This window comes from Apteryx rowi, unplaced genomic scaffold (genome assembly GCF_003343035.1).
Source record: "Apteryx rowi isolate R43461 unplaced genomic scaffold, aptRow1 scaffold_1027, whole genome shotgun sequence".
Taxonomy (NCBI): domain Eukaryota; kingdom Metazoa; phylum Chordata; class Aves; order Apterygiformes; family Apterygidae; genus Apteryx; species Apteryx rowi.
This window is the reverse complement of record NW_020447228.1, coordinates 17,057-89,145: the sequence shown is the minus strand read 5'-3', so window position 1 is coordinate 89,145 and position 72,089 is coordinate 17,057. Positions and strand designations below refer to the sequence as shown.

General features: G+C 40.8%; 2 protein-coding genes across 4 annotated transcripts in view; one reads left to right on the top strand and one right to left on the bottom strand.

Moving 5' to 3' along the window:
- SNRNP48 (small nuclear ribonucleoprotein U11/U12 subunit 48) overlaps positions 1–2,013 on the bottom strand; it is a 10,077-nt gene extending 8,064 nt beyond the window's left edge. Inside the window, exons 1-4 of one of the 3 annotated variants that reach the window (XM_026065598.1) lie at positions 1,611–2,013; positions 1,381–1,494; positions 943–1,003; positions 157–231 (exon numbers count right to left, since the gene is read on the bottom strand). In XM_026065598.1, the coding sequence (XP_025921383.1) occupies positions 157–231; positions 943–1,003; positions 1,381–1,494; positions 1,611–1,646 (286 nt within the window). In that variant the 5' untranslated portion in view covers positions 1,647–2,013. The remainder of the gene's footprint in view (positions 1–156; positions 232–942; positions 1,004–1,380; positions 1,495–1,610) is intronic. The other 2 variants (XM_026065589.1, XM_026065606.1) reach the window with 2 other exon arrangements.
- A 41,662-nt stretch (positions 2,014–43,675) lies between these two features.
- ANKRD33B (ankyrin repeat domain 33B) lies at positions 43,676–71,241 on the top strand (the record flags this gene model as incomplete). Its single annotated transcript, XM_026065751.1, has 2 exons — positions 43,676–44,047; positions 71,112–71,241. Coding segments are annotated over exons 1-2 (502 nt in total), but the record flags the coding sequence as incomplete, so codon positions are not given.
- Between the last annotated feature and the right edge of the window lie 848 nt (positions 71,242–72,089).

Sequence of the window (72,089 nt, the reverse complement as noted above, 5' to 3'; positions counted from 1 at the left end):
GTAGTTATGCTCCAAAATATACAAGGGAAGGAATATTAAAAAAAAAAAAGTCCTGGCAGCAATTCACAAGTGGAATCAAGGAAGCCGGGCGGGGAGAGATAAGAGCGGCTCTCCACAGATGAATCAAAGAAATATCAGTATCTATATTCTCGTTACCTTGGTTGTAGCCTACACCTTCTTTTGCACTTTCAGCTTTAGCTTGCTGAACAATGTGAAACTGTAGATCTTTATCTGCAGAAAGAGAAAATAAAATATCACAGAACTTTTAAATCAAGCACCTGGCAGAGATTAGTCTTTATTCCCCAACCTCTATTATGAGACTTATGGTATTTTATTGAACATTAGTAGTTTATTTGTGCATAACTAGAGTATGAACTAAAACGTTATTTTAATCTATTCCACATTTTAATTGAGGAGACAAAAAAGAAGGATTTCTGGGTTACAGAGATATGAAAAAAAGCATACAAATATATATATATGTAGCAACTTTATTCTGCTCCACTACTACACACCTAAACTTTAGAGCCAGTTTTTCTGCCTTCTAAGCACATATATTAATACAAACACACTTTCTGCACTTGATGTAAGGAGGACAGAGGAAGAACCTATACAATAACATAAGGAAAAAAAAATCCTCCTTGGATTTGAAGATGAAAAAGGCCAAGATACCTACAGAGCAGAATCACACAGTGACAGAAGTGCGATGACTATAAACTACAGCAAAGTATCACAACAAGACAAAACAAATTTAAATGATGTAAATATTCAGTTTCTCTAAGAGATCTTAAGAAGTTACGAATGGCATCACGGTGCGTTATTGCGAGGAGCTGGATGCTGCCACACTAGGGGTGTCCCTGGCGGTCATATGCTCCTATCCTGCAGTTACAAGGATGCAGTTTTCACGCAAAGGTCCAGGATTCCCTCAGCCAGCTGCACACTTACCCATTGTAATAGTGGGTATCTTCAGCTTTTCATAGAAAAAGCTCGAGTCATACATTTCCTCCTGCAAGACAAAGCCATTCAGGCAGGTTAACAACACACAAGTGACAGCAACCCCCGGCTCTGCTTCTGAAGCCTTCTGACCCCAGGCGGGGATGCCTGCCCTGGGCGCACTATTAGGCAGCGGCCTCTCCTTCTCACAGAGCCCCCCACAAGCACCGGGAGCCACTTACGCAACTGGACCCTCCTTGGAAGGGCTCAGGGTGGGGCTTTACCCTGCAGCTGGCCCGTTTCAGCAGAAAAGACGAAAACTCCCCAAAGAAAAGTATCAGTTATGACATTCCCCCCCCCCCCCGCCCCAAACACACACACTCCCTCCAAACCCCCAGTAAGCAGCTCCCACAGGGGGCGGTTGCCGGCCCGGCCCGCCGCGGCACCCACCTGCTCCTCCTTGGAGTAGCCCATCCTGCGGAGCCGGCAGGACGCCGCGTGCCTCTGCAGCGACGACGCCGGCATGCGGTGATGCGCGTCGTAGGGGCAGACCACCCGCTCCGCCTGCCGCAGGGCACAGGTCAGTGCTGCCGGGCCCGCCGCGGCCCAGCACCCCCCGCCCCGCCCTGCCCTGCCGCCGCCTCCCCGCGGGCCACCCACCCGCCCCGGCCGGGCGTTACCTGGTCCCCGAACCACAGCGCGCAGGGAGCCGCCATAGCCGCTGAGGGCGAGGCGGCCGCAGAGGCCCCCGGAAGCGGAAGAAGGCGCCGCGGCCATGTTTACTCAGGGCGCTCTGGCCGCCGCCGCAGCCACGGCCCATGGCGGCCATCTTGCCCCAGGGGCGGTCCGGCCTCAGTCTCGCTCTGCGCGGTGCGGCGCAGCGGCCATTTTCTGTAAGGAAGGGCGCGCCGCCTGCGAACTCCAGACCGCAGCGCTGCTCCCTCTGTTAGCGGTGAGGAGACCCCCTGGAGGACGAAGAAGCCTAAAGAAGCGCCGAGGCTGAAAGACAGCACCCAGAGCGCAGCACCTGCGCGCTAACGGTCACTTTGAGACAGGCAGCCGCCAGAGGCGGAAGGAGGCCCCGTGAGCCATAGAGCGGAAGCGTGGCAAGAGCGCCCGCAGCGGCGCAGAGCCATAGAGCCGTGCCTGGGGAGCGGGCACTGCCTATCGGCGGGAGGCCGTAACGGCTGCATCCCCCCGCCCCCGCAAGCTGTGTTTGCCTGAGGGTCTTTGACGTTGCACGTTATAGTGCACATGTAGTCGAAGACTCGCACGTTATAGTGCACATATAGTCAATCCCCAGCTGCCCTTGCGGCCTCCTCTGTGCCGTACTGGCGTGCGCTGGCTGACGTTAGCACGTTTTCATAAGGCTAATGATGAGAACAGCTGGGCAAAACTGTTCTGATCATCTCTGCTAGAAAAAGCTGTGTCTTCAAAATTACAAAAAGTCGAGTTCAATAAAATGCCAAAGCGTTTTTTTTTAACAGTATTTTGGTAAGATTAAACAACATTTTAATTTTTTTTTTACATATAAACTAAACTGATATTTTAAAATCGGAATCAGAACAGACATTTTGCTCTACTAAACTAGAACATTTGAATGGTTCAAAATGATCTCTAGGTCCCATTTTTTTCCTCCAAAACACACGTTCATGGGTTCATGTAACAACACAAGAATATTGCCTCTTTTCTTTGCTTTTGTAAGGGAGAAAAAATAGAGTTAAGTYGCAGTCCTGTGATACAGTAAATGCAGTCTTAAGGCAGCTAGTGCTAAGGCGTCTGGTCATCCCAGCATCCAGTTAATATTTCAACTTTAGCAGCAGAGTTGTGCCTTGACTAATCAAAATAAGGCCGTCATGCGGAGACCTAATGCTCAGCAGTTTCTAGTTCCTTGTCTGAGACCCAGAGAGAAGTACTGAACGTACTCAGGCCCCAGAGAGGGGGGAGTAGAGGCCCTCTTCAGGACCTTGGAAACTGACCCACAAATGCATTAATTAGCACAGACCTCAGCAGGGCCTGGAACAGCACAGGGCCAAGATAAAGCTTCTGAAATCAGTTTGCAAGAAAATCAAGGACAACACCATCTGTTCCAGCTACAAACTTTCCAGGAGTAAACTGACTGGTGGGAGACAAAGGCTGTTAGCTTACAAAAATTCATTTCCTTACAGGCAATAGCAGGCTTAGGTTGGTTTCCCATCAAATAAAGGGTGAGCTTAGTGCAGATTTTCAATGCCATCATCTTTCCTAGTTGACTCCCCCAAGTTTGCAGCATACCCTCTGACCACCAGCAAGACTTCTCCTGCGCCATGGCACCATGCTGGTTGCAGGCCAATGACTTTGTGACTTGGTTATCAAACAGAATGGTTAACCGTGTACTGTGAACTTTAACAAATCTCACTCTCCATGGTCCCTTCTGAGAAGGGAAAGAGAAAACTGTGCAGTTGCATTTCCCCTTGACCTGCTGCTAGCTTGCGGCTTTCCAGAAGGGGGGAAGTGAATATGCCCAGCCCCTTTGCAGTGCTGAGTATGCTGGTAATGTGGTGCTTTTCTAGAAGCTTTTTCTGGGCAATAGTGATCTCCAGAGAAGGAGGGGAAGTCTTGGTGGGAACCAGCTACAAATCTCCCAGCAATGCAACAGGACAATCCAAAACTGCAGGGTATTGCCAAAAAGAGTGCTAAACAACCTTAAACTACAGTGCTCCTGGGGAATTCAGTAAATGTACAATCTTGTGTTAGGCCTCCTCCAGATCAAAATTACACTGCTAGATAATCTAGCTGTTTGCACATCTGATGCCACAAAGTTTGGAACCGCACCCTAAGGCAGGTCAGTGGTCCTGACCCAACAAAGCTGCTCAGTGCCTACCCGGAGTGCCAGGCTGAATCCATGCTGAAATCACACTGCTTTTACAAGCCAAATATTGCTGATTATGCACCAGGATTCTTATTTGGGAGTGGGAGGCTCATTTTGTGCAGCAAAACCCTTTCCAGCCTAGATCATATGCACACTATAGGCAGGGAGGAGCATCCTGCACCCACAGCTTGCATTTTTTTCTTTTGCTGGTAATAAAACCTTGCAGGCTTTCTGCAACCGCTTAAATTTTAATTTAGAAGCATATTTACTTCATGAATAAAATAAATTTTTCTCTAAAGGGAAGATATATTTACATTATAACTTTATAATAGTTTTCTCATGCCTCACCATGTTGGACATGCCCATTTCTGGACAGAGAAAGGGCAAGGCAGCAGGGGAAAAACAGACAAAGGACAAACAGAAACTTCTTGGGACTGCCCAAAAGCCAAAATGGAAACGAGCTGCTTCAAGGCCCCAGACAAACCATGCAGACTTGGCAACTCAAAAAGACAGCTTTTGACCTGCAGCTATAGTAGATTTCTGCAGGACCCCATGCCAAAATATTCTGCAAATCTGCAACTAAGTTCTCAGAGTCCACCTTGGCAGAGAGCATGGAGTAGGAAACCTTTGCCTGGCAGACAACCATCTCTGTCCTGAAGCAGGGGCTTGCCCCACCAGGGCATGCACAGGTCAAAAAGCACCTCATCCCTAGATGGGCTTAAATAACTCCGTCTTGGTTAACACCCAGTGCACTCACATGCTGCACTACAAAAATGGGAAGAATTGACTAGGGAGGCCAGAGGTCATGGCACCTTAGTGGTAAGATTGAGTGTACTCATCTCAGAGCAGCTCTGCTAGTTTGCCTGTATAGTGATACTGGCTCTTCTCCCTTGCCCCTGGAGTCCACATGTCAAACTCATTTTCTGCAGGGGAGGACACGCGATAACTAGGCTGATAGCACAGGCTTCACTCAGCAAAAGCTACTGAACTAGACAGAGATTTTGTAAAGATAAAGCACGCAGGCACTTAAATTTTAATTTTGTCATTGCTGCTATTACTCCCTGCTATCTTAGACTTCAGCTAAGACTCCACACTCAAAATCTGTAGCACAGATTCAGCTGAATCAGCTATGTTATCTGCAGGGACATGAAATGAATTTCTCTAGCACACATGAATCGGTTAACAGAAATATTCTTCATGGCATGGGCAGATTTTACAAAATTCGCTTAGCCAGAGCCTTTACCAGGCTGGCTTGTTCATTCAGCCTGGTACCACCCAGAGCCTGCTGCAGGCCCTTGGCTCCTGCATCTTAATGCTTATTGTTTTCTAGCTTAGTCTAGTTTACAATTGTGACCCAAGGTATATCTACAAACTGCACTGCACTGGACACTTCTAAACTGATTCACAGGTGGCATCTCTAGGATCTCTGTTAATGCCTTACTGACTCTTTAGCACCCTCTTTCTACATCACCATGTGCTCTCTTGCAGAGGTGTGATGATACCAATTTATCAGATCAATATCTTTAAAGATAAATTGATCTTTTGATGATGCCCCATATCAGAGTTGTAACCGGCTGTGCTTAAACACAGTGACAAGAAATATCACTGCAGGAATACTGATGGAAAACAGATTCACAGGGTAGAGCTGGAAATTCACTGTTAAACAGTCAGAGGTAAATCCAGTGTCCTCTTACATGATGAAGTTTTACTATGTGTGTTTTTGAATTTGCATGGATTTTTCCGCTTGAGCCCTAGTGCCTTCACAGTTGCTCTGCTGCAGTCTTTGATCCTTTGTCTGCTCCCTCCGTTCTTTCTCTGTTCCGAGCTTTCCAACAGGGCAATCCCTCCTGGCTGCTCAGAGCCTCACCCTCCTCACCTGCCTTTTCCTCCTGGATTGCTTTTCCCTCCTCAACACAGGCCACACAGACCATGGCCTAGTGGTCTGCTCTCAGCACGTTCATTTATTTAATACTCATTGTGATTAATGATAATGTGAAAAAAGAGAGCCAGTTTCACATTTTTTGTCACAATTACTGCTGAAACAGAAACAAACTAAACCAAAATGTGGCTGAGACTCAATAACTGTGGAAACTGGCAGCTCCTGGCCAGTGATTCAGCCTCTGCCTCCTGCTCAGCTGTGCTGATGCCCTGTGCACTCAAGGTGTGGATACATTTCTAGCACTGGGCTGCCTGTGCTCCTGGCTAGGGAGGATAGAAGAGCATGCAGTTTTCTTTTAAAACTGCACAGTTGGTGTCCAGTTGATTTCTGCTTCCACAGAAATCAAGAGCTCAGTAACTTACTCCTCTGCTTGCTATTTCCTTGCATCAGTCTTCTTGGGGAAGCTTTCGAGCTTGGTGCTTGCAGTGAGGCTTTGTACCCTAGCCAGAAGCTCGGGCTTTGCCATAGTTTGCGTTGATAGCTCCCCACTAGTGAGCGTGGGCTGAGCGGGAGAGTCCTTGCGTGCCGAGCACCATGCTGCGTTGGAGCTGCTGAGCTGTGCCCATTGGAGCTGTAAAGCCACCGCACAGAGTCAGCCAGCTGACTCAGATGAAGAGGCAGCCTGACGTTATGCATAATCCAGTATAAATATGGAGCTGGGAGTGCAAGAAGAGGAGCATTTCTTCTGGCAATACCCGCAGCTACTCAGGGTTACACACARCCCTAAAAGCATCAGCATTAGGGTGGGTATAATGGGTTTGGGGGAAGTGTGAGAAAAGCTGGAGTGGGGCCTTCAGTGTCAGTGTCATAAATCATGATTTTAGACTAAGGTACTGGCTGTATTCATCAGAGGTAGTGACTTAATATTGTTATTTCTGTGGGAATGGTGGGTGCTCAACATGTACAAATCTCAGGGCCTGGGTGTCCAGTGGGGCAGAGGACAGCAGAGGCACTGATAATATGCTGAAATATCCTGAAAATATATGCTTTACTGCCTCTTTGCTTCATTTTCCCTACCAGTAACAGCTCCCCACCCCAGAGCAACAGCTAATGAATTAAATATTTGTAAATTTGTTACCTGACTGAAAGGTATTACCCAAATGAAGAGTTCACTGTATTTTCTTCCCTATGTGAATATATCTAAGAGTACAGCAACAGAGTAATGCTGCTCTGTGTGCTGCTGTCACAGCTTTATGCCAGGCCTTTGTCCTTGGGTCACTGATGTCTGTGCCTGATGCGTGTTAATGGGACTTTATTTCCCAACATGGGAAACTTGCCCAGCTGATCAGCTGCCAAAAATCAGCTGGGGTGTGTAGTGTCCTTGCTAACCACGCAACCCTTTGGTAATGGGATGCACGAAAGTGCTTTCCAGGGAGGGACACCATAACTCTGCCTGTAACCTCTGAAGCACCTCACTCTGCAGAGTGAGCCAGCTTCAGATTATTGCACTACATCCAGCTGGAGCCCTTCCACACTCCAGCAAATGAACTGCCACCCTGAGCAAGGCAACAGGGAGCCAAAACAGCACAGATGTGAGTGCGCTCTCAGCCCTTACAACAATGCAAAAGCCTCAGAGCAGCACAGAAGTTATGTGTCAGCTGCCCGTTTCAGCTAGTGCCAAAGTCCCCCTCACATCTGCATATCCTCAATGTGCCCTGCTCTGTGGGGATGCAGGGAACTTAGGCTCCTAACCTAGGGACCGTGTGTATGCCGCAGTCTCCAGGCAATCCTTGCCTGCATGGAGCCAACGGTAAGTCATAGTTGATGTCTGGACATGTACTGGATAGAGTTTTGCCACATCTGCAGATTTGTACAGTTTTAGAGGTCACTTTGAAAATGTGGCCTGTTGTGCTCAGCACTGTTAGTGCAGTGAATAATGATAGCCRTCTCTAGGTGTTGCCATTTCTTTTCATAAGGTGTGTGAACCAAGCAATATTATTTTAAGGTGAAGCAACATTTCAAAGGAAGTCCTCAGGAAGGAGAAACTCACTCACCCCCAACAATTCCTTTGGAAACAAGAGTCAGCAGACACAATGACAGGCCAGGTTTTATAACAAGCTTAATATTATGGGTGGGGATTCGCAAGTGCTGCCTATAAGCATCCTTCCTCTTTCAGGAGGATTAGCACAGTGAATTACAGATGCCCTTTGAAGAGACTGGCATACGTTCAGATGGTCACACCATCTCAAATTTTCCAGGCATATGGGGGAGTGAAGGAGAAGGCAAGTGCAAGAGAGAACAGAGGTCCTTCTAAATAGTTGCCGGTGGGGAAAACACAATTGGCTTTAGCTCTCCCAAGGTCCCGTAATTCAGATCACTGTATTTGCTGAGTTCATCAGTGATGGAATTTCATCAGGCTCAGCACAAAAACAGCACCCCAGGGTCTGCCAGCTGCATCACATTTGTAAGAACAACCTCTCAGCTGAGACATAAAATACAACTCCTACTTGCTTGTGGTCAGAAACAACTCTTGGGCATTTGTGCATGCTTGAATTACAGTTTCAAATTCTGTGCCCTGACCAATTTCTCTTGACTCTACACACATGTGCCTGGGAGTCAGTCTGAAGTTAAAGAATTGAGCTCACCACCCACATGCTGGGGTCCCTATATCCATCTGTTTCTCACTGCAGGCTCCTTTCCTTGCTTCTTTATTTCCTTGCAGTCTTTCCCCTCACTTCCTCCCCAGTTGGGCCTATGCTTTTTAGGTCATTCCTGTCAATTCAGCGTTCTTCCCATTGTGTCAGCAGCTGCATGTTCCCAGCTTTTTCTGATTCTCTTCACTGGTATTCAAAACCTTCACTGAAAATTAGGAACTGATCCACTGTGATGTAACTACATTACATCCAAACAAGAAATGTTCCCAAACCGAGCAAAACAGCCTGTTTTGCTCAGCCCATCATTATTTCTGCACTTCTGAACCATGCTGCCATACTGCTGCGTGTCCCCTAACAGGCGCTTTGTTTCTTACATCAAGTCACAGACTTGCAGAGGAAACAGTGGCCTGACTGTAGTAGAAAGAAAAAGCAACCACCCTCACCCTCGCCTTTACTGAATGTGTTGGCACCATCTTCCCTTCCAGCCCCCACAGACCCCACGGACATTACCCCGGCATGCGCTTCCCTACAAGTGTGCTAAAGCTGCAGCATGAAGAATAAGGCTATTTTCTCTTCATGGTTGTTTATTCCACTTTCCAGATGTTCGGGCAGAACCTCAGGTCTGTTGCTCTTTATGTCCATCAAATACACTCTACAGTGAAGTGCCTCACCTCACCTCAGATACATCTCTCACCCACCAAAGCAGGAGTACAATACAGAAACACTAATAAAACATACCTTAAGACAACATCTCCAATCACATAAGCAAAATCTGTCAGCAAAGGAAAAGCATGTCAATAATTAATCCAAGGTCCATGTAATACATATGCACAATCACAAGCTGTGTTACAAGAGCTACTTTAAAACTGTGCTATTTAAGCTGAAAACTCAAGTATAAGAAAAGCCAGATTCACAGCTGAAGAGCCAAGCTGAGTACTTCAGCCTCACTTATCTGTGGCACGCGCTGCATTAGTGGGTGAGCTACATACTGTATGAGCAATTCCCAGAGAGGATGAGCTAATTTAAGATGTCAGTCACAGGGCTGCGAATTGCACAACTCTCAGTAAGGCTGCTGAGCACCTGAATTACTGCAGTCTATTCCTGGCTCGGGAAGCAGAGTATTAATGGCTATGGCTGTGATTACAAACAGGATAATCAAGAGCACAGTGCTGGGAGGCCTCTCTTTGAAAAACTGTGACTGACTCAGGGGATTTGGAGCTGCTCCACTGCAAGCCATGCCTCTATTCACAAGCCTGCTAGTGACTCCCTTCTCAGTACAGTAAGAGTAATGTTATCTGCCTCTCTTACAGGACTGGAGATGTACCATGGCGCAGTATGGGTTGGGAAGTCCCTAGTAATATCAGCAGCACTTGGGGGAAGTCAAGATATTTAAACTCAGTCTTGCCTTTTCTAAGCTGTAGGTGGCTATACAGGAAACCCAAAGAGGCAAGTAGAAACACTGATTTAAAGCACACACTAGTGCAAAGCATAATAGCATTGTCTCAGCTGTATTAAAGTTCCTTACTTGGTACTGGAAAAAAGCAACCGCTACTTTGTACCACTGAATCATGCAAGATCCTGCAAGCTAGGCTGTGCTTTTTGTTTGCACACCTAAACCCCAGTGCTGCAGATTCAGAATCCCATTCCCCAATGCCTGGGCTCCCCTGGCTCTTCCCTGGGTTGCCCCAGGGGCTGCTGATTAAAGCGGTCAGGCAGCAGTCGCAGAGTGGAAGGCAGGAAAGAGCTTCTTGCCCACCTCCTCTCTCTCTTCAACATTGCATACATAGGGCTAACAATACAGCAAGTTGTAAACCCTTACATAACCACTAAAAAACCTCAGCCCTGCCTCCAGTTGCTTGTAGGAAGCAAGTCTGATTAAGTGGGTCAGTGCTATTTTATACCACGCGGCCCTTTGGTGCAGAAGCATGCTTCAGGTTGCACCCAAGGTTTGCCACTGCTCACGTTAAGGGGATTGCCCAGGGACACAATATATACTGCTCATGTTTGAGCAGCCTGAGCACACTGATGAACAAGGAGGCCACCATCGGTTTACCCCAATAAACAATATTCGGCTTAAGAGCCAATGTCGATTGCTCCTTTCTTTGAAATACTAGCTGCAAAACTCCCCTTGTTACTGAGATGGTACCTGTAGGGTTAGCCCCAAAGTACCCACCACACACCGTTTAACCCTACCCGAGAAGGTATTTCAGAAACTGTTCACAGCAAAGCATTAAACACACAGAGGAGAAGAAAGGAGAAAAGCTTTGTATCTGGCTCCTGTAAAGAATGTGCACGGCTCTGGAAATATTTTCATGGCTATGGCCTGACACCAGGTGGAGCTCTATAAAGCCAAAGCAAAGCCCCACTATGCTTTGCTGCGGTTGCCCAGCACACTGGCACATTCCCTTTCCTCAAACAAAATGTCTGCTATGTTTTCTTAAGACTTATTCTTTCTCACAGTCCTGCCTGCTGCATACATCTAATGTACCTGGACAAAGGGGCTGTGGAGAAAAATTACTCTTCCCTAACATATGTGCCATAAGATGACTAAAACACTGCATTTACAAGGCTTTTGATGTGAAGCTGCATGTTATTTGCTAGACCCCATACAGACATATGGGATGTTCAGCAAGACTTTGCTAGTACCCGTTACTTGATTTCTGCATCAGGTAACCCACCAGCTTCTGGCAAGCTCCCGCTGTGCCCCTGCTGCTGCTGCTTGTGGCACAGGGAACTCCTCTCTGGGGCAATGGAGCRGAGAGAGGAGCAGGTTTGTGCTGAAGGAGCTTGTGCCAAGTGCAGAGCGAAGCCACAGCAGGACAAGCCAAAGTGCCAAATTCAGGCAGGCTGCACAGCGGTAAAGTGCTCCTGCCTGCTGCAGCCAACAAGGGGACTTTTTGGCTTTGAAAATTAAGATCTCAAATGAATTGAGATTGCTTCTGTTGTTGCCCATGGTTTATCCYATTGCAACACTGTTTCACACAACACAGAGATTATTAGAGCTTGTCAGATATTCCTTGATCTTTTTTTTTCTTCAATTTGAAATGTCAGTTGGTTAAAGGCAAAAGATTTCTCAGGACTCTGTTTCTTATGAAAAAATGATGATGGAAGTGAGGCAAGATTCCTTCAGCTTGGCATTTCAGAATTACTACTTTTAAAACTCTTCCCCTTAGTAGCCATTCTTCAATCTAGTATTCTCTAGCTCTTGCTCAGAGTTCAAAATTAAAGAAAACAATTTCCAGAAACAAAGCAGGCTTCCAAGTTCTTCTGTCTGGAGACATTTTTCAAGAAGATCCTAAGAATTTTCCAATATTTCTTCTTTTCCCCTATACTTCTCCAACTTCACTCATGTCCTGTGTGAGTTGGAAGCTAGAGGGTTTTTTTTTAATTGAGGAGAAAATCCCCAAGGAAATGAGGCAGATTTTTATATTATATAAATATATTTAAAATTTATATAGATATCTTTCATATATATGTAAAAGGTCAAGAGTGTATGTGTGTATACAAACACACAAACATATAGGAAAGAGGAAAGTATTAGTAAGGAACGTGGGTCTCTCTTGATCTTTTTAGCTGTTCTGTCTAATTTAAAATTACTAGAACTTACCTAGGATGGCACTAAAGGATTATAATAATTACTACATTCTGTAGATTTTAGAGGCTTACCTGTAGAGCCTTGTAGATTTTGACAAAATCCACCCACACACCCTTTTTCCACTAAGCCTGGTAAATTCAATAGCACTTTTTGTCATGGGATGTTTTCTATTTAATTAGTGGGAAAAGCAACCAAAGATTACAGTATTATTTTCCCCAAACAGCCCTCATTTAAAATGAACTAAAGAGCCTCTTGGTGTGAAAACAAGCAAGAAAAAAAAGCGAGGTAGATAACAGATGGTCATACAGTTAGAAGAAGCTCTCGGAAAGGAGCTCAACCAAACTAAGCTATTAGAGGCTTCCAAACAAACAGACCAAAATAGCCATTGCTAAATACTGGAATCATTATCAAAAATACAAATTTTCCTATGAATTAAATAATATTTCTACTAAAAGCAAGCCTGTAAAAAGTTCAACTTCCTTATTCTATATATTTACCATGAGTGCCTTTATTAAAAATATGGATTGCTGTCTGTTTAAATGCCAATAACAAACTTTTATAACATACTTCCCTTGGTCCCATCAGCCCAGTATAGCTGTGGAAGCAAGGTTTTTATTCCAGTATTCACAGATCATCTAAAGACTGATTAAAGCCCTGACCCATCAAAGCGCAAAATACACATTTAGGTTCAAGCAGGCTTTGATTTAAAGTTTCAGTGACTTCAAATCAATGGGAATAGCCATGTGCTGACAGTGCATGTCTGCGTGCTTTGCTGGATTTGAGTACTTCTGAATGCAGCGAGCCCAGCTGTGCATTCTCTGATGTCCATGTAGGTCTTCTTCTGGAGAGCATCAGATTGCACAGGGGCAGAAACTGAATTTTGCTAATTTTAATTTTGCAAGAGGCTGAACTTTCAGATTTTGAATGAATTTTGGAGTGACTGTTTTTCCCTTGTAGAGCAAATGTACTACAGAGTCAGTGCAACATGATAAGCCTTGAATTCTTTTCGTGTTGCCTTTTTTACCTCTTTCCTAAGGATGTAAGGTTAATGTCACCATATTCTATACATCTCTACTCTACCTCCCTCCTCCAAATACACTGAGGACAGGATTTGAGTTTAAAGCTGACAAATTGGAGAAACAGACTGCAAAAAATCAGGATGAAATTCTGTAAAGGCGAGTGCAAAGCACTACATTTGGGCAGGAGTAATCAATTTCATGAGTACAAATTGGGACCAAATAGCTAGGAAGTGTTGTAGAAAAGCCTCTAGGGATTACAGAGGATCATAAACTGAACATGAGCATATGACGGACTGCTGTGAAATAGGTATAACCATGAGCATGGCCAACAAGACCTACAAGTAATTCTACAAGAATTTCTTCTATTCGGTTGCGTTCTGATAGGGCCTCTCTGTTGGAGGCACTGCGTTTCAAAAATGAAAAAGATCTGGAATAAGCTGTCAGAGAAGGTGTGGAAACTCTAATCAGGGAAGCTTGTAAAACAGATTAGCTAAATACTAAACTGACAGCATGAGTATGTTTGTTCCTATGTTTGGGCAGATGACCTCTTGGGGTTCGTGTCACCTCTGTGGTGACCAAGTATAAAACATGTTGACAGGACAACAAGGCTTCATGCACTCTGGCTAAATATGCAGTGCCTTGCTTTTAGCCAGTGGTCAGAGCACATTATTTCTGTCCCTATGTGTTTAAACTTCAGAAGACAACATTATCCAGGTAACTAGTATCACTGTGCCCATGTTAAGGGTGCCAGAGAATCCCTTAACTGCAAGAGAAAAATCCTAAGAGAGGGAGAAAATGCATAGTTGCCAAAGATCTTGTAGCTCCCTGCAGAAACCTGGGAGCAGCATCAGAGAAGAATCATGTGGAAAAAGAAACTAACACCTTAAATCATCTCAACACCTTTTTACAGTGTTAATACACCAAAACCCTTTAGACAGTAAAAGCCTGCTATGGCAGGCCCCTGTCAGTTCTCCTTTCTCTATTTCACAGGTGATGATTTGTAGCCAATAAGGAAGATAACCTTGCAGCTTCTCTGCAAAGACATTCATGTGAGTGGTCTTTCATGTGTTCCCATGTTACAAAGGTTTCCTTGTTCCTCCAAAAAACACTGTGCAGGACAAATGCAAAGGTGCAGTAATACGGATTAGCTAATGAGATTATACTCTTGGTTTCCCTAATGGGGAAGGATTTTGGCTAGTGGTGTCCAAGGTGATCAAAGACGTTACTGCCTAACCACCCGTTGCTAAAGAGAGATTTCCACAAAACCAACAAAACAGTTTCCTAACAGCGTGCCACCTGAGTCCCTTACAGACATGCTTGACTTTATCCTTCTAATCTTACTAGGAGGTAGGAAAGTCTGATTTCAATTAATCTTACTTGACAAATAGAGAATAGAGCCAGAAAGACAAAAGGGCTTGCTGAAGGCAGTGATGTTGCTCAGTGGCAAAGCCAGGAGGAGAAGTCGGGCTTCCCTTTCTGGGATTCCTCTGATGAGCATCACTTCAGGTGCGGACGAGTTGTATCTCCCAGTGCGGCTATGAATACAAATGCTGTAACAGTCCATAAAGAAAGCATGCTTGATTTTTTAATTGCTTGCTCACTTTAGCACTAGTCAATGTTCTTATCACTTTTGCAAAAGAGTAAGATTCTACATTATATATTGTGTTACAGTGCTGTTGATGTCCACTTTTCCCATGCAGCCACAAACTGCGCAGCGCTCTAGCTGTCTCACACTGAAAAGGAGATATTTTGGTAGCAAGAATGAGCAAACATTGCTGTTATTGTGCACAATAGGCTGGACTGGGGGTAAGGAGGAAAGTGGACGGAGGGGAAAACATGAGCCTGTACTGCGCAGTGTGAGTAGGAGTCTGAGATCTCATCTCCTATATATGCAGCTGTAAAAATCACTTCTAAATGCTGGCATGTGGGAAAAGTATTCTCATATACATACATATACATGCATAGAAAGAATCTGAGAAACAAATATGACCACGTTGTCCAAATTAAATTGGACTATACACTTAGGTAGACTTCCAGAAGAAATATGGAGCTGGGTTTTATACGTATACTTTTATTGAAAAGACTACGAAGGGACAGACTATTTAACTGTTCATCTGTTTATCCTCTTAACTCTTTGTTCCTTTTCTTTTAAATGCTCATGGGTTTTAAGCTGCTATATATACTGCTTTATGTACATTTAACTGTTAGTGTTAAAAGGTAAACTTTTCACAGAATAATTGATTATCTTACCTGTAAGTAGGGTGAAGGTTAATGCAAAGATTTCTGTTCATATTAAGCTTTACATGATAGCTAATATAATAGCATTTTCTATAACATTGTTTTAATGGGTTTGCTGTTTCAAAATATGTTTGACTACTTTGCTCTCTTGTTTTGAAGCTAGTTATTTCCCAGCTGGGGAGGTAGCAGACTGTAGGCTGAAGCAGCTGGCAGATGGACAGACGGGAAGAACTGCTATCCTGCAATGGGCTACACGCACACTTGCTGGGGAATGCTTTCCTCAAAGCACTGCCCCAATTTAGGTTAGCTGGCAGCTATTCATTTTTGATGAAGTCATATGATAGCCAGTGTTAAAAGAAATATAGTCAGCGTTCTACAATGTATTGCTACATCTCAGCCACCTCTAGAGCAGCAGAAATACAATACATGATAGATAAAGAACAATTCTCTCTCAAATGAAGACATTGACTGTTTTCCCTCCACACTTTATTTTCCTCTTAAGCCTTAAGTTCTAGCTCTGAAAAAACTAATGGAAAAACTCACAATGCTAATTTTACTTTTGGTTTCAGAATGATGGATGCATCAAATGCTTATTACAGTGGAAATACCAATTACTCCAGTCAAGCTTTTTGAGGGGAAAAAAGGAAGTTCAAGCACACTGTTTCAGAAGTCTAAGAAACTAAGAAGTCAGCATGGACGTTTGAGTGATGAGACATGGGGATTCCCAAGGGCTGTTGTGACTCATGCTGTCTACAGCAATGGCAATGCAGAGAGTTTATTCTGATCTTCTACTTAAGGGAATATCTGACTATACAGCCTGGAAAATAGGTGAGTTTCTTGGTGCATATGTTCTCTGTATTCCAAAGTATACAATAAAGTGGTCACAGTGCATTTGGGATTTGACTGTACGATCTTTACACAGGCAGCAAAACCCTGGGATGCCCTGGTTTGCAGGAGGAGGACCACAAGGCTGAGCCAGAAACACTGCTGCTGAACAAGCACTTTATTTTTTGGCTGAAGCTGGGGCCTGAAGGGGACATCCTACCTAGCTCAGAAGGGATTCCACCCATCTGCTCCAAGTGAACCCTCATTCAACTGGTGTCAAATTGTGGTGGCAGCCAGGAGGATGGTGGCTGCAAAATCAAAAATAAGAAAACAAAATGTAAGATCACACATGACAAAGTCCCCTTTTTACTACCATTTACCTGTTAAAGAAATGCAAAGTGCTGTGCCTTCATTGATGTTAGCCACTATGAATGAACAATATTCATGACTTCTCTTAGACACTTCTCTTGTAGTAAAGTTGGCATTACGAAATGATGGTATTTATTTACTAATGGCAATTTTTAGACTACCAGTAAGGCCAGTGATTTGGGGGCTTTTGTCTGTTATATCAGAGGGTAGAAACTACAGGTACTTGAGGAGAGTTGTTTGTTTTGCCACAGTGTCAGTGCTGCTTCCGGCTGTAAATAACTGTTTCCAAATTAAGGGAGGGGCACAGTATGTCCAGGAGACCTGGGATTTACAGAGACTCACCACAACAATATTAACCTGGCAATCACAGTGAATTATTGGAGTTGTCCTGCGCTGCACTGCATTACTCTTTCTGAAGCAAAAGCTGCCTTGGCTCTGCAAGACAATAAAGTGTATTAGTTAAGTTCCAAAAACAAGCACTGACTCCTCCCAGGCAATTTTCATTTCTGCTCTAGGAAGGCCATAATCCTGTAACTGACTGCTCCTGCGCAACTGGCTGCCTTGGTGTTGCATACTGATGAGGAGATGCACTCAAATATTGTAAATTGCTGGACTAGAGCCTTAGACTTTAAATCCTCTAGGACAGGAGACCCCTTTTAGCTGTGACTGTGTACAATGCATGGTAATAGCTCTATGCCTAGGATAATAATGGCCTACTTATGTCTACTCGTTATTACTGATGATCCTATTATAGTATTATTAACAATTTGCTTTATGCCAGAATTTCTCCTGAAAGCAGCTGGATGGTAGAAGGCACTAAAAAGTTTTCCTTTACTGTCCTAATCTGCAGCATGAATACAGAATGTGAAAACCCCATAAAAAGGGAAAAGACAGACATTCTTCATTCTCCTATTAAAAGCCACTTTCTTAGCAGGAGGTTAATTATTTAACAAGCTATTTAATTCTCCTCATCAACCCACTTTGCTCAGTCTGGTCAGACTTCTGTTGCTGGCTGCTCCAGGCTGCTGTGTTTGCTCCCAAACTGCTGGCTCTGTGCATTCGTAACCTCCCTGGCCCTCCAGTTATGGTGATAAAACAGCTCCAGCACATGAGCCTGGGCACTGCCCTGCAGCTGCCCATACTGTGATGTTGTTGGCACAGTCCTGAGTGCAGGTCTTGGTGGTGCCAGCTGGCAGTCTGCCACACAACTCCCAGGCGTAGCGCAGGAGTCCACGTGAGGCAGGGACCGCCCCTGGTGGGCAGCCTGGAGGTGACCACACTGGTTTGGGAGGTAGGAGAGAAGAGCTGTATGGATGTAAGCTGTACCATGCCCCTTAGCCTCTGAAAACAGGACTTGACCTGTTTTGGTGAATACCACAGATGTAGCTCATGGGTCTGAGCACACTGCAGCATTCTTGCCTTTATCCTCTTCGAGTGTGAACATACTGCATCTCAAGCACTGGCCCAGAGCCTCACTGGAGCCCTCATCTTCCCAGACATCCAGATGTGGGACACAAGCCTACGTTTAGTATGTATTTTAGCTTTCCTCTGAGCGCAGCAGAGGAGAAAGCTCAAGTCTGCATTATGTCACCTTGAATGGCCACAAGCAAACTCCTCAGTGCAGAACCGRGGGAACTGAGACAGCTATGGCTGCATGCATCTCACCTGGATCTACTGTCAGCAGCCCTTGTAGGAATGTGACACGGCCAAGGCTTGCAGACAAGAGGGCTGTAGGGTCCCTAGCAGAAATGGATTTATTACGAGGATGAGAATTTCCTGCTGATTTAGTCTTGCAGTCATGGAATATAGTAACAGACTCAGGAACCCTCACACAGCCACTTTGGGATTGCATCTGTTCTTGCTTCCTAGAAAAGCCCAAGAAAATATGTTTGTGTGTTGCAGGAACCTACCTACAGTGGATGTCTGAGTCTGGGCTGCCCGCCGAACAGTACAGGCCCACCACATCTATACAGGTGTTAGAGAGTCAACAACATGGACAAATGAAGCAAGAAGACAGCAACAGCCTGGAGGATGTTTCTGGGGCATGGACTGTCTTCATGGAATTGGAGCTCTGCACCCCAAGTGAATACCTGCAGCAGCTGCTTTTATTTTAAAATGGTTAAAAAAGATCCACAAAGTAAAGCAGCACCTTCTTTTACCTTCCCAGGCCTCTCCACCTTAAGGCTTCTTCACTGTTCACTCTGTGAGCTTTGGTGTTCCAGTTCAGAAAGGACTAAAAAAAGAGACTAGACAAAGAGCTCCCAATGAAAATGAAGCCTGTGTTTTGAAACAGATAAATATTGGGGTCCCCCAAGACCAATTATTTCCTCAGCAGGGCATAAACAGGTTCTGTAAACCAATGCACTATATTCTACTCCTAAACATACTGTAAAAATTATGGAATAGGAAAAATGTTTGAAATAGCCATTGCAGACTGTTAAGTGTACTTTAGCAAGACAGTATTATGTCTAAAAGACAACCAGAGGCCGTGAAAGAACCAAGGGAAAAATTAACAGCACCAATAAGAAAACTCACTGCTGTGGAAATTGGTCATTAGCAATATGGCAGTATTGCAGCAGTTCAACAAAACAGTCCAATTTGAATGTCATCCTGCTGGTTGTGACCATCTTCAGGAGGCTGATGTTTGTAATAACTCACAATTTTTCTCAATACTGCAGGTGTTTTACTGATCATTCTTAATATACGTTACCAGTAAAGAAATATCATGTGAACATTAAAAATAAACTGTTACTCATAAGGTTTTAAGAGGGATCTCTATATTATTTAGTAATATTTTCAATGGAATCATGAGTTAAGGCTTATATGCTGATTTTAAATAAAAGTATGCTGATGCTATTAACTGCCAGATGACCAGAACATTTGTTCAAGCTTGGTGAATGACTAATGGACTTGACTGATCTGTACCTTGCTAGAATAGTCACTTCAATCAGAAACTGCATATCAATTGTTCTAATATAGCAAAGATCAGGAGAAAGGGAGATACCCTGATTGCTTATTATCAGCATTCGAAGTTTGCTTGCTTCTGCCCTATGAACTTTGCTTCTGTACACTAAGTAGTTTTTTGGCTCCTAATCCTGATGTTATTTTCTCAAGGAGCTAGTGGAAGGATCTGATCTGTGTTCCTAAATGGATCATAAATATATTGGGTGAGGGAACTCATTATGCTCTTAGTTGCTTCACTTTCCTCAAAGAAATTTAATACATCCTTTACTTTTATTTTACAGTGGGGATTATTTCATCAATACCTGTAAGCTACAGAAATCTTCAATGGAAGATAAGAACAAAGTACTATTTCTTTTCTCTTTAGAAATTTTTTGAAGCATAATGATGTGAAATTAAATTCAAAACAAAACACATTTTGTAATTTTGTTTCTGGGCGAGATACATTTTCCTGGCATGGCTCTGTTTGCTGATGTTGAGAGCATGTATCAGCCCCAAATTAAAGTAAATCCACTGTACCATTGACAACATGGCTACCTCTATTTTGAAGATGAGTGTTTGCACTAGCATGCTAAGTTAGCCACATATAAGGTAAACTTCCCTTCCAGCTGCTGAGTTCATTAAAACTATAAGTATAACACCTTAAGATGGAGTGTATCAGTTTTCTAACAGAGGCCAAGACACTGCAACTACTGCGTGTCCATCCATCTGATGCAGAGTAGCACCTCTGGCACACTACAATTGAGGCTGCACTGCCATGTTAGTCGCTCAGCTTGCGCTGTAATTCGCCAAAGGGTTTTAAATGCTCTAAGGACTATTTTTCAAACACTCTCCTCGCTGTACAACTAATGGGCTCAGACAGCTCCATCTGTAACAAGCATATTCTCACCAGAATATCGTCTCAAGGTAACGCTCAGCAAATTACCTTTTCTGATACAGGCGGAATTTTGAAATGAAATCAAAATGTAAAATACTGCACTACAGTTTAATGCATTTCTATTCTTGCCATCAGAAAGCGAATAGGAAGAATATATTAATAAAACCTCCAGGTGCTCATTCTTAGAGACCCTAGTGTGCTCTGTGGATCTTAACTCAAGTATTCACTCAGTCTGTATGAATAACCTTCAAATACATTACAGATCCTTCCCAATTCTCTTTTAGGCCCCCTTTTTATTTGGAACATGGGCAGCCTAAGCCACTGATTGGCCTCCCTGGTAAGTTCAGCTGATATTCATCAGTGCTAGCACAGTACGTGTGGAGAAATTCCATCATTGTTAGGATTCAAAATCTCTGCCCTCTCAATAAAAATGTGAGAATAGAAATCACAATATAAATCTCTTGGGTTTCCTTCATGTTGAAGTCTGCAGAAAAACCCAAAGAACTCTAGACTGAAGTTTATACACGTTTTCTGAGGTTAAAACAAAACAATGAGGATTTTCTTAAATAACAACAGGAAAACTTTTCAAGTCTCCTTTTCACATAATAAGGAAATAAAAAAGGCAGGAATTCAATATCTTATAAGAAAATAGCAGGTGAATTTTAAAAAATGATCCAATTCCAAAAAACAATGTTGGCAGAAAGAGCATTACTGGTATTCCACTTTTCTTGCCCTTTAGATATTTGTCTATGAAAATTTCCTGGTCTCACTTCCTACCAGCCCAGAAAACTTATTACAAAAATCGAAAGTCCAAACTATAATCTTCACGGTCTATGATGTCCAGTCACTCAACTGCTCAACAAATAGAATTTCTGTCCCAGAGCAAAATTTTGGCCTTTTCAACTTCGAACTTATACATTACAATGTAATGCATAATAAATTAATAGAAAATAATACATTCCAGTATTTTAATACCACATATAATTTAAAATGGAATAAATTAAAATGGCAAGGTGAGAGAAAAATGTATCTCATTTTTGTGTCTAATAATTTTTTAATTAATTATTGAAATATTTTGGTGAGATAAAGAAAGTCATCATGTAGATTTGCCACCATCTGGCATGTTAAATGTGCTGTACTACTATAAAACATCTAAAAGCTCTGCATTTGTAATGGGAAACAGCTCTTTCCAAAAAATTGCATCCAGTTCAAATTACCAGTAATAAAGATCTTGTAAGCCAAAAGTATTCAGTTGTACTTGACCAGTCTCAGTGTTTGCAAGTATGTATTTCCAGCAAAATCTTTATCAAATGCAATTAATGAACAGACAAAAAGTCCAACAGACATACCTATAAATTACTGTTACACTAATCCTCCATAACTAGGGTTTGGGACATTCACTGGAAAGCTAATACTCCCCAAAGTTGATCAACCATGATCCTGTCCGGTCACGAGGAAGAGCAAGTAACCACACATTTGCATTAGTTCCATTTCTGTGCTTGTTTGACATTACCATCCCACTAAGAGTGGGATGCTGCCCCAAGCAGGAGAGAAGCATTTCTCTCACTATAATTTAAGGACTTGGTTGTAATGAGTTATTAGGAACATTGCTGACAGCAGGACAATCAGGAAAAAAGCCCAGACCTTGAAGATCATCTGTAAAGATGTCGCAGTTACCTTTTCCAGATGTAATCTGTAGGATGAATGGCAGACTGCAGCTGAGATAATCACATTCCCAGGCTGATCCATTTGCTGCACAGTTCATGTAGTGTTTCTGCCTGCTTCCAGATGTAAATCCTTACTGTAGCAACTCTCCCTCTACTTAGAATAGGTTTTGCGAGGCTAACATTACTTCCAGAGCAATTCTCAGTAACAGTGACATCTACTTGATGAATTTGGCCTCCCATAAACTGCAGTGTCAAAAAAATACCCCCCAAAAAACCCCTGTATGTCATTGCAACAATTTGGTACACATTTTGAGGTCTATTCTGCCTCAAACTGCTTGCAGAAGCTGAAATATGCCTCTTGGCACTAAATCTAAGTCAGCTCTGGTTGGAATTCTGAAATTCTGGGGGGCTGCAGGCTGCCAGCTCTGAGCTGGACTCCTGCCTGGAATGGCTCCTCAACATAAGCTGTGAAGCGTGGGTAGAAATTGTTACTCTCTTGAACAGAATATGCAAACCTCCTCCCAGTGAAAGGCCTTTATTTAGCAAGCCATTATTCAGTGCTGAAAGAGATTCACCTATGTTTGATGTTGTTTTTTAGGTTCCACATTTAGGTTCCACCCGGATTGCTTGAGAGGGCACCAGTAATTCAAAAGGACAATTGATTGCTGCTCATCTGATGTCTTTTGCAAACACTGTGGAGTCAGACCAATACACAAGACAGTGTGGTGTGCCAAGCTGCAGTGTTACCATTCCCAGTCTCTTTTCAAAATAGACCCTTACAGAGGTTTGTCCAGCTGAAGCACAGGTGATCCTGGGGGAGAATAAAGGACACAAGTTTGCTGAGGCTGATGTCTCCTTTTGCTGTCCAAGGCAAGATACTCACCCTGTATCAGAGGGACATGCATGCTAGAAAGGTCAGGGAAAGGGTCCCTTGGGGGGGGGGGGGATGAGTCACTTATTTCATCTCTTTTTGGTTGGAACAATTTCTCTCAGAATGTACATGAAAACTTGGCTCACCACCAGGATTTGGAAAGAAATGTAAGGATTRCCTTCCCATTTCCCCTGCCACACTTCCATAATTTTTGCCATCTCTTCTATTTTTACTGCCTATGGGAGCCAAGTCACGGGTCACAGTCCCCTGACTAATGAGCTGTTCCATCACCTCTTTCACTATGTTACTCTCTAACAAAAACTGATGCAATATTTCTTAATGGTAAGGGAATTAGTAACCCAATTAAACAGGAGAACATTTAACCTCCTGGGGAACATGCCATTCCGAGACAATATTTTTGTTTGAAAAATAATTAACCTCTGTGGAGCACAGAAAGCACAGATCCTATGCACGGAAGCCCTTCTCAGCTGCAAGGTACTTAATTTTTTACAGCCCTTGGCCCTCAGTGCACTTTGCTATGTTGACCCCTCTAACAGCGCTATTCTGAGACCCATGGGATGTTAGTACTAACACAGCCTTGCCCTAACACAGCCTGTGCAATGAAGAAACAAGATGTCAAGTCCCCAGGAGTATGATCTGCCAAAAGACATAACACATTGTATAGCAGGATACCGCTACAATGTTCACCTCCATTCAGGTTTAGGCTGACCTTTTCAGAAGAAAAAAAGCAATATACATTCTCTGGCAAAAAACTATTAGGGTGGGATATTTCAAATCATGGCATTGGCCTTACTCTGCTCACACTAGGAGTCATGGCAAAACTGCTTTTTCGGTAGGAGACCAGATATTCTGGGTGCATATCTGCAGAACTCTTAAAGTGGTCTAAGCACACAGTACACAATGAAAGTGTGCTCTGTAAGTGGTTTAGACAATTTTTTAAAATGTGGGACTCTGTGGGACCACTTTTTACTCCTATCTCAAAACCACAAGTGAATCCTGACACCAGAAGCACTCAGTCTTCCTACATGTTATGATAGAGATGCACAATCGTTATAGTAACTATACACCTATTGTTCTCCAGAGTGCACTATAGTGGCTAGCAGCGTTAACAGACCTCCCTCCTGCATAAATCAGTAGCCATGGGTCAAGTTATATTAACCTTGACTCAATCCATCACCATCACTTGAGAAACTGTACAGTGATTTTCAAATATTTGGTGTGGTCTTCTTTACCCTGGAAAGAGATTTTACTTTCTTAGCTCACCCCTTGGCTGATACAATTCTGTAAAAGCCTGGAATAATATGGTCTTTACTAAGTTTGTCATATATACCCTCAACAGCATTGCATCAGATCAATGTCCAGTTTCTCTCATTTATCCCCCCTAAACAGTGCCTTTGGGTACATTGTATCTTTCATCATTCAGCATTTGATAATGGTAACTTTATTCCCCACACTGAGAAGAAAACTTATTTTATTTAGTCCATATGTAGCAAATATCCCAGAGAATGATTCCTAAGTTAAGCATTGGGAAAAAACTGTAATGAAAGCTCGCCGTTCATTGGACATCTAATTACCCTTGTTGGGGATGCTAAACAAATACAGTGATGGAGTACAGGTGTGCTGTAGGCCCTGCATCACGTCTGCTAGCCCCATGTGGGTCTCCTCAGATACCCAATGTAGTCTAGAAGGGCACTAGATGCCTTAATGCTATGTTTACTTTAGCATTTTGTTTCAGAGCAGTGGTGCTGCTTTGAAGCAAATCCCCCCACCATTGCCCGCACTTACACTGCATTGGTTCGTCTGCAGAGTGGTTACCATACGTAAGAATTGGATTCCCTTCAGAGAAAACTAAACTGGAAGTTCCTAGTCACAGTTGCATCAATTACATGCCAATCTGTCTTAGAGATTTAAAGGTCCAAACCAAGACCGGTCCTTCAGAAAGTTCTGAACCATGTGCATGGTGGGGATGCTTGGTTCAGGGGACTAGGCTAAATGTCATCTGATGTAAAAACCCGAGGCTTCACACAGCATAGATGTGGGGGGCTCCACACCACTTAGATTACTGACGTGCTCCTATGGCAGTGCAATACCTTGTAATGTAGACATAGCCTATGCGGAAGCATCCAAATTGTTTCCCTGAAGTCAAGCAAAAAGAATCCCACTCACTTCTGCTCTATTGGTCCTATCAATCATATATAGCCACTGAGCAATCTAGAAAGATTTTTCTCATCTACTGTTGGAGCTGATTTCTCTGTGCGATACAGCAGTAGTGGAAACGCTGCAGATGCCCTACCCTCACTAAAACATGTCTGTTTACAAGGAGGGAGAATTGAATCTCAGTGCAAATTCCCAAGACTTTAATTAGCTCACGTGCAGCCCCATGCTGCAGGAGGGCTGGAGCGACTTGCCCGTGCGCTCCCTCGTCCTGCACAGCAAAGGGGGTGCAAGCCACGTAACATGCGTGACGGCAGGCTCCTGAGTCCGCAGGGCTTGCCTAGGAGGTGCAGCAACCCTTTAGGGACTCCAAATCAGCCAGAGCTCTCTGTGCCTCTTTTTGAAATCCTTGAGACTCCTTATCCAGCATCATTTTTACTTAACATTTGCTGGATTTCTGTGGTTGTCTTCATGTCATGGCTTTCTGCTCTACATCCAGATGCTATTTCTGTTCTTCCTGCATTTCTTTACTCACTTCTAAATTGACTGCGGGGTATCTGATGATACTGTTCCCACAGTTATCCACCCCGCAAACTTGCTGGATCACATCTAAACACCCATGCAGCCCATGCACCCAAGTTCCTTTCTACAGAAACCAGAGCAGTTTCTGTAGAAAACACTGGTGGAAAAAGGGGAAAAAACTGTGCAGGCCCTACACCCATTCTGACCCCCACTGGTCATTCACCCAAATCCAAAGCTTCAAAACCCTTCACTGAGCTGAAATTTGCTGTTTCAGTTCTGGGAAAGCCTGGAAGCTTTTCCTCAAGAACTGGATGCAACGGAATCGCAAGAGTAAGCAAACGTCATTTACTGCCTCCTTTCAAAGGAGCACTGTCTCTCCAAACAAATTTATATTATCTAAAAATCAACAAGAGATACAACATAACAACTCACACACAAAGAAAAATAATTTGGAAGACTATTACCAGCAGCACTGCCAGGCCATATTTGTCTTAACAGCATTGACTTCTTATCTGTTCCTGAATCATTTTTTCTGTATATCATAGATCTGGAATGACTGAATATCCTTGTAAAATCTGTGACCATTTCACTTGGTTCCTATAGTTTTCTGTTATTTTCAACAAACTCCCCTTTATTCAGCTCTTGAAACTTTTAAACAGAGGATCTGCTCTTCTTTTCTTTTTTAATTTTCAAATGTCATTTACCCATGATTCTGTTAGGAATAAAGCACAGTTAAATAAATGAGTCTCTTTTTTCTGTGGTTAATATGAGCAGAATTAATATAATTGAGATGGGAGTTTCAAATACAACCTGCCTTTCAATTTCTTTCAATTATGTTTCATTAAAATTACCCCATGTCATATGGTAACAGTTATGTCGGGTTTATATGTCAAGAAGACAACTCAGCTTCAAATGACAGTTTCCTGCCATACTGAAACCACAACATATCTGTAACTGCATTACTAAGCATCTAGATTATTATTCATCAGAATGCAAAATTTTGTGTCACTCCTGACTAAATGCATTTATTCTTCCTTAATAAAACTCTTGGGTATGGCACTTAGTTTGCCCACAATTTTCTTATATTATTTGATTATATTGATTTATAATCAATAGCACTCTACATTTTTGTATTCAAATTAGATGCTATTTTCAGGATACAGAAACGAACTGCACATCACTTAATTGTGGACTAGTCATCTTGACAAAAAACATGCAAATCTGATCCAATCCTGTCATGAAGAATTCCTTTCCAGAGATGTCAAGGTCACTAGCAGCTGCATAGATTAATGAGGTTGATATTTTTTATCTTTCAGGTTGTTTACACTTTTATAAAAATCTCTCCTTAACTAGTTAGCAAAAGCTATAGCTAGTAAGATTGTATGCATGCGGAATGAGGGTTTGTTCTATTGTTTCTTCTGGTTTTATCACCTACATCCTATTTCCTCTCAATCTTGTCATTTTCTAACTTGGTTTCCTGCAATGGTAATTTTTCTCTTTTAAATACTTCCTTCTCTCAATACAACACAAAGACATCATTGAAAAGATTAATACAGAGAAGCTTTGCAAGTAACTCTAAGAAAAACACTGAAGATGATCCAAAATCCAGTGGAGACTGTGAAAAACCTCCCTCTTGGTGGCCTTTGGAAAGGGTCCTGAGTGACGCAGAATTACGTGCTGTACTTTTGTGCCAAACTTCCCCCACAAAAGGAAAGCAAAAGTGACCTGGCTTCAGTTTTTGTTCCTGGTACAAAGCACTAGAAAATATGTGGTAACACCTCTGCTTCTTGCTCACACCGTCCAACTTAGGAGTCCAGTACATTTATACAGGAAAAAACATGAGCTCTTACAAGCCAGCCACATTCTTATAGACTCTCACTGTAGGAAAATGAGAAAATAAACTACTTAACTGTACAAGTAATTTCAGCAGGAACCGATTATCCATCTGATAATACAGTGCAGCCAGGAAGCTTTGCCAATGACAGATTAAGGTCAAACAAATGATCATTCCTAGGACATACACTCCTTTTTCTAAATGTATTTTTCTTTCAATGTGTTGTTCTACAGTGAAATCCTTACCAGAGAGCCTTTAATAATGTTATATTAGCATAAATTTCTTACAGTGAAGCTACAGCAAGTTTTAAAATAACATTGGGGTCCAGACAAATCAGACTGTGTGTATATGAGACAGACTCTGGTCTAAAGAGCTTATAGGTTGAAAAGGTAAAACATAGGAAAAACTGCAGAAAGAAAGTGTTATTTTCATTTTACTGGGGCAGAACTAAAGCAGAGGCTTTTGAGGGAATGGAGCATATTAGGTGTGTGGACACTTAAAGAATAATGGCAACTTTAAAGCCTGTGTCCAGTGCCAGAACTCCTCAATGACATGCATAAGAATAAAAATATTTTCCCCTAACTTCAATCTGTGCTCACTTGTTTTTGCAGAAGCACTTTTTCCAGAAGATTTTTAAAGATCAGCTTGAGGTAGTGTTGAAAAATTCAGTTTGAACACTTGTGCACACACACAAAGTATATGCAAGTGAAGATGAAGTCTTCAATCTTAATATGAAAAGTGTTAAGCAACCTGAATTACAAGTGCTGCTACCTATGCCGCCCAAAATCTAAGAGGCTGGAGGGAAATTTTCCCCACTAAAGTCCCTTTTGGCATGATTATCTACCATTCGCAGAACATACAGACAGCCAGGTAATTAAAAATTATTCAATTTTATGACTGAGAGGTTAAACAAAGTTAATTCAGGCATGTCTCAGGCTAGGATGCAGGTCTTAAGTACTAAATAGGTATGTCTCATTCACTCAGGCACGTTGCTTTTTAACTCAAGCGTTTTAAATCTTTGTACGGGCTGTCTGGTCTTTTACCGCTGCTCTGACCACTAGCAAATGCTCTTTTCTCGCAGCCAGAAATAGAATATATAGATTGAGGATAATAATACTGACCTCTTTTTGTAGAGCACTTTAATATCTACTGATGAAAAGTGCTATATGAAAACTGTGTAGCATTATGTAAGCCAAGTATCCTCATCCCAGTAAGCCACAGATGTCTCACAAATTCGTGGTAATGGACTGGCAGCAAGGTGCGCTTGGTGCCTCCTCTGAAAGAAGCTGCTTTGCAGGGAGGAAAAGAGCAGCAAAGAGTGAACTTAGAGTGTCTCCGTGCAGCTGAGCCTTAATCGTGCTCCACTGGGGCTGTTCACAGCACAGGTAAGGAAAACAGCAGCATGTCACTGCCTAATTCAGGACTGCAACGTAATGCACCCGCATGAGGACTCAGGGTTAAAAATGTTCGCTATGACACTTTTGAATGGGGCTGGTAAAAACAGGCGTTAGCTCAAAGTGAAGTCAGGCTGGCAGAAAGTCAGATCTTGTTACATTTCCATTTTTTAAGATGGTTCAGAAACTATTTTAGTCCCCTCTCTCCATATCTTTTATTTTTCCTGGTAAAAAAGAAGAAAATAATGGGATAGTAGGAGAAGTGAGGTAAAGCCGGACTTTTTAAAGGGAATGTTTCACTGTGAAACAAATCTTGTGACACACAAAAAATTCTTTTCAAAGGAGACGAAGGCAAAAATTTTAAATGTATTTAGGTACCTCACACACATGCCAAGTTACCCCTATCTTTCCCTTATGAACTTTACAGGGTTCCAGCTCTCTAGAACATAGATATATTCCAGCTGCAGTAGTAAATGATCAATATTTTTGAAAATCGTATCAAGAACATTGAAGAAAGGAATCAGGACCCTCCCACAACATCGAAACATTTACAGAAAATCAATTTTGAAAGAGAAGGACACCAGAATTTTTTAGCGTGCCAAAGCAATACACTTTTCCATGTTTTTTCCTGGGAAGCAGCAAACCAATTTTAGGGTAAATATAAACACAAACATAAAAGCAACCTTCGTACAAGCTGAGCAGTTTTGCCCAATCATTCAGGATTTGGCAACGTTGTAAGAAACAGAACAAGGCTCCTTATAAAGGGAAAGTGTTAAGCTGCCTTAATTACATAAGGACTCAAGGGGCTGAATCTCTGTTCTGGAGGACTTGATATTGGTCATGAACTGCAGAGACTTCTCTTTTAAAGCCCAGCACAGCTCAGTAGGTAATGAAACTTTTTCCCCACTACTGGAAGGTTGGCGATGCTCATATTAAATGACTTTATTACATCTTTGGGCCACACATGGAAAACTTGCGATGCAGGAACTGAAATTAAGGGTAGACACAGAGAAGAAGCCAAGAATTTGGTGAGTCACAGATGCTGGGCTGCATAGTATTTTTAGAAGTCTGGTGCTCTCTAGGCAGGCGATATGGAGAGGGAGCACCCACTGTACTACCATCCTCTAAATACAGCCGTCAGCCACGTGCACTACCAAACTGCTGATTCCCAACCGTTTGCTCAATTTTAAATTAGGCAGAGTTTTTATTAATTTATAGCTATCTTACCAAGTCATTCACATTTGATGTCACTATAACCATCAGCAAGCATTCAGAAGGTGGGAGCTTTAGCCCAGATTCCTGTGGGATTAGCTCAGGCAGGCCATGAAGGTAGGGGCTACTCCCAATTTGTGCATTTATTTTTTCTAGGAAATGCATCACAGATTTTTTGATTTCAAGGACTGCCACACTCAAGTGTTCAAAGATCACATACTCTACAATGTAAATCACAAGCTAATCTTCAAAATGACCAGATTTTTAAAATAGCATGCATATTACTCCTTTTATTCACCTTTCTAGTTTAAAAATGTGATTTTCAGATGAACAGGTGATATCAGGAGCTTTGACTTTCAGCAAAAAATTTCTGTCTATCCTTTCATTTCTACAGGTGAAGCAGCCATTCCCTTCCCCTCAATTCATCATGCACCTCCTCCCCTTGGGAAAAACGTATTTTAGAAGAAAAAAGGGACAGTCCGGACTGTGCCAGATTCACCCAGCAGTGCTACAGAATATAAACACTAAAGAGCCTGCCAACATATTTCCCAGCAGAGTTTGAAAGTTGATTTTTCTGCCTTGATGGAGAAACAGGAAGATGATTTTATTGGGGACATATGTAGCAGTGTTAAAATTCATTTTCTGTCGAAACTCTACTGACAGGTCATGCCTACTGCTGCTGCCTAGGCTTGGACCACTGGTGTGGTTCAGCAGCCATGGTACTACCCTCTGCCCGTGGAGGAGGTGAACCCCCGCACCCTAGGAGGTTCATGTTTCGTTGCCAAGGGCTTGTACCATCTGTTCTCAACGGACACAGCCCCACGCAGGAAGAGAAACTCGAGCTATCACAGCACTTGCGTCTGCACACTTGCCATATGCAGTCCACAATGACTCGCTCCACAAAGGATTTAAACACAGAAATTATATGTGAATCTAACACGGCTCTCACAGCTCTTAGGTCTGTGTCTCTTGCAATTCTGAAGTGTTAGAAAGTGGTATTAATGCGTTTATCTTAGTCACTAAAGGATTTATTATTCCAGGGTGAACAAAACTTGGGTGAAGAGCATGGCATCTGCCACTGGAAGGAACCCTAAAGCCCAGCCAACAGCAACTCATGTCCCTACAGGAAAGTGGCACCCGGCGTGCATAAAAACAGTAGTATCTCACCAAATGCTATAGCAAGTCTTCCTTTAAATGACATTATTTCTTAGTTAGTTAAAGGGCATTTCATTATCTTTCAAACTATCATTCTAAAAAAAAAAAAATTACAGAAATGCAGAAAATGCTTTTGATCCTTACAAAAGGAAAGGTTTATAAGTAGTACAAAGCCAGAGTTAGACATAATATGGGTAAACAAAAGGCAAATTTTTAAAACTAAATGTTAGATCTCTATTTTGTTTTTTTCATTATTGAAACAGGTATTTTTAATTTAGTCAAGAACAAAAGCAAGGTACAGCAGAAGGTGAATTAAGTTAAAGGCCACTTGACTATTTTTAATTGACAGGCTTTCTTTCTTGATTGATCAGATGAATGGTTCAAAATCCCAGGGTAACCTTTTAAAGACTTATCTCTTGTGGTTTACTCTTACACTATGCAGTACAGCATAGCACAATGCAAAATATTATTACAGCAGTGCTGGCAGTTTTGTTATAGCTAGAACAGGTTCCCTTAATCACAGTAACCATATTTGAAGATTTATATCTTTACTGCTTCAAATCTCAGACAACAAAAATTAGCAACAGCTTTTCTTTTTTAATTATGTAGTATCCTGTTGTTCCTGAAACACCATTTTTTGGCAGTCTATAATGAAAGGAACCTTGTACAGAAAAATTTCAGCAGAGTTTACAATCAAGCACGGCTCAATATACAACTTTCTGCTAGTGAAGCACATTGCTAGGTGATAATCAAGATACCAGTTTTTTAAACCAATCAACAGAAAATTATATCAACTTGCATGCAAGTTCTAAATTCTCTCCTAGTGATTTGTAAATACAATTCCTCCTGGAAATTTCTAAGAAAAGTCAAGGTTTATTTTTCCTGTGTGTATTGTAAAATGGCATTTTTTTTCAGACCAATTAGTTCACACTGAGCACTTGTACCAATTATGCTTCATTATGTTGCTTGTAATGCTAATATGCTTACTGGTGTAATGAGATTTATATTAGGAATGTAAGACACTGTGTTCTAAATTAAGAGAAATATGGACCCTTCTGGGAATGCCAAAATCCTGCGGCTGCTGTTGGGATCGCTCTCAGGTGTCTCAGCAGGGGTTCAGTGCTTGTGCTCCCCCATCAGCCAGCCACGTCTGGGGCACAATGTGGTCAGGATGCTTCACGCATGGGCCTCCAGGCCAGACGTGCCACTGCTTGGCAGTAAAGACCCAGCAGATACCTGGCTTGGCTCTCACTCCCATTCGAGGGAACTTTCCTGTCGCGTCTGCTGAAAACGGGAAAAAAACACTTCCTTGGCCACATGCCTTAAGCTGAGGGATAGGAGTAAAAGGGCCAGTTATCCTAAACTTATAAAAAGAAGAAAAAAAAAAAGTTTTGCAATAATAAACCTTTGGGAGTCCTAAAAAATCCATGCATTTGTGCTACGCATGTTGAGTGCCATCTGGTCCGTGCTTTATTGACAGATTACTCGTAAGGAAAAATAGACCCCAGTCATACTGGTCTGTATCCCCACTTCCCACCATAGTCTGGCCTCCCTTTCAAACAGGATTCTTTGGATGCAGAAAAAACATCTAATGTGCACACCATTCAAAAGAGATACACTGACCCCTCCCCTTCTCTGCTACTGTCTTCTGGAAAAAGCTAGTTGCTCTTTCTTCCCTCTTCATAAGGAAAGCACGTTTTCACCTTTGCCACAACCACCCACAGAGGAGACAATACGTTTTCCTTTCACCAAGTGCATTAGTTCTTTCAGCATTGTGGGACAGACTGCAGCAAAGGAAGCTGAAGGAAAGCTAGGTGCAACTTCACTTTCAGAGCAAACAAAACGCTTAAGGAAAGTGTCCTCCCAAAATCTTGACGGTACTACATAAGCACAGAAAAACAGAGGGGTGTAATTTAAATACAGATATTTACTGCTGAACATAAGACAAAACTCCAAAAACTAAAGAGATCCAGGGTATCTCTGACATAGCCCTAATCATTAAAACAGAAATTTTAACTTGGTTTCAACACTTTTTTGGTGCATAAATAAGTGTCCAGAGTTTTTAGGATTCCTGAGAATACGCAGTCCTTTTGATTTTATAGGCTTTAAAAATCTGCAATTTATTTCACTAATTTAGCTGTCCGAATAGACGCACAGAGTCTAAATTGAAGGGCGCTGACCTTGGCTTCTCAGGTTCACTTCCCCCAACTGAAAAGTGGAGACAACCGTATTCACCTATTTCACAGTGCCTTCTGGTTCCTCACTGCTGTTTGTAGCACAAGCTGACTATGGAAATTCTGTCCCTCAATGCCATCTTCTTACAGAGAAAGATAAAGACTTTCTTACTGCTGGATATGCAAGAACCAATCAAAAGGAAAATCACACTAGACTTGTAGGATGTTTCCAAAGAAAGAAAACACAACTATGTGCAAACACTTATCTCCTTTATGGAATCAGTAACAGATTTTTTGGCTTATAAAGAAAATACTTGCTATGAGAACAATGCAGGAAAGGGGTATTATACCCTCTACAGGGTGAACTGCACAGGAGTTTAGTCTATCAGAAAGCCCCTCTATAGCATAATGTGTTTTGAATAGTGACAGCTCTTCATTTTCATAGACTATATCCATACAGAAGAGAGCTGTACAAGGTAAGAGGACTGAAACCAACAGACCTGTACAGAACTTACTACAAAAACGTAGTCAGTGTTATTTAATAGCCCTCTAACTTTTTCTGTAGCACATGAACACAAATATATTTTCTTAAGTTGAATGATTCTGATAGAGATACAACAGAGAGCCAGATATTTAATATTACATACATGATGATCAAATGAGAGATACGGTTTCTAAGGGGATATGTTATACAGATAATATTCTGCTTTTATTTGAGCATCTCCTGGGACAAGTCCCACGATGTTTGTGATTTGTGAAAATTACATTATGGAAACACCAAGAAACAAGGAAACCACTGAGTCCCATTTATTTTCACCTGATGATATGGCAATTTATATGATTCCAGGAAAACATTAAATAAATATTCTCCTTGAGGAACATTGTTTTTCTGCAAAGATGAAAATGAGTATGATCCTGTTGGAGACAATGAAAGCTATCACTGTGCACGCTAATGTGCATGACAGGAATGTAATATAGCCCCACAGTTATTCTAGGAGTTTCTAAAATGTTTTAAAAGTACTCATATCTTTATCAGGGCACTGATTCACTAAATCACTTAAATACTTGCAGATAGCTTCTCCAGAATATTTAACCATATTTGTCTTTCAAAGCAAGCCTCTAGTTAATCGTATGATTGCCTACTCTGGTGAAACACAGCCCCATTAACTCAGGAAGAGGCAGGAGAGGGGGAAAAAGAAACCCTCTAAGCATGATACCTTGTACAGACACAGAATCACATTTTCAAATATTGGGTATTATTATTTTGATACTGTATAAAGAAGCAAATGAAAGCTCTGAAATCCCTTACTGAAGCAACAGTATGAGTAGGAGTTTTGTATCCATGCAGTCTTGCTGGAGACCACTTTGCTCATCAGTGTTCTAGTTTATATTTAAGAATCTAAAGAAACAGTTTAAGAAAAATCCAATACACTAAATATGTGCTTGACTTAGATGTCATAAAATGCCATTAGTAAGGTTTGCTGGCCAGTATTCATTATCCTCCAAAAAGTGAAATGGATGACCCCTTGCAGCCCTTCATGGAGGCTGTATGTTTAAATCTGTATGTTCAAAGTCATATTACACAGCATTCAACTGCATTTGAATACTCTCTAATCTAATTTCAACATATATATATATATAAAATATATAAAATGAGAATAATATTCACCTTTTCAACATGATCTCAGATTCTTTGTTGCAACGTATCATTCAATGCAAGTTATATTCTAAAGCACTCCAAATGCTCGCAAGAGGACAGATAATAAAATGAGATGGTAAATATGAATAAGTTATGGCAACAAAACTTTGACACCTTCCCTTTAATTTCCTTACTTTGTAAAATTACTTCTACTTCTGCTTTTGCATCAATGTTTCTCTAGTACTGAATTGCATTAGACAGCAGTGGCCAACTCCCAGCATGAATTAAACAAAACTGAAAAAGAAAGAGGATTAAAAACATAAGATTTCAGAAATAGCAACTGGGTCACATATTAAAGCTCTCTCTGGGGTCTGCAAGAGAAAGGATTCAGTACTTAATTCTTTCCAGTTAACTGACGCAGGACAACAGTAAGGATAGATGGGCACGTACCTGCAGTACTTCCATGGCTTAAGGCAGAGCACCATTTCAACATCTTGCAAAATGTTGAAAAGAGTACAGAGAAAAGTACCATTATTCCTGTTTGGAAGCATGGAAAGGCTTGAAGCCCCCAGAGTCATGCTAGAAATCTGCAGAGGATGAGTGAACTGACCTTAGGTTTCAGAAGTGCAAAAGTAGCACTCCTATATGTTTTGTCCACATGGGAAAACATCAGCAGGTTATTCATACCAGTATCAACACAACCTACTTTGGGTTGCATAATTTTGCAACAAAGTAGGAGGAAGTACTTTCAGAAAATGTGAAGCTCAGGTGTGTTTTGTTCTGTGTATGCAGAAATAAATTCTTTTAGGGATTTTGGTGTAAAGATAACATTACTTATTTTTTTCAGATGCCCAAAACGAATGACACACTTTCACAAACATATGTGGGGACTTCTATGCTATGCTAGAGTTTAAAAATAAAATAACAGTTCACAAATAAATTCTCATACACACTAATCCAGCTGAAAGACAGATGATCCAATAATTATAATCTAGTAATGGAATGGGATTTTTTCCCTAATCATTTTTATACACATATTCATTTCTAGTACTGAGCTATTTTGTTAACAGATATTAAAACCCAAGATGAGAAAATTAAACTTATCATCTGAGAAACAGTTTGCTCTCCTATCCTCAATCCAATGAAAAAAATGGCAATTGACATTTCAGACAGTGAACGTTTCCACATCATTATGTGCATGAGTGTAAGATTTTAAGAAATCATATGCAAAGTAACAGGAAAAAAAAAGTATTTKCAAATGGAGATTTCTCTAATCCACTCTTCAGAGGTGGCAAAGCCCTGAACAAAGATTTTATGCGAACTTCTGTTTTCCCTCAGTATGTTAATAAAACAACATAGGAACAATAACAATAAATTTTCATCAGTTTTCTCCCAAGAAACTCCCTAAGACAGAAATGAAGAGAAATATGAAAACAAAAGTTCCATACAGGAGAATTACTGGAAGCCTCAAGGGCCTTCATCATCAACATTGAGTCTACAGTACTATGTACTTGAAGAGAGCAGCTACGTGGAAACTCTGTCCATCTCCCTTCACTCCCATTCGCTCCTCCACATCCAGCCTTCTATCTGCCATCTTCAAAATATCAAAACAACATATAAAAACACAGCATTAACATATTTGATGTTCCTTACCAGGAGCCTTCTACAACAGAAGATCTTCACAGTCCTGAAGAAATAGTCCAAAAAGAGAACTGATTAAGTAACTTCCAGACTTCCTCTGCTAGAGCTGAGCCCCAACAATCAGTGCAGAGCAGAGAGATACCTTGCAGAGGCTACTCACTGTCAAGGAACCCAGAATTTACAAAATATAAATTAATCTTAAAATTAGAACACCAGTTATTTTCAGGCACAGCTAGTAAATGAAATTCACAGAACAAGCATTGTCTTTACACTTCTGGGTCCCTTTGTTGTATTAGCTTGAGCAGAGGCACCTGCGGGCTTGTTCCACAGATCCTTTAAGCAGCATTTCATCTGACTGAGCACCAGCTGGAAAATAACAGCAATTGAGAAAACACTAATATTTAGCAAGATGATTGATAATATTTCTTGTTCTCTGGCTTCACTCTCATCACTCAGCTCAAGCCTTTGGTTTCTAGGAAACATGCTGCAGTTCCTACCCATAGCTCCTTAGCAGACGTTACTTCTCAGAGCAAGTAGGATCTCACTCCAAATATTGTCCAGAGCTTAGGAAAATGGAGGCTCCAATCCCACTCCTTCCTTAGGCCTTCGTAAGTGGGGCAGCCCTCTTGGCAAGCGCCACTAGGGTTACATTTGTAAAAGAGGTCCCCTCTCCCCCCCATCAGGTAAATATCAAAACAAATGCTGCCTCTTTTGGGGTGTTTCTAATGGACCGGCAGTGATCCTCAGTGATCTCTCCAATGCACTTCTTCATCTGGATCCGGCATGTCTTCTTCACGTGTATCTCGTCAGCAGCAATATTCAAGTGAGGTACATTAGCTCACTGGTTTTGACTAAGTTAATTGCATTCTGATGCTCCACAACAGCTAGCCTTTATACAGTCCTGCTACACTCTACCAAAGTATCCAAATAAAAAATATATGACTTGGTAAAACAAATACTGAGTTGGATTTATTTGTCTGTGGGACCTGCCAAGAACTCAGTAACTCCAGAAATTAGTTTACTTACCTACATGCATAAATATTGTATTGAGTCTAATTTCAAGCAGCCGTTTTTGAAACTGTGACCAGTCCAATACAAACCAATACAAAGTTAGGAAGCAGTAATCACACATAGGCAACTATGTCCAAAACTAAAAAGACGCTATCATTAAAAAACAGTACCCCATCTCTTCTAGTGCCTTGTTTCTTACAATGCCTAAATGTCTAATACTGACATCCTCATGGCATCTGTGGTGAACCACACCTGCTGACCAGGTTAGTTTTCCGGTTTTGCTCGTTAGGCCAGTTGACCAAACCCTATTCCCCACCACAGCACAGAAGTGTGATGGCACCAGCAAGCAGTGAGGTGAGGAAGCTGGAATCAGCAGTCAACGGAGGCAAACCAGGACTACTTCTCTCATCATTTTGGTCTGGTCCTGGTTTAAAGTTTTCATTGCACTATGCCTCAGATTTCTGGTACCGAGCATGATCCTCTTCACCTAAAACCCCAAAGAGCTGAAGCCACGGAGGGCTTCACGAAGCAGGCGTGCTCCCAGGTATGGTATGGGGTCCAAACTGCGCACTGCTAACTGTGCCCCATGGTACAGCCACTCAGCATGGCCTAGGGCCAACTCTTGTTGAATCTATCTTGTGAGCCTTCTGGAGGTTTCGGCAACTCTCCTGTGTGTAGGTAAGGAGACATTGCTTAGGGTATGTTTCATCTCGCTATTACTTTTGTAGTAATGGTAAAAATGCTGTCAGAGAGTTTTCAGTACCCACTGAAACATCTCTTTTTCTTTTCAGAAAAAGGAACACGTAGATGCCATTCAATAGAAAAAGAAAGTTAAATAGCTAGATGGCTGTTATGTGTAACAGGGTGATATCACTGCTATTGTTTGTATTGTCATGTAATAATATAATACTCAATTTTTTTACATAATTGCAGCAGAAAGCTACAAAGCAATGGGTGATGAGTCAAGTCATTATAGAAAGTCCTACTCTTTGACTTTACAAAACCCTTAAATCACTGAAACCGCTTATATTGCTAATTTGTGAACTGAACCTGGAAGATGCATAAGCAGTGTAAATGCCTTACAAACAAATACCAAATAAGGCTCAAATTCCCTTGTTCCATAGGTTTTTACAGACAGCTAAATGGAGGAGGAGAGAAATGCCTTAAGAATTTCAAAAGTGGGTACACAGACATTAGACTGGCAAAGATAAAGCATACACAGGCTTTTTGTTAATGACTAATTTCAGGTAATGAAATAATCGAAGCAAACAAAGCCAAGTAATTTGCTTTTAAAATCATGGAAACCAGTGTTTTTTGTTCTGACCAGATCTTTTTAAAGGTGAGATATACTGGTGATATCCCTTGCTGTTATGGCATTTTTCCTTAGGTTAAATTATGGAACGTGAGAAGGACACTTAACACTCACTGAATCTTCATACTAATTTTACTTTTGCATATGAATGTCATTAAAAAACAGTCTCAGAATCATTTGTAAATAAAATGACTTATGAACCTTAATGAAGCAAATTGGGAAGGCCCAATGCTATGGCCATTACAAAAATCAGTTTGTCCAGTGGAAGCTTTGCCTCCCTAGGGACAGGTAGGATCTGCTCTGGATATTTTAATTTCCTGCCTTGTTAATTCCCAGCAGTAAATTTTGACGAGTTGCTGCTGATGATAAGGACTAATGACATTGGGTTATTTGCTTTAAGATGATAATCTTGTTTTCTTTGCTTTTATTACTGAATTTCTGAATACCAGCATTTAATTTCAATGACATTAATCAGTACCTTTTCTAGATGAAAGGTTCGAAGCTGTCCTTTTACAAAGATCATAAAAATGATGCTTTTTTGACAATTTGAAAGTATTTACATTTATTCTATGGCCTTTCTTTCTTTGCATTGTTTTTATTTGATTTTCATACCAAAGCACAAATGACAAGAAAGCCTGTTTGCCATATATAAATTGTCTCACTGAAAGAAATGAGAAACTCTGAGACAATTGATATTATACACCTAACCATACTTGTTCGTTTAGGCTAGTACTGGTCAGCGCTTCTAGGCTGACAGGATAAACGGTTTGAGAATCATCTTCGGGAGCAATGTTACACTTTCTGTCCATTTAGGTACACCCTTCTGTAGTAGCTTACCGTTCATCATCAAGCCATGCAGGGATTAAATAAATTGAACTATAGTCTCAACAGTGGTTGTTAAAGTGATAAATTCAATGGGAGACAGAGTGTCTGCTGTGTATTAGTCTGAGACTTTATTTTGAAAGCTCACAAAATATAGCACTATTCTTTGAAAGAAAGAATGAAAGCGTCAGGCTCAGATGAGAGAAAACAGTTTTTATCTGCCTGGTCCCCACTGAATCTCTACCTCTGCGGGAGGAAACTGGTTAATTTCTGCTTCATTAAGAAGCTGATGAGCTCAATTCTGAACCCAGAAACGTTATTGTTGCCAAAGAGAAAAAAAGCATGAATTTTCAGAGTCAAAGGTGAGTTTGAGCCAAGGGACATGGGAAAAAGAATCATCATTTGATTCCTGAACTGAACAGACTTCTCACAAAAAGTAGTGGGAGACAAAAAAAGTAAAGAATACCTATTATTTTAGCAAATGATAGCTACCTCTGGAGATCAGAGCTGTAGCACTGTGGCTGAAGACTTCAAGGAGGAAACATTAGATAATTAACCCGGCTTACATTTTAACTTTTAGGTAATGTTTGTCTGAATAATTTATGTTGTGGGAAGAGTATGCAAACTGTAAGTGTCAACTTATTTCCCAATTTCCCCAACATGGAACAAAGATCTTCGAGAAAACAAAAGGAAGCTCAAGAGTGGTACAAAGAAGAATCAATATCGTTCAGATCCCTGACAGGTAAGAACAAATAGGCCAAATTACGTTCACTGAAGACATACCAGTTGTGCTTCTCTCCAAAACCAAAGTTCTAGATAGGAAACCCACCTGAAAATCAATAAAGAAGGATACATGGCCTGGTAAAACAAAATATTTTCTTTCACAGTCAGCAGGAGATGGGGAAAGGTGGGCAAATGCAGGCAGTCCCTGCTGAACTGAAGCATTTTCTCCAGCTGCATCTTAATTCATCTCAGCCCATAAGAAAAGCTTTGGGAGGCAAGAGTTTGTAGTCATTAATTCCACCAACACAAACACGTCAACAAGAGCAGCTTTGAAAGAACGGAAACAGACAATTGTGTTTAACATGGCATGATTCCAGACAAAAAGTGGAGCGTAACACCAAGTCAGACCTAGTTTGGGGCCAGTGCCCACAACCAGCTCCAAATGGAAGCTCCGGTGAGATGTTTTCTTGGCAGATTATTTCTTGGCTTTCAGAAATTAAATTTAACTACTTTTTCTGCTAGAGGATGACGTCATGCAAACTTCATTTTTGGTTAATGAAGGGATTTTGACACTGGTGAGGCTTGTCCAGTAACACATGTTTTTCATTATTCCCCTTTCAGGGCTAGCTCCATAAAGCTGTGGCTCCCGAGCGCTATTACAAATTAAGTCAGACCTTTCACACTGTCCTCCAGAACCTCCCTTCTCGTTCTAATGGTGTGTCTGCCTTCTGGGGTTTGGGGCTCACCTCCTCCCTGGCTTTCCAAGATTAACAGTGGATATTTGGCAGCTTCAGACTTATGATAAAAAGTCATTAATCAGACACCAAGCACATCAAACTTGGAAAGAGAAAAAAGGAATATGTCACGCCAAAGCAGCTCTGTCATGAAATGTCAGATATGAAAGAGGCTGAAAACTGAATTTCTTTTCTAGTAATTGTTTTCCCTATCCACCCTTCAGGTAACCATGTGAAGGTTACACTGAAACATCTGTTACAATCTGAAACAAAAATATATCTTACAAACATTTCTTCCTAAATTGAAATAATTTGGTTTTGTTCCCCTCTAGTTAGATTTTTTTTTTTTGCTATTGAAAGTTACTACAGTCTGCACCTTTTTCAACATATTGCACATAAATTTTATAGTAAATCCTTACACGTGTACAATTATTTTATGAAACAGAAACAAAGCAGCTATATCTGAGACCTTGATTCTTACTGATGAGCTGAATCTTCACCTATATACTGCTTAATGTGCATCAGGCAAGGTACATGGGCGAGCTAGTATCTTTTATTAGACCAGCGTTTATAATTGAAAAGACAAGTTTTTGGAGCCAAAAGTCTTCATGAGCTCTAAGCTCTTCTGATAAGTTCGGGTTGAGAACAACGCAAATGTTCCCTGTGAGCTGTCAATTCTCAAGGAAAAACGCAGTTCTTTCCAAATACAAATGATACTCTAAGAAATAAAGATACTGCTGGCCAGATTAATGGCCACACTGAGCAGGAAACAAAAGGTGAGCTGAAATGGGGCCCTGGAGCTTTGGGAATTCAAAAGCAAAATACTTAACAAATTGACTAGCAATGAGAAGAAAAAGTCAATCCTACAGAGCTGTCAGGCTGAAATTAAAGCCAACAGCTGAAGCAGCTGATCTGTGGACAGACATATACATCAGTCTCAGGGAATAAGGGCCTTTCTTTATGTGCAGAAATTATGCAAGATGGGCAGCATCAGCATGAACAGTGCTTGTCAGCTATGATCTGAGGTGTCTGGAGGTGAGAGAATGGTTTAATCTCATTTCTTCACAGATGAGCCTCTTTGCAGAAGCAGCCAATCAGGGAGCTATTTATTACTGATTCTGATTACAGATATCCTTCTGCTAGACTCTCCACTAACCCTACCGACTGATGCTGTACAGGGCATCAAGAAGCCACTAGGCTTTCGATCACCTGTGATATCTGCTTCACATGTTGTTTTCTTGAAAGACTAAACACCTTCTACTCAGGCCCCTTGACTCATATTTATGTTTGACTTTCAATTCATACCTTACTTCAACTTAAAAAAAAAAGTGCATCATACTGTACCTCACTTCATGCAGAAATGCAAGCTTCTTTGTCTCCCTTCAAACAGGTAAGGACTTGGACGCTGGACATTCACCTTTTGAAGCATACATATATATAAGGTTCACTTCAAAGTGTTGTTGAGGAAACCAAATATCCTGTTTTGTTGGCTGAAGGGCATTCCCCACCATTTCCCTGCCAGAGAATTATGCTAATCCACGGTATTTGAAAAGGGAAAAAGGTTATGAAAGAACTGTGACAAAGCAGGAACTGAATTTAGGCATGCGTTATTCCTCTCAATCTAATCTTTAAATGCTTTACCTAAAAAATATGTGCCTAACATCTCTGCATTTGGTAAACTGTGGGTGCTGTGTTATGTGATTTAATGAATTATTTTCTGAAAGGTAAGTTCTCCCTCTAAGCATTCTAATTCTGTATAACTATTTTCCTTATTTTGAATGCTTAATATCCATTTTAAAAGATTGATTCTACACATTGTAGTTGTATTCCTGAAATCTTTCAAACACATCACTGCAATCGCGGCTGTGGGGAAGCCAGAACTCGTGCTGAGCAACTCGTTGCCGCCTCTTCCTCACCTGGTCCAATGTATTAACGGCCCTGCCTTTTCCGGAAACGAGTGGTCTCGGGGTGACCTCTTTTCGCAGAAGAGCAATAAAACTCAGAGACGTAAAAACGCTGCTTAATTGCGATGAACAAATGAGGCGAGGGGAGGAATTTGGAGGTGCTCCTGAAACCCACATTTCTCACCTGCCCGCTGCAGTTTCGCCGTGGGGCGCGTAAAAAGCGACGCGGGCAGCTGCATGCCCCCCCCCCCCCAGCAAATCGCTTTTAAAACGCGTCCCTGATGCCAGCGCGCTAAGCCCGAAGCCCCAAATCCTCTCCAAGGGATGCCGAGTGGATTACGGGCCAGGAGCTTTTTCACTGTCTTTCCTGCTCGTGGCGGGSGCCCGGCGCCTGCGGGCAGCCTCTTCGCGCCCGCGGCCCTGCGCGCCCCGGCGCGGGATTGCAAGCAGCGGGAGCGGCTCCGAAGTTGCCTGAAGGGACGAGCGAGCAAAAGGGAAACCCCCCTTTCGGGCAGCGGGAACAACAGCGAAAGCAAAAAAATCCCGCCGCAGCCCCCGCCTGGGGAGAGCCCGGGGCAAGGGGGGCCGCGTATGGGGCGGCGGCGCCCCTAGGGCGGCGGCGGGGCCGGAGCCGGGCCGCGGAGCGGCGGGGCGCCCCCGCGGAGCGGCCGCGGCTTGGCGCCGTGCATGGTGCTGCTGGCGGGGGCCGCGGAGAAGCTGGCGGGGCAGCCGGAGCAGCCGGCCCGCCCCGGCCCCGGGGCCGCCGCCGAGGGGCAGGACGAGCAGGAGGAGGAGGAGGAGGAAGACTGCGAGGAGTATGAGGATTTCTCCGAGCTGCCCGACACCTGCAGCATCGCCTCGGACGACTCCTTCTACCCGCCGGGCGGGCCGGAGGACGGGGAGGGGGACGGCTGGTCGCTGGGCCGGGCGGAGCGCGACAGCCCCGAGGCGCTCAGCTTCTTCCGCGCCTGCTGCACCAACAACGCCGTGGTGCTGCGGGCGCTGCTCCGCCAGGGCCCCGAGGAGGACGAGGTGCGGGAGACCGACCGCAACAGGCGGGTGAGCAACCAGCGCCGCGCGCCGCGCCGCTCCGCTCCACGCCCCGCAGGCGGCCGCGGGAGCCGCCGCGCTCGCGCTGCGGGGCCGCCGCGGGCGCCCGCAGCCCGCCTCTTCCCACCCGGCACCTCGAGAAGCCCTGCAAGCGCGCAAACTTCGTATTTCCTTTTTTTTTTTTTTTTTTCCCTCGCTAAAAAATGTAAGCTTTCTCCCCGTTTCTACAATACCCAGGAGGACTCATGGAGTTCCTTGCTAAAAATCAGACTTTTCGCAGTTCTTATTAGATTTGGCGGGTGATGACCTATTTTTGGATCTTCTGTCAGTTGTTTTGTGATTGACTTTGTGACTGTTACTCAGTTACAGGCACCGAGTCTCCAAGTCAGAAGGCAAAACCCTGGGAACAACTTCCTGGGTAACTGCCACATTTGAGTAACAATATTAAAAGATTAGCAACAGTCACTCCATTCACTAGTATTATTATTGCTTATATTAAAACTAAGATTTTTTACTTGTGGTTTGCATAAACAATCAATCTCGAAAAAACTGCTCCAGCTGAAATTTTCTATGACTAGTCCATGATGGGAACACTTTGAAAAGAAGCCTCAGCGACTTTAAGTGGGCAAGTGACTTGAAAATTTTGGCAAAATCAGTGGGTTTTGCTTGGAAAATAATGCAAATATTTGGTTTTAAGGCTGTTTGGAGAGGTCTTTTTTTAGTCTTTGATGCACATAGGCATATATGCACATAGGATTATATCTCATTATAAACTCTCCAAGAATCTCTTAAGCTTTCTTCATGATTCCCTGGACTCTGAGGTAAGAGGGAAGAAATAACCCTTTAAAAGCCTCAGGAGGAAAAAAGGGACTCTAATTCCATAGTTAATGGTATGCTGGAGTGGGAGAAACTGGCTTAAGAAATTCCTGCCCATCTCCAGCCCAGGCTGCTCATTTCCATCCTCATGCTCCAGTTTATAGTAGTTGTGCCAGTACAAATCTTTGTGGGAGCTCTTTGTAAACTATAGCATCAGAATGATATAGATTGATACTATAGCAACCTTCCCCCTAAAAGGATTATTTTTAATGCAGATTATTTCAATGATCTGATTTACAGTAAAGCTCCAGAAAAGATACAAATATAAAAAACTGTATTAACACATCTGGGGGAGGGCAGCAAACTATGGCATGGAGGTGGGAATGAGCAGCTGAGGGTAGCAATGTCTCAAATTGACCTTTCTGGCAAAGCCAACATATTTTGTAGTTTAAACCCTTAGTAGCTAACGCGTGAGCATCAAAACATGCATTATGGATTTTGAGGATTCTGCAGATACCTCTGTGCTGCATGTGAAGGCTAGGTCTGAATTTGAGCCAAAACTCAATAGCCTCATTGTATGGACACTAGCCTCCTTTCAGGCATGTTCCTTAGATGTGCCTAAAGTGTGCCGCAATGGAGATGGTTTGGGCCCACCATATGTGTGGCATAAATAGGCCAAGTACCTCATAGCTGTCCCATCTGAAAGTGGGGTCTTCCTAGCATGCTGCAAGCCCCAAGAGGCTATAGAGCTGCAGGCATCTTACACCTCAGGTGTAAGCTGCATCAGCAAGTGTGAAGAAATTCAGTGTAGGCATCAGCTAGAAGCCCACAGTAGCTCCTTGTACAGAGCTTAGCAGATCAGGGTTGTGAAAATAGTTTACTTGGTTGGACAAGCCTCCCTTCCCCATCCCTCTTCCCAAAAAGCACATAATTCCCCCTCATCTCACCTGCCTCCCAAAAAAGAAACAAATTTTTTGCTTGAATCCAAACTTAAAGCTCATAGTATTTGTTCACACTGTAAAAAANAAAAAAAAAAAAAAAAAAAAAAAAAAAGTTTTGCTCTACTTAAGCAAATACTCCATTTGACCTGAAATTAAACTTTGATATCAAATTCTGCTTTATGCATTTTTGATGAAAAGGAAGGAAAGGAAGTTCTGGATTCAGTGGCTGCTGGAGGCCTCATTCGTGATGTGTGAGATGAATTCAATGTCTCTCGCAGCTAGAGGGAATATGAACCCTCACAGAGTCGCCTTAATCCCAGTGTAATGGCGCAGGACAGTCTAACTTTTTCAGGCAGATGTGAATAGGATGGAAGAAACCTTTCTGCCGGGAAGCTTGAGCTTCAGGCTGAGCTTCAGTTCTGAAATCCTCATGGCAGAAAATCAGCTCAAATTCGCATTATTTTGCAATAATTAAGCCACATCTTTCAGAGAACTTCATCTGACAAAAAAAATTTCGCTCAGCCCTTTTAATGCCTTTTCTGTGGAATTTATGCAGTTCTTAAATTCCCATCTCGTATAAAATCATCGCACATTATACATAGACAAAACTTATTTTTCTGATGAAAAAATAAGGAGTTATATATTCCTCTTGTGCTAACATTTGTTAATTGCTCAGATCTGTACCATTGCTTTCAGAATCTTCTTTTGCCAGGATAATGTTTCTTTACAGCACTATGTTGCATGTATTTATTGGAAAGCATTTTTTTTCTTACAGTTCATTTACAGAACAAAATGGTCCATGCCAGAAGATAAATCTACAGTACAGTTTCATTTTGACAATTTAAAAATTACTTTCTTTTAAATAGGCAAAACATGTAGTAGGTTATGATAATAAGAAATACCACATTTTTATTCCAAAAGTAATTAAACTCAAATCTAAAAACAAATCTAAAAATTAAGAAGAAAACTCCTAATTGTTAAATTCTTAAATTAATTTGGGAGAAAAAAGCTAGAGTTTTATCATTCTTTTGGTTTTAAATTTTGTTCTTGGCCCTAAAGCAGTTCTATGTGTAAATTTAAGATTATGAAAAAAATATTTCTGAAAATGTTGAGATATTATCTACAGGTAACCTTATTTATTTTTTTCCCTTCCCTTTCATTGAAATCCATCAACTCTCCCTTTTGAGACAATTTTTCAGTCCTAAGTAGTGACTTTTCATACAGTTTCTACAGAGACTTCCTTTCCTGTGCACGTTCATGAACTGCAGCATCCCTGCTCAGGAGCCACCTGCCAAGCACAGGCTTTCACCAAGTTCACCCTCCTGCAATAAACCAAACTTCCGATTTATTAGTAGTCATCATACATAGCCTGAAGACCCATCCTTTCCCTGTCTCATTTTCATTACTGTCAAGGCAACAACAGTTTGTATATATAAAACCAGTATAAATTCCCCAAACAATTGATCTCCCCATCTCCTATTGCAATGCTGTCTATATGCAGAGTCCTGAAAGACTTACCTGATGTTGCTTATTTCCTCTCCTTGTTGAAATCTAGTACCAAAATATTTTTAAAAAATGACTATGACAACATATAATACATTAATACTAATTGCAGTTCATGGAGGACTGCCCCTCAATTTGTAAATATTTACCTATCTCACCCTGGCTGTAAAGAGGGATCTGCAAATATGTATGAGAAGGTAAAATAATGTCTCCAGTGAAATCTCCTGACATGGCTGAGACCAGAATGTCATCTGGGTAGTGATGCTGGTTTTCACCTTGTGGTACGGGCACTGGTTTTGCCTCCATAAAGCCCCATTTCCAGAATTTCAGATACTCGCATTTCAAAAGTTTCAAAATAGGTTAGTGTAATAACTTGTCTGGCGACAAGGTTTATGTATACTCAGAAAGACTGAGTTTCAAACTCTGGTGTTACCTACCTACAGAATCAAAGCAAAGACTTTAGAAATATGTTGTGACAATAGAGAAGGCAATAAGGGATTGGAAGGAGGGAAAGAGAAGGCGGCAAAAATTGTTCCCGTAACAGATTTAAAATAATTGCTGTAGCTCAGCCTTCAAAAGGTTTTGTGTTAACTGTCTGTGCGGTATAGTCCGTATTAATACGTATTCTGCATCTCTGTATTTTAGGGTTGATACATGTGCGAAATATTCTGTTGTCTTTTTCAGCATTTCATTTTTTATGTCATTAATCTATGCCTCTGTTGTCCAGTTCCATACTAGAAACCAATGCTAGGAAAGTATATGCAATTAAATAGTTTATTGTTTAAGTGTAGCATTATATAGTGCAGACTGTGTGTTTGTGATTTTAGTTCTGCTCATCAAAAGGTGTGGACGTCAGAATTTGTCTTTGCCAAAGGGCTGTGCTCCTAAAATGGTGCTTGGCGGGGAAGGGCGCAGAACCAGTGGTTCCCACTTCCTTTAACCATGCTGCTTTTAAAGCCAGAGCAGGTAACAGCAGGGACATCCCAGCTACTAAAATCACAGGTATTATTTTGAACTTGAGTTGCTATAGCTGCCAAGCTTGGCGCTGAACTTGCTATTGCCCACAATTTTTAGGCATGCTCAGTTTGTTAGAAATGCCCCCACCATGGAGCGGGCGTTTTTCACTTTGGAATATAGGTGGAAGTCTAAGTGTAGGAGGATGTTCAGACCTTCAGGGAGGCATGACATGAGTTGCTGGCAGGCCTTAAAGGTGGATTTCTTGGGTGTCAAACCCTAAGCCTGAAATTTATATAAATCATAATTTAGGAGGAATTTAGGAAGTCTGGATCTTTGTTAGCCACCACCCATTTCTTGAAATTGGAATAAAAATAATGCGATTTTTTATGTTTAGTCAAGAATCACAAAAAAAGCCAGAGGTTGTGTAACAGTCCGTTAACCTATGTTTGTTATTTTTGTTGTCTTCAAGATGTTGCCTTCTAAAAGAAAAAAAAACTAGGACTGCAGCATTTTCAGGTGAGACATAAAGATTTCCTGGAAAGGAAGGGCTTGTCACATACTGCCTTTCACATAGCGTGAGAGATCCCACGTCAGAAAAAGGATTCTGTGAAGGTAATCTGCTACAATTTGGTGGGAACTCTTTTCATATTGTGCACAGGCAGTTTCAGTTCTCTCATATTCTCTCATACAGGGTATTCTCATGGAAGGTACTGAAAAAAAAGTTAACATCATGACACTAAACCATAAAAGGGATTTTTTTAGGGTGGAAAATAGTTTTAAACAGACTGTACAGACAAAAGTAATCTATTTTAAATCCTTCAAAATAGTACAGAAACCCCCAAATACCCCAAAAGAGTCCCTGGAAATATATATATATATATATATATTTTTTTAATTTAATTTCAGAAAGGAGGTAAGCAAGCGAGACAAGGCAAAGAGTGTTAGATGGCAAAATGCGGAAGCTGCTCAAACCAAATTGGGAACCCTTCAAATACTATAATTACAACTCAAGGAAAGCCATCAGAAAAGAGTATATAAAACATGTAAAATAGGAAGTCAGTTGGTTCAGAGGGGAATTTGGTGAGCTAATGAGCGAGTGGACCAGATTTACACAGGTAGGTGCTTGGAGGCATTTTCAGAAGGGTGTTAGGGCAGATTAGATGTCTGCATGCCCCAGTCAGCATTCATCTGAACGGTTAGGTGATTAATGCCTTTGTAAATCTGGCACAGAAATATATCCTTTAAAGCAGCTTCTTACCTGAAGAAGAAATAAATGTATGGACTGTGATTTCAAAAGAGTAAAGAGAACAGTTAATAAGGATCGTGAAGGTGCTTAGAAGTAATGAATRCAAATGCAGGACTGGAAAGGCACAGTCCAACCTGCTGCATCCTCCATGCAATAGACAGGTAGTTAGACAGAATTTGTGCTTAGTGTCATAAGCGACATTAGCTAACAGCTGTAACTCTCATTGAAATCAATAGATACGGATTTGAAGACCTCATCAACACGAGGAAGTTGCACAAGTCTGATTGAGTTTCCAGCAATGTGGCTTTTAGAGAAAGTAAATGAAGAGCAGTTTCCTTGTAAAATTTTGACAAATTGCTTCATGCAAAGTGCATGGAACAGGAGAGATTTTTTTAGCCTGAGTATAGCCTAGATGCAAAGATCATAGCAACTTTTTTTTTTGTTCTAGTTTAGACAGTGTTTCACATTAGTATCTTAAATCAAATATTTGGACTTACGGAGCACTTCAGCAAGGCAGGGATGATCCTGGTTACCCAGCTGAGCACAGGTTGACTCTAGATGTAATAAAATATGGCTATATTTAAAATCTAGTGATATTCTAACAAGACTGGTTGTCTGGGACATTTGTCATCAATAATTAGGACAGGTCTATAATGGTGTCTTTAATAGAATATATCTGTAACGACGCTATGAAATATATAACCTCAGTATGCCTTACTGCATTTTTCCAGGAGAATCTCTGAGGTTTGTTTTACAGTGCACAATGAGACTGCTAACTCCTTCATCCCATTAGGAAATGCAAGTTTATATTCTTGGCACAGGACTGTGGAGGAATTACTCAAGAAGGAATATTGGCACTAATTTTCCTCACGTAAAGGTTGCTAAATTCCTTTCCTTGGAATTTTACTGAGGCACAAAATGCTGTCCAAAATCAAGTTTTAGGCAAATTCGTGTCTCTTCTAATTTGGTATTTTAAAAGGGTTATTTGAAATTAATATGTAGGCATGGAGGATATCTAGCCAACTTCTGACAAAAAGCTCCGTATGATGATAAAACCAAAATAAAACAAGCTGTAGTTCTGTGCTGTTTTGTGGTGATATTTCAGCATTCAGTTTTGAGCTGTTCAACCAGTTTCAGTCTGCATTGACATAACATGTAACCATACAAAGAGTCCCTGTGCTCTTTTGATCCCAGCAACTCTACTGATACCTAGTAATGGAAGTGACTGATCTCTGAGCACTGTTGTTCTTCTGCCTTCCCCTCCTCAAGGAAAAAGATGTCTAATATACAGGAAAAAAAAATAGTTTCCAGTATCACTTCTCTTTTGAGTTTTAGCAACACAAATGCTTGGCCTTAGGAGTATTTCAAATCTTCGGATGTGGGGTGCTCCTTGAATTAGGATACTACTCTGTGTAGCATTTGTTATTCAGGTCTCATGCCTGACCTGAAGCCAAATGCAAGCCAATATTGTTTTTCTGGAAGAAAATGAAAGTTGAAACAGATGACACTGCTGAGAAGCTTCTGATTGCTCCGAAAAAACTGGGTCCTGTTCAGTTGCAGTAGCCTGTAGGAGCTACAAGGCTCCACATATCTTAGGAAAGGAAGTGGGTCCAAAAGTCCAAAAAGTCCAAAATTCTTCAGCTCTGAACTAAGTACCAGTAAGGGTCATTGTCTGCCTCATCACATATACAGGCTATAGCTCTCCAGGCAGGGTCTCTGAGCAAGAAGGAGGAAACGTGCCCATCTTAGTCTTTGGATTCAGAGCTTTCTTTTAAAAAGCACCATAGGAGTGATGGATTTAGGATGAGGCTGTGAGTGACAGCCGTTCCTCAGTTCCCCACCTTTCACAGTCAACAAGAGCTCAGCTTTGAATTTCCTTCCCATCCTCTGATCCTGGTAGTGCTGGATGTTCTGATTCCACTTCTGGTTTCTGGAGGACCAGTGTCACCACGGTGAGGTTGAAAGGAAGGGCTAGGTATCCCCAGCACTCCCCACTGGAGGCTTTTATTTCTTTTGCTTCTGGTGTTATACTTTCCAGAGAGCTGAGATTTGTTTGGCTTTCACTCAGTCTGGCTTTCTCTGGATTTCAGGGGACAAGTCAAAAGGCCTTTGAAATATATATTAAGGTTCACTTTTGCATATGTGGCACAGGAACCACTCACTGTCATATTAATTTTAGCCACATGGTGTTGTGTGTGTGCTGGGGAATAATATAAATTATGGAAATAAATACTAATAAATAATGTACGAGGAATACAAGGAATCAAAATATGTATTTAGATCTCTCTAGACATTTCAGCAGGCACTATTATGTTTAAAACCTGTCCTACTACTCAAGAAGAGATAGACTAAAAGATAAAACAAGCAAAGCCCAGTTACAGATTTTGGTAATGATTACTTTATAATGGAGGTGAACAAAAGACAGGTGGTTTATAGTAAGACTACTGTGTGTTAGTAGTATTTCATTTTCATAAAGCAGAGTGATAGTGAGACTGAGTAGCAACTCTTGTATGACTTTACAGGTGTTGAATGCTAGTGTCAGATAAGCCTAGTGTGCATCAGGTTTGTTTTAAATTACATTTCATTAAAACGCATTTTCCTTCTTCTAAAGAAATATGATATATGATCAGTGACACAAATTTGCTGTTAATTTGGTAATAAAGATTAATTTGGGAAACATCAGCAGTCTCTTAATGGCAGTAGATAAGCACAGCCTGTCTGTACACAGCAGAAGGAGACGGTCTCTGGCACTCGAGCAAGTGTGCAGCTCAGCTCACATCCCTCCTGCTCAGAGGCAGCCTCTTTGAGGGAGAACCAACAGTGTCCACACTCGGCCCAGATTTTCTCTGAGACCTGAGTGGTCCCCCTAATTCATCATTGTTTGGAGGCTTTTCAATTCAGAGTGCACAAAGTAGCATAATTTGAAAGGAACAGTGATATTTCCAGTTCTGTTGTCGTTAGAACTACACTGATACTGAAATTCAACAAAGGCAAGTGCAGGGTCCTGCACCTRGGGAGGAATAACCCCATGCACCAGTACAGGTTGGGGGTTGACCTGCTGGAAAGCAGCTCTGCCAAGAAGGACCTGGGAGTGCTGGTGGACACCAAGTTGACCATGAGGCAGCAATGTGCCCTTGTGGCCAAGAAGGCCAATGGTCTCCTGGGGTGCATCAGGAAGAGTGTTGCCAGCAGGTCGAGGGAGGTGATTCTCTCCCTCTACTCAGCCCTGGTGAGGCCACATCTGGAGTACTGCGTATTCCAGTTCTGGGCTCCCCAGTACAAGAGGGATGTGGCACTACTGGAGCAAGTCCAGCGAAGGGCTACAAAGATGATTAGGGGACTGGAGCATCTCTCTTATGAGGAAAGGCTGAGAGAGCTGKGCCTGTTTAGCTTGGAGAAGAGAAGGCTGAGAGGAGATCTTATCAATGTGTACAAGTATCTGAAGGGAGGGTGTCAAGAGGATGGGACCAGACTCTTCTCAGTGGTGCCGAGCGACAGGACGCGAGGCAACGGGCACAAACTGAAACACAGACACTTCCATCTGAACATGAGGAAAAACTTTTTCACTGTGAGGGTGACAGAGCACTGGAACAGGTTGCCCAGACAGGTGGTGGAGTCTCCTTCTCTGGAGATATTCAAAACGCGCCTGGATGCAATCCTGTGCAATGTGCTCTAGGTGACCCTGCTTGAGCAGGGGGATTGGGCTAGATGATCTCCAGAGGTCCCTTCCAACCTCAGTGATTCTGTGATTCTGTGAAATTGGTTTAACTTCTATTTCTAAATTCTATGTACTTATTTCAGATATGATGAGATATGTAGCTTTCAAATAGGATGATGTAGATAATATGGTGCTCCTGTTTTTCCCAAATTGATGTTTCTGTGATTAATTTCAGTACCTTTTTCAGTTCTCATTAGTACAAATCTCTCTGTTCTGGAGTGTTTTTTAACAAATGACATATACAGTATGTTGGCTGCTAACAATTTTTCTGAGCATTCTTCCTGTATTATGGCCATTCTTGCCTTGTAGAATTAGGTTAAGCTTTTGTGATTGAGATATAGTTAGTTGCATGAAGGACACCTACTGAAAAGTGCTGGTAGTTTTTTACATAGAAAATAAAATTTCTAGAGTATGAGAAAGCAATGAAGAACTCTCACTGACTTTACTGGGGACAGGAATTCACTTTTAGTGCTTACATAAATGAAGTTATACTCAGAGGTTATCCTTTTAATTTTTTTTAATGGTATGCCATATAGCTTTGTATTTACCCATTTCTAAGAGTCTCTCTAATGAAACAAAAATGAAAACCCTTTAACCTGGGCAAAATATAATTTTGTAGCATACCCAATGTGTCACAATAAGAAATAATTAAGTACCAGATGAAGAGGACGGTTGTCACAGAGCCTGCAGTTGCACAGCTGGCAGAGAATTAGCAATTCAAATTGTATCCACTGTGGGAAAAACCCACAATGTGGAAATAGTTCCCATTTCTCAATTCCATTATTTTCTATTATGTCTGCTAAATTCCCCAGAGAGTAATTTGAAAGCAGGCTGATTCAAAGTGTGATTGACTCACAGTCAGGCTTTGGCTGCTTGACACATTTTGTATGTATAATGTTTTGAGCCCAAACCTGTGATAGCTATGAGGCTGATCGGGCAATATGTTAAAAATCTCTCACATCTGGAGGGTTTTATCTTTTGTGGCTTCGTGCCTGAGAGCTTTGTGCACTCAGGAGACTCTGCGAACAATCAGCTCAGGTCCAAATCAGGACCTCCAGGGAAGTCTTGCCTGTGTTACTCCTAGAGGGGTAGGCTTACTTATAAGCCTGTGTTATTACTTTTCTGAAGTGGAAAAGTAGCAGATAACTGAATATATTCGATACGTTCATAAGAACAGACTTTCAGGAGGTATTTGGCATTGTTTAGAAAGCCTAGATATCTTGTTGTTTGTAGCTAGCATGAAAAAAGACTAAGCACACCTATTTACTCTCTGACTAAGAAACACGGGAAGACTGGCAATGTATTCAGGAAAGTGTCTGCAGGTGTTAATGAAAGAAACAGAAACCTTTCTTTGGAAGGTGCTGAGGTTTCTCTGTGTATTCAAAAGTATCATACGGCTTTGATAAAGGCTTGAAGAGAGAAGTTGTAGTCACAGCTCAGGTTCATAAAGGAATTCACTTAAAGTATTTTTGTACTTTCTATAAAGAGCATTAAATAGGAATAACCTTTTAGATGAACTGTATAGAATATACAGTATATTGGTCAGTTTTGGAAAATGAGATACCAATATTAATGGAGCCTTGGTGTTCAGACTTATGAAGCCTATCCAAGCTAGTAAAAATTGCAAACACAGTAGATGAGTTTTCCGGTTACACTGAGACAACCTTTACTGCATAGTAAATGCCTGGATATATTCAGCCAGAAGAAGTCTTCAGCTGGGAGCTGGGAAGCAACAGCTTTTTTTTTTTTTTTTCTGCCATGCTGTAGGCAGTTCTTCAGTATTCTATTACTAGAACCCTGTCTACATGGGAAATTGAGCAGCGTAATTTTATCAGAAGACACTGTTCTGCTATTGTTGTTTCAGAACAGCTCCCCATGTGCCCATGTGGAAACACCAGTCTGGAATAAAAAATACTTTATTCTTGAATAGCAAGTGCATTCTGTGATTTGACAGAGGGAGCAAAACTGCCCTTTCATAGGTGACAGAGAAAGAAACCACTCTGTTTCAAGGTCTCTGGGAATGGTGTGAAAATATCTCCTTCCTGCCATGCTTTGAAACACCAGCTCGCCCATCAACCTCTCTGTCAGCACCAACTGGTAGGACACAGGTCCACCTCCAGGTGCAGTCCTGTGGCTGCCTACCTGGGGTCGGCTGTATCTTCCTTTCCACCTATCTATCATATATGGGGATGGGGGAAGGGGTTTGCTGTTTCAGTTTTGTTTTGTTTTACTGTTTCTGGAATTTATAATATCTTCTCCTGCTTCTGTATGGATTACAGACTTAATCTCCCAACGCTGAAATTAATTCTGCTCATGAGAACACAACAAGGCTACCCATGTGTAAAGATATTCACGAGCATAATTGCTTGTAGAATAGGAACCTTAATTGCTCTAAAACAAAATAGAGTCCTGGATACATAATAATCTTGTTAGTACCTTGCTTGAATTAAAATAGCATGTATGCAAGTTTACTGAATTTTGATGCCTTGGTACATTTACAACATCGGTTATCTCCATACAAGTTCCCATTAAGTGCATTGGATCCATTACATATATGAGGAGACTTCCCCCCAAAAGTAAGATAATTGTGTGGCACACAGGACCTGCCTCACTGAGATACATCTGTTACAAAAAATATAGTTGCCTGAGGACTTTGAAAAAGTTGCTTTTCAATTTTAAGAATATAAGCAGATACCGCAGTCCTTTCCCCCCATACGTTACCTCCCAGTCATCTTGTCAGTGATACGGCATGAATCAAACATTGACCTATTTAATACTGAAAAGATACTTCAGAAGCAGTAAGCAGTATCAAGCATCCAGAGGAAAAAGAAAAAAAGAGAAAGAGACATGATAAATAAATGTCTGCCTTTCTCTTAAAATTTGTCACCCAGATTATTTTACTCTAAGATGCAACATTGTGAAATGTCTTTCACTTACTATTATAATTTTGTCTTTGAACATTTTTAGATCAGCCTAGGTTGTGCTCATTACAGTAAGTGCAGTCGATTTATGAATTGATTTCAGAAGTCCTTCTAAGGGGGCTGCATCCAGCCACAGTGCAATGGGCATGCAGATAGAGTTGCATGGTTTTTTAGTACGCAGCAATATGATTGTTACTCTGCGCTTCACACATCACTTACATGATATAAACTGATCTCCTTCCCCTAAAATCCCTAGCTATCATGTGTCAGCAAGAAATAGTGTGGTTTTTCTCTGGCGTTTTAGCACCTGACCTTCAGTTCCATAGGGAGTTCTGCCCTCCCATGCCAGGTCCTTTGGTCAGGCACCCTGCTAGGCACAGACAGTACTTCCGTGGCAACATTAGAATTAAAAAAACCTCATGCTAGTGTTTCTGTAATGCCAAGCAGTAATTGCAGTTGGTGAGTTTAATGTGTATGTTTACACTTTTTAGGATATTTCCTGCTCTCCACCAAAATAGAGGGGAAGAAACTTTTAAAATAGGGATCAGGTACCCAGTTCAGACTTTGAATACCTATCCAAAAATACCATTTTTTTTGCACTTCCTCGTATAATTCTAATTCTAATACAGTAATTGCATCTCTTCTGAATTGTCACTAAATACATGATTTTGAAGTCTACCTGTCCTAGCAGGATTTTTAGGATTATTGGAAGCAATATTAATTAGTATAATTGTTCTATTTGCTACAGGTCTATTGTGGAAATATTCACAGTAAGATTTCCAAATATTAAGAGGAGGAAGGTGATTTTTGCTTGAAGGATTTTGGTACTAATGTTAGTTACCTTAATTAATTACAGGAAGCCTTCATTTTGGGTATTTGCTATTGTTTGTAGCTTTCCAGAGGTGGATTGAAGGAGTCTGACTCTGAATGTAACAGGAAACATCCAGCCCATAATTTTGAGTTAGAAACACAAAGACCTGACGTTCTGCCCTTAAATAGATATTGCAGTATTACTCAATGGCATACTTTCAGTGTATGTCAGAGAAATAGAAAAACAGCTCCAAAACTTCCTGTCTTTTTTACTTCAGTGCAACTTTTCAACACAGACTTAAGTCACCTTAATTTCTGTTGAATCAAAAATAAATGTCAAGGGAAAAGGACAGCTTCACAGCCTGTCCCCAGGTCAAGGCATTTCTAAAGAGTGATGAACATTCTAGTAGAAGTGATAGAGGAACCAGAAATGACTTTGAAATTTGATTATATTTTCTCTGAAAAAAATTTAAAACTCTCTATGTGCACGGGGATTTTTGTCCATGAGTAAATGTTTAGACTGGAGACATCTGATGTAAGAAAAAGCCACATACTGATGAAATAGTTCATGCCACAGTTTCATTGGAATGAATGAAGATATATGCAAAGTAAAATGTTGTTAAATCAGGAATTTTCAAGTCTGGGCCTAAAAACTATTTTCCTTATACATGAGCTGAAAAAAGAGACGGAGACTATAAGTTGTCATTCTTCTGAYTGAGGCAAGACCTTCATATTTCCTCCCTGTATTTTCTAATATCTAGGTGAGCATGATGACTTAGCACACAGTTTCGTTTTTCTTTAAAGGGGAAATAAAAAGCCAGACTCAAAAATAGATAAGAACATAGCCTGAAAAACAGTGTTTATTCTGAAGTTGTTAAGGTTCACATCTCCTTTAATTATTGCTTCTGTATGAATCAATGCCTTTGTGTAGGTGGTAGAATTTCATCTGAACTGCGCATCCTGCCTGAGGTGTGGAAGGGGTTTCTTGAGCTGATTTGGTAGAGGTTGGGCACAAGGGCTGATGAACTTCTGTGGTGAGACTGAAATTCTCTGTCAAATAAATGGCATTGAGTGGAAGCACTGAAAACTGAGTAGTTACCATGTCACTTCCTACCTACTCATTATACCTATTTACTGCTAATGATCCTGGGCTGGTACAATAGTTAAAGAGAGCTTCCTTTTCTTTTGTGTTCTTCATCATTATGAATTACAAGTATTGCACAAATATTAATGGAATTATCTTTCTTCAGGGTAAATATGTTTCATTTCTTAGCAAATCGCTCCCCAGTACTATGGGGTTGGGCACCACAAAAATGAAAGAAAATTACATTTATAGRCCACCTCTATACTGCTCTAATCGACTAATGTCTCTAAGCAACCAAGCCCATTTTCAACCAAAGGTTTTCATTTTCCACTTAGAAATCTCTGCAGTTGCTGATATCTTTACACCTCTAACAGAAAATGATGCCCAGTTTCCCGAGCTCGCCAGCCTTTTTGCTTAGACATGGCTTACTAATGGCAAAAAATCCTCCATGATAGCTTGTGTGGCCTAACGCAGAACTGAGCTGGTGGCAAGCATCTTCCTCTGATAGAAAAAGGCTCCCAGGCATTTTCTCCTTTGGTGGCAAAGCAACAGAGAGGGCTGATGGAAACGCTGGCCTATTCGCTAATTCCTGATTAGAAGAACAGTTGCTGGGTTTTTTTTTTAACTGAAACAGTGTTCTATAAAGTGGATATATTTTATTAATGACTTAGCATTCTCTCATACAGGCAGGTCATCTTTAGTCATTCTAGAAATTGGAATATAAATTAGAAATTATTCCTCCCTCTTTTTTATCAGATATTTAATTCTATCTCTTTAAATTCAAATTCAATAATTTATCAATGTTCCATCCCTCCCTACATTTCTGTATTACCTAGATTAATGGGGTGTCTTCAGTAGAAGATCTTAGATCCAAACACAAAAGCAAGAGTTGCTTTCGTTGTGTGAAGCTAGGACATTCAGCTGAGGTGATCAGGGTGATCACAAACTGTGTGCAAGAGGAAAGACTGCACAAATAGCAGGTAGAACTTAGCTCTTTCCATGAGGGCAATGGCATATAGTACAAATGTGTGCTGCATTTCCTCTTGAACTCCAGCTGTAGTACTTCAGTTGACTTGAGATAGGTAAGACTGTGATGCTGTTGTCTCTCCCTTGGATATGCTAAATACAATTTGTATCTTAGCTGAGCTGTCTGCCCATACCTTGATACCTATTACAGCTGCAGCAGGAGATGAATCCTTATTTAGACACCTGAGATAATAAAAGAGAAGCTGTAACTGGGACTGAATACTTAAAAAATGCCTTAGAACAATCTTACTCTGTTTTTTTTTTTTTTATTTACTTTATGAAAAATAGTAAACTACCGGAGAGGAAGAAAGTCCTGTCTGAATAGATTAATCCACTCTCATGGTGTGTGTTTGCTCAAACAAAAAATCAGGCTGAGCCTCTCGCAGATAACCAGAATCATTATGGATGCGCCTGTTCCCTAAACACAGTGCTAAATTAATGTAATGCTGCTAACTAGAACTTGAAAGCCAGTAGTGGAAGTGTACTTGATTTAGTCATGTGCTAATCTGATATCTTTCAAAGTTAGAGTTCTTCCTTTTGTTAAAAAGGATGCACTTTTGATAGAATGATGCTAAACTTACCAGGAGGTAACTATTCCTTTGTGGGAAGTCTCATGTACGATGGGTTTCAAATCCAGTGGTCATATGCAGTCTATCAATTACTTTATTTATAAAATAGAAGGAACAGTAGTTTGATGGGATTTATAGTAGAGGTAAGTTCTTGCTCTCTAACAAGTCGTGAACGTAAGTCAAGAGAGCACAACCCTGATGCCTTGATCAAAGCATGTTTCTTGGGGAGATAGTCTCTGCCTCTGGGTGAGGTTTTGAGATGCGTGTGTGCATGCTACCTTGTATGTGCATAAAATTTATATTCTTTAGTACTAGCAATCCTAGTTCTGTGTGCTTTACTAGAAGATAGCATATTCTGTTTGAAGGTAGTGTTTTCACTTAGAACGGAAAATCTCCAACATTCAGAAAGGTGTGACACTGATCTATATGTGCCAAAAGCCATGTTAGGTCTCTGAGTGAAAAACAGACTCCTCATCCGCATCTATCCATCTATGGTGTATTGTACAAAAAGTTTATTTGTTTTCCAAGGAAAATTAGGAGACATTTTGCATATATATGTGCAAAGAAATCTTCTGCCTTAGTAGAACTGGGGAGGAAACAGGAAGAGTTGCAACTGAGAGGAAAGTTAGTCTAGGCAAAACCAGATGCATATCCTAGATAAAGGAATTTCTTCATTGTTGAAAGTTGATGGTAAGGGCTTTCAAGAACCTGGGCTCTTTGACATCTGAAGAAACATTGTCCCTTGCACTAGTTGATGGTAAGCTGAAGAGGCAAACTAACTTTTTTGTTGTTGTTGAAGAAAAGAGCAATCCTTGAGCTGAAAATTATTTTCATATCAGTGGACCTTTGCTTGACAGAAATAAAATAACTCCTGATCCAGCTGGAGGATCTTTTTCATTTCTACCAATAATATTTCAACATACATTTCTTCCTCAACATCACTATTCAGCTTGCATTCCTGTGAACAACTCCTACTGCCTATTGTTATCCTGTTATTTGCTTGATTGAAAAGGGGATGCAGTCTATTGCTACGTGATAACACATCTAGAGTGAAGTATGAGTATGTAAGGGAAATCCAAAGATAAGCTCCTGTAGGCTACATATTAAAACATCTCTGTCATCTGAGAATCATGTTTGGTCAATTTCAGTTTATCTTCTGAAGGACTCTGGAACAGAGGGTACAGAGGAGTGGAACCGTTGCAGTAGAAATACTTCTGAGAGCAGCCCCTGCCTGGCCTCCTGTAGTATACGGGCAGCTGATGTTCTCCCCTCTCTTTGCTTCCACTGGGGAGAAAGTTTACCACAGTTTCCTGGTCCATCCATGTCCATTCCAAGATTAATAATGATTATTATTAGAAGTATTATAGGAAAAGAGGCAATGATGTTAAGAAGACAGAGAAGAGGGGAGGTTGGGAAGAAGAGACAATGAGACTGTTGTTTATCCTGCCATGTCATTACAAAACTTACTCTCAAATGGCAGACTAAGACAGAGATTGGGCTTATTGCTCTTGCAGCTTCTTTAGGTCAAAGGGTCAGGAAATAGATTAGTGCTTTTGAGTGTAGAAGTGTGAGATGCAGACAGTCTTCCCTCTCTGATATCACAAGAAGGGTATGCAGTTGTTTTTCCTTGTGAAGGCCTTTGCAAGGAAGAGCTTCCACCTGATAGATTTTCCTCCATCAAGTTAATTTGTTTTTGACCAGTGAGACCCTTGTTTTCAGTGGCAGATTAACCACTGCTGGACTCCTGGACTCTTCACAAGATTGGGGTCTGGTGTGATTCCACAGCCAGCAGCCTCAAGAAACACAAGCAAAACAAATTTCATTTAGCTCTAAGACTCACATATCCTGACAAAAAATGCTGTTTCACAAGAAGACCAGAAATTCTGTCCTAAGCAGAAGGGTACAGCAAAGAATTCTTTGCTCCTTTTGCAGAAGTTGGAGGAAAGGAGCTGAAACATCTTGGGAAGGGCTTTCTTTATATAGCTACAGGAGTTCATTGCCACAAGAGGGTGCTTGCAAAGTCGTTACTGGCTGTGTCATCTGCAGAGAAATCCCCAAGTGAAAATGCACTGAGGTCTTTAAGTTGTTGCTTATAGGAGAAAGAGATTAGAAACAGTGGTAAATTATGAGAGAGTGGAAAGTTGTGTATTTATCTCTTAGCCAGTGTGACATTTAAACTTACTGTTTACAAAATTTTTGTGGATCRTTATTTTTGGAGAGGTTTCATGAAAAAACTGTGCATTCAAACACTGTGGTTATTCTCTTGCAGCAGATATAAGCTGCAATAAGCCCATGTCTGAAAGAGCGTAACAGAAAGGAAAATGTATATATTAAACATGTAGAAGAAGAGTTGAATAGTATGCCTTCACGTCAAAGGAAATACTTTTTGGTAGTCTTATATCAGCACACAGAACGTATTTCACATTGCTTCTGAATGTGCTATAAAATATGTCTCAAAATGCTGCAGACTCTTCTGTTTATCTTAAATGTGTGTGAATGTATGTATATGTCTAGAGGACAGAAATTACAATGGAGTCCATAAGATCCAAGAGTTTGAGTTCAGATCTAAATTGATCTCTGAACTTTCCTGAAGGTCTTAGGTGCTGAGAGAGTGTGTTGTATTGAAAACATTGCTGCTTGACACATGAGGTATGGGGTATGCCCTGTCTTAGCTGATCTACCTTTGAGTATTGTTTTGTGTATCTCTTAGGGCTTTGGCCTTGCTGGAAAAAATATCATGCTTCAATAATGCAATCGATAGGAAGATCATTATTATAACTTTAGATATCTGAAGTCTGAAGTTCTGGTGTGGGTTGCTAATGATTAGAGCACCTCAATCTGCAGACACAGGATTTGGGATGGAACTGTCTTCTGAGTTTTCATCAGAAATCCCTCTGTACATGGTTTACATTGTCTTCCAAAATCTGACTTCTCACTTCTTTCTTATTAATATCTCTTCCCTTACTTCTAAGTCAGAGAAGAGAATGACCTGAGTCTAGCACAAATATTGAAAAATAAACATAGCAAAGAGGATGTATAAATTTGGCTGTATGTATCATGTATTATTACTGTCAACACTAGCAAAATTTAGCACTAACATTTGACAGTATTAATACGGATTAGTAGGTGCTRTACAAACAGTAAATCTAGGATTAGTAAGGCTACATTATTTGTCAAAAATTGTCATTATTTAGTAGTTGTACCCAACACAGCGGTCTAACTAAACTGAAAATAGGAAATTTAACCTTATAAAAATTGTATTACTTCGCCTACTGTCTTCTCACAGTATTTTTTGTCCTTTACAGTCAGGCAACCCATAAATAGGATATAGAACTTTTCCCATAAATGCAATTCTTAACTGATTTGCCATGTCATTGAATCCAGAGATAACTTCCTTTTAGTGTATGACTAATGGAAATAAACCAGCCTAAGGCAGCTCCGCTGAGTGAACTGTCAGATCATTTTAAACAGATGTTATTTTTATTAACCAGTACTTCCTTAAAGTTTCCTTACATAGTCCCTCTCCAGAATTACACCTCCTTTAGTTCTGCTGTGACTAGAGATCTCACATACATTGCAAAGCTTCATTTTGTACTGATTTGAATACACTGAATGTCACTTTTCTTATCAGCTATAGTACGCTCCCAGTCTCATCATCCTCTCTTTCCATATAAACTTCTTTATTCTGTTTACTGTTTTTATTGCAAAATAGTCTACTGTCACTAGCAATAGCAGTTCTCCAACCTGATGAAACTTGAGACTGATGGTGTGGTGACTGGTGGCTGAACAACCATTTTTTTCTCGCACACAAATAGGAGAGTTTTCCTCAGAGGAAGATAAGGAGGATGCAGAGCGGTTTCCTGCGGGAGTGAGAAGAAAGAAGGATTGTTACTTTTTGTATAATGCTCCAGTTTTCCTCGCATCAGCAGAGTCACGCTAATTTTATTACCGGGCGAAAGCTTCTCTTGTTATCTGATTTATTGCATAAGTGGCACTGGTTTTATTTGTTGTGTAACGCAAGATTTTCCAAGCAGAGTAAAATGAACTTTCCTGAAACTATTTTTAGAGGTGATTACAGTAGATTTAGATTAGAGAAGCTTAAGTAAGGATTTTTGCAGAGATGATACATATACTAAGCTATACCTTTACTTAAAGACCCACAGATACAAGAAGTGTTTATGAAAGAAGTGGAGTAGAACATCTCTCACCAAATGGAGGGGAAAAGCTGAAATGAATTTTGTGGTGTTTGTAATGCTGTGAAATGAAGGTGACGTTTTTGTGCCTTCAGGTTGGATAGTGTCATTTAAGTTTGCTTTTGGAAACAAGCTTCTGCTTTAGGCTACTATGCGCTTTTGCAGAATCACCAAGTTTTACATGTCACTGCCTCAGTCCACACTGGAATATGCTTTTGCACTTGTCTGATCACTTTTCCAGGGAATATCAGCAACTTCCCCCCTAGGCGCCTATGGTTTTAAATTCCTGATTCTTCTTTGTCAGGTTCCCGATATAAATTTGTAGGTGAATAAGTTGTTACAGTTCTTGCTCTAAAAGGTCAGTCTAAATTATTTTGTACGGATAGTACTAAAGCTGGTGTGCCTGATGAATTTCTGTAGCACATAAACACCACTTCTCGTGGCACTGATGACATGAATAATTACCTCATTTCGGTTGTGGTTGATCTAATCAGCTCAACCAATTATAATATAAGCTCAAGCTACTTGGAAAAGTTTCTCAGACTGCTTTATACAGAATGGAAGGTTTAATGCAATCTAGATAAATCAGTAAGTAGCAGATAGTGATGCTTAGCACTAAATTTTGCTCTTTTTTTTTTACTGTGATGTAATTTGGAATTTCTTTGTTAACTCGAGTTTCACAGAGTTGTGCAGTTTTAACTGAGAGCAGAATTTCCCTCAAATAGGTTTGGGAGGGGTTTTTTTTGTTTGTTTTTGTTTTTTTAAGTAATAGATCTGGTATTTTTCTCTTTGTGTGATAGTGAATTAAAAAGAGATAAATGTTACCATTTGTGTAACACGAAATATTAAATTTATGAATTATTATTATTTTAGTAAATTAACAAGAAAAAGTTTAAATATAACTTTTTATTTCTTTACATTTTATTTTTCATCCATTTCTATTACTTAGCATAATGTTTGTGTAATAGGCTTTTAACTTAGACATAATTTTCATAACTCCTCCTGCATATGATTATGGATTACAGTGAATCATTACTTTATTTAATTCAATTACATGCTGTTTTAATCACTGCTATTAAACTGACCTTGCAGAATTGTCATTAATGCTTACAGACTCTACACAAAGCCAAATGGACAGTTGTTTTTCAAGATACTTATAAAAAGCAATAGGTAATGTCATTTTAGTCTTTCGTCAGACCCATTTTTTGCCTGGGATAACAGGCAAAAGGCTGTAATAAGCTCTTTTCATTCTCAGCTTCTTGATGCAAAATAAGTTGCCTGAAGAGAATTTATTTAAAGCTAAAATAATTGCCTGCTGTATGTGATTTGCTCTGCTGTTCAACTTGAGTTCATTATTGATCCTCTGGTATTTCTTGTGATCTCTATTTTCCGTAATGATCTAGAGTACAAATAACCTTACATCTGTAATTTTTTTCATAAAGCCTGATTTATTAAATTGGCTCCTATCTGTGATCTCACTTAATCAGACACATTGGTATGTCATTAGCCAGCATAGCTGAGCAAATCAGAGTTTATTTTTACACTGGCAGCATTATTCCAGTCATACATGAAACCAAAGGCGCACGAAGAAATATCAGTTTAAAAGGAATCTGAAGTTTGCCAGGACTATTTTATTCTATTGTAAGCATGCAAATTTCAAATTTATACTTTTGTAGCAAATTTTAATATAATGTAAGTCTGTTGGGATTACAGCAAAGCACAATAGGACTCCTGGAATTCTTGGACCTGCTTGGGCAAAGGAGTATGTTGCTAGGTCCTGTTACTGCAGGTGGGCCCATGCTGGAAGTGTTTATTTAAGAAGCCTGTGATGAAATTAAAAGAACTAGTAACATTTTATTTAGAATATATGGCAAAGTAGTCATTTAGCACAGACGGACTGATTTGCCCTATGATCTAAATATTTTTTCATCTTGCTTTGTCATTTCAAAACAAAGGAGGAGGTTTCAAGTCTGTGCTAGTTACGTAAGAATAAGGTATGGCATGTACTAGAGAAGAACTCTGGGGCGGCTCTGTGAAGTGCTAAATATCCCACAGAAGAAGGACGGAGCACTCGATACCTTGCAGTATTACGGCTTCTGCTTAGAGAAACCTGTTTCTGAGCTCAATTTCAAAATGCCCTTATGTGGAACAATCTACAGTAAGTTTTAATGTAGTTGATGTGACGGATGAGTCATGCTTTCTTGTTTGTCACACAGTGTCTTGCTGTGATATTTGAAAAATGAAATAGGATCTGTTGCAAAACTCAGAGACACCAGCAGCCCCAGTCGCCTCTGATAAAGAAATCACTTTTCTTATATTCCCAAAGCGTCAGTGCCCTTTCATGTTTATCATCTCTTCTGCTCTTCTTCTGTATTGAGGATCAAAGCAGGTTTTTTGTCTGTTTTGTCACTGGTTTGAGTGAATGACTGGCAGCGACCATGGCAGGAAAGAATAGGTCTTAGCTAACAAAACAGTCCTTGAAAATCAGGGATTACTGTGCTTGTATGGTGTGATATATGTATGGCTATTCCTTCTAATAATTAATAATTATTTTATGAATAATCCTCCAATTGATATGAACAGTTTGGATTGTTACTGCGATTTCAAATGAATGGTGTTTGGGGACGTATGAAAGAGAAGAGAGGGAGGAGAGGGGTGTCATAGATGGAGAAAGGTGGACGTCTAGAGAGAGGACATACATTTAAGAATGATCTATATTTCATCTTCTAAAGCTTTTGCATATAGTGAACATGTCTGAGAGCTGATCTGCCTGACAGAGCAATAGTAAGGTTCTATTTAAAACAGTCCTTTTATTTATTTATTCATTTATTTATTTTCCACATAGACTGACCACTTCAAAATTGCCCTTCATACTAGGAGCAGAGTAATTGATGCCTTGGTAAAACTTTAATGAGGCAAAATGTCATATCTTTTAGGAGGATAACCAGATTATGCAGGTTCAGAATTTTCTAACTAGAGTTAATTTACCCTGTTTTATTTTTATCTTTTAAAAAGACGTTAAGCACACTGCTGTTACTGCAGACTGCTGGGGTACAGGTGGCTGCTTTCCCAGTTGCTTTGGAAAGTGGCTTGCTGGAAGCAGTTTTTTATTGGTTATATTTATTAACTGGGATTGTTGAAAGAGTTTAAAGCAGATTATAGCTGTGGTTGATAGTATTTACTGGTAGATAAAGTTAAAAATTCCAGTCTAATAACTCATGCCGCTGCTTCCTACAAAATTAAATCAGCGACTGATTGATTGTGTGCCTTGGGCAATAATCTGCTTGTAGTAACTTCCAGCAAGCTGAATACAGGCAGGGCCAGAAACAGATGCGAAGACAAAAAAAGAAAAGAAAAATCAACCTGCAACCCCAGTTTATCCTGTTGTCATTGAACCAGGTTTGGGGCGATAGCAATCATTTTCATGATAGCCCTGTGTCCACCTGCACCTCCTTGCAGTGTGTGAGGCCTTCAGAGGCGCTGTGCAAGGACAGAGAGCCCCTCAGCACTGGGCTGTGCCACCACCTACCTATGAAACATGTAACCAGAGAGCCCTTGTCATCAGCTTTGCAGTCCTGCATGGTGCTGGGAAGTAGCATATGGCAGTGAAAATTGCTTGTGTTTATGTCCTTGTGAAATTACTCATTTTGTTTCTCCACCGGAGAATGTTGGGTATGTTCAGTCAAATAATAGGTTTTCAGAGTCTTGTCTGAACCACTTAAAATTCATACATCAGTGCTTAGAAAAAAGATTTACAGTGTTGCTGCATCGCATAGTCCCACATAAAACTCCTACTCTCCAATGTGTTTCCTTATCCCTAAGTAAGCGCTCTTTGCTGGCATCTTTGGAAAATAACCTTTAGAAAATGTTTATATCTGATTAATCTCTCTGGTTCATAAGCTCAGTGTTGGCTAAGATGATCCAGCTATTGCTCTTGTTCAAAGGCCTCGTTACATAAAGCTTCCCCTATGTATGTTTGAACTCAGAGCATTTAAAGCTTGATCAGCAGTTTGTTGTGAGATGGGAGAAATCAGTATTTGTTTTAATGAGCAGCATTATAATTAGTGTCTGAGCTCACATCAGCTCAGGATGCCACTGATTCCACTGTGCTTTGGCTATGTCCTCAGCGCTCTGTCTGATGAAGATGCCAACTAAAAGTAGGGTGGGCATCCCTAAATACTGTAATGCAATAGCCTTCTCACAAAACAGCACTAATGCTTGTAGTTTGTTATTGTTTTTGTTGTCCTACTGTTTGAAAGACAGAAAAAAAGAGCAGAATTCAGTAAATAATTTTAGAGCACAGTATCGGAAAATAAGCTTCAGATACTGAGTGAAAGTTTGTCCACTAGAGAGGATAACTACTCTAAATTATTCTCATGACTTGTTGAAAATACCAGTCTCTTTTAAAACTTGCCATTTTTTTCACTAAACAAGAGAATCCCTCTTTTTATTCTCAAGAACTTTAGGTCCCCAAATATTTGTATTAGTTTGCTGGTATCATTAGTAATTGACATTTTTCTGCATGATTAGGTAGTGTTTTTAATCTGCAGCATTTTGGAGTTGTAGTGACCTCTATCCTGAACATTAAGAGAAAAATGAAACTATTAAGAACTTTATTTTAGTTCTTTACTAAGGGGTTTGTATGTTATTATTAACCACTTACAAAAATTTTTTTAAAGTGAGAATGGTTGTATTTTAGTAAAACTTGGGTAATCTGAACAATCCCACTAGGAGAGTAGGTACTTTCTAATGAGTATTATTTCAGGTCATGTGCAACTAAGAAAAAAAAAAGAGAGAGAGAGGGGAGAGAGAGAGAAAGAGAGAGAGAGAGAGAGATCCTCTATGCAGGATCCTATATGCAATCTCAAAAGAAAGGTTTGAAGTATTACAGGTTCTTCACAAGGAACTTGAGATGCTCTTTATAAAGCAGTGGTGGGTTTTGCTTAATATCAAGGACAAGGGTGAATTGAAAATAAAAGAAATCAGAGCAGTAATCATATCCAAAGAGGTAATTGAGAARTACTATGGCCTGCAAGCATCCCAAAGAGTTGGGATTCATATTGCCTCCGCTTGAAGCTGTTTGCCATCTAAACCAACAGGACTATCTATAATAACAATGAAACACGACGTTGAAATACTAGCAGGTAGCAACCTGGTTGTAATGACAATAAATCAGAAGTTGCAGCTGTGGCCATTTGGTGAACAGCTCTGTCTCTGTAGTGTCCATGGGGAAAAGAAATAAAAAGAATGTTCAGGCAAGAATAGCTTAGAAAAATGATGATTTGGGGGGTTTACTATAGCTGTACTAGCAGGTGAGGTAGATCCAGCTTACTGAAGCCCCTGCTAAGATGACACTTTATACATCATCTTTGCCTGGGACTGTGGCAATCTTGGATCTGCTTAAGAGAAGTGGTGCATCAGTAAATACTTCAAGCTCGCTTTTCCTCCATGTTGCTAACAGTCTGGGCATAGCTTGGGTTTGGAGCATTCACTTTAGGTTTAAGAAGACCTGAGCTTGGGGGATCTCCTGATGATCACTTGTAGCACACTCAGTCCTGCCACATCCAAGCTTTTCTGGGTGCATAGGCTGTCGGGCATACACTGCACGCTTGTGGATAAACGCTCGAATGATCAGAAAATCTGGATCTGAGCATGACCTTGGTCTCTTGCTCAGCTGACTCTCTGCGGACAGTTGTTGACCATTGCCCTCCTCTGCAGGTGCAGTAGGTGGAATCTTCAATGGGGTGACTGGAATAATACTGCTAGCTTCAACAGGTGCTGTACCAGCTTATCCATGTGGCAGGTCTAGACTGCTGTCTTTATTAAGAAGTAAAATCAAGGGGATATGGTTTCTTCAGAAAGCTTTTTGCTATACATCTGTTAGACATGTGACTGCAGTAAATGCATATGTTTCATGTTGACTTGCACATGAGAAGCATCTTCTCCAAGTCCTGCTGTGTCCCCAATGCTGTTTTAACTTTCTTCAAAGGAAAAATAATACACAGCAAGGACCAAATTTGGATTCATCCTGCTGCTCTGCCTCCAACATAAGTGAGGGTGGTGTCTAAAAGAGGATTTTTTATATTTCTTTGTTCTAGTATCAGGTGGAGTATATGGAAAGCTGACTGCTACTCCATGCTATACTTGGTCCTTGCAGTTTCTGCAGGGGCCAAGGACGGTCAGGGTGGGCCGCTCAGTCTTTCACACTTAACAAGGTTTCAGTGGGGTTTCTTTTATTCCTTTTCATGACTGATATCTATTTCTTGCTGTACATTTGTGATTATGAACTTGCAGCATGTCTGTGTGAGTGCATTTTAGGCAGGTAGGGTTTCCAGAGAGGTTGAGATTTGTGTCTCTGGCCTTGTCTTTTGAATAGTTAGATGCTGATGCTGATGTCAAGAAAACTAAGAGTCATGTGTTGGCAATGAAGAGAAATTGCAGGAAGCACTGATTTATTTGTATCTGTCCTACTCTACACTCATCAGTCTAGTGCAGATGAACACTGGGCTATAAAAGTGATCCTGAAAACAGGAGATAATGGTTTTAATCCTAGCTGTCAAGTGAGCTATCAGGGTTAAGTACTGTAGTTCCATTTGATTAATGGCAAGTATATTTTGATATATTTTGGGGAAGCTGTCAGTTCATGGCTTTTGAGTGAAATGCTAGCTGGATACCAAGCTGAGTTGTAAGGTATACTTCCTGACCTGTGCTCCTCCTGGAAATTTTACAGCTTCCAGCTGTCACAAAGTACATTAAGCAGGAACAGAAAATAAAATACTGTTTTGTGGATGAATATACAAAAATGTGATTTAACTGGAAACTTCAAATATCTAAAAGGGGCAACAGGTATGCTGAACACATGACTCTTCCCTGTCACTTCCTCTTCCAGAGTACAAATATTTGTTTTTCAGAGATTAATATTCAGGTCAGGCCCCATTCATCTTACATGCCAGATTCATTTTATTGTATTAAAAAATTGGATATATTTTGATTTGGTTACAGAGCATGTAGCCATATAAGCATAAGTCATTTATAAGCAGTTGCTTTCCAAATAGCATAATGTAATACCTACCCTGTTAGGTAAGAATGACAAGTGTTACTCAGGCAAAGGGYAGAGATAAAAAACAGTGTTTTGGATCTGAAAATAGTGTCTGGAGCTAATTGCTAGTTAAGATGCTGATATGATCTCAGTTCTTAGGTCTAAAAAAAAATTAAAAAATTAAAAAGTTTCCACAGTGAACTATTCTGAGTCTGGTAACCCTAACGCTCTTTTTATATTTTACTTATAGAATGGTCTTATTGTTGCCTGTTACCAAGGTTATGTGGGTATTGTAATAGCCTTAGCACAATGCCCTCATCTTGATGTAAACTGGCAGGACAGTGAAGGGAACACGGCTCTGATTACAGCTGCGCAGGCAGGTAAGGCTCTTTGTTTCACCTCTTGCATACTGGGTCTAAGATGAAATGTGTATTGTGGCTATTATTTTGGGGGTTTTGTCAAAGCCCTAAAAGAAATTAGACTGTATAAAATAATCCTGGCCATGCCCACTCCCAAATAAATCTATCATGAATTTTTTTGAACTAACTATTCTGAAGCAATATTTACCCAATGGATTAAGAGAGAACAAGCCATTCATTTCTAATAGATGTCATTAAATATTTAACTTCAAAACAGAAATTGTGCCCCAAACATGCAGTCCTATACTACCTTGTTCCTTTAAGCTTTTTGTCCTCTCTTTGCTCTGGCAAGTGCCAGTCAACATTGTGGTAATACAATGTGCTGTATTAGTGCTCATAACCATCTCTTTTTCTCATATTTTTTGCACCTACCTCAATGGGCCTGTAGTAATTGCTGACTATAGGAAAATGTATCATCATTCAGAGATACTTTAGCTGCAAATACGTTATTCAATCACTCCTTAGTTAAGAGCAAAAAAATACATGTATATAGTCTCAGCAGGATTCAGTTTTTACCACTGCTGATTTTATAACAGACTGACGGTATTGACATTAACCATGTTCATCCTGATGCAGGCTGAAATGCGAGCAGAGTTCACCTCTGGGTTTTCTTTTATCCCATCCAGCACGGTAATGTTCTGTGAACAAGTGTAACAGTTCATATAAATGTCCCAAGCATGCTCCTCCTCAAATGCCTCACTTCACCAGGAAACGAGTGCCTAGCCATTACCCTTTCTTCCTGGCAGTGGAGAATATGGGATGTTTATGGGAGCGAGGATGCTGGGCATGGGAAGGAAGCGGTATTCCCT